This window comes from Rhinolophus ferrumequinum, chromosome 24 (genome assembly GCF_004115265.2).
Source record: "Rhinolophus ferrumequinum isolate MPI-CBG mRhiFer1 chromosome 24, mRhiFer1_v1.p, whole genome shotgun sequence".
In the NCBI taxonomy this organism is placed as follows: Eukaryota; Metazoa; Chordata; class Mammalia; order Chiroptera; family Rhinolophidae; genus Rhinolophus; species Rhinolophus ferrumequinum.
In genome coordinates, this window is record NC_046307.1 from 30128207 (window position 1) to 30200295 (window position 72089).

Here is a 72089-nt window from a genome sequence, read left to right on the forward strand (position 1 = left end):
AAGATGGCTGCAGGATTTGCAGGCCTCACCTCCAGGCCTGAAAACATCCAGGGCAAGAACAGAGATTATCCATTTCTGTGTTTCTTTCCTTGAGATAACAAATTCTTTAGTAGAAGTCCGCAGTAGACTGTCTTCTAGCATTTTGTTAGCCAGATGGGTCACATGCACATTTCCGAGTCAACCGTGAGCATGGAATGTGGAATTACCTGGCCTGGCGGAGACTAACCAACTGGAGTGGAACCAAGATAGCAGAATCATCCATAAATGTCTACAACACTCGAGCTCCAGGGTCAAAGTAAGAGTCCTGGTATGCTGGGGTTCTAAACGTGGACAGAGGCAAGGTAGCAGTTAGTTATATGATGTAAGTGGGACCAAAATAGTCCCTTGACCAAAATAGTTCCCTCCTGGGAACCTTGATCCCAGGAGGTCAAGGTTGGAACTACTGGGATTTAAGGAGCTAGACTGCTCTGTAGTCATTTAAAAGAGTTTCTGTGCTGTAGGCAGAGATATGTATTTTCAGACTATATTTCTTCGGGGGGTAATTTTACTTTCTAAGCCTGGGTTTAGACTTAACTGTGACTAAAATTGGTGGCTTGCTCTAGGGTGATGTGTGCACTTTTATTTCAACAGTGGCCCGCAGAGGTGAGAGGCTGTAACACAAGACTTCAGGGAGGTCGCCTGGGCATAGTGGCCATCACAGGCAAAGGCAGTTCAGCCGGCAAACCAAGGTCCCATTGGTACAAAATATACCACAGAACCGAACCACGCTCATGATTTCCACTCCTACCAATTTAATCAAATCCCCCTTCATCTCCTGCCTGGACCACCGCGTGACCTGCCTGGAACACTCCTACCTGGTGTCCTGGCCTTCTCTCTTGCCTCCCATCAGTTGGTTTTCCACAGAGCAGCCAAACGAGCGTTTGAAAACAAAATCAGTTGTCATCCGCTGGCTCTAATCCTCATATAGCTTTTCATCTCGCAGAGAATAAAATGCCCTCTCCTTACCCTATGCCCTAGACCTTTCCAAATGAGGGATACACCATCACTTTTTTCCTCATTTGCTACACTTCAATGCCATGGGACACTGCTATTTCCCCTTGAACATACCAAGGTCTGTGCACTGGGTTTCCAGTTTGTCACCATTGCCACTTTCAGATTATTCGGGTCTCACCTCTAACCTCTCACCTTACACAGGCCATTCCCTGAACACTGTAACTTCACCCCAAGTCCTAGTAACCATCCATCTCATGTTTCATTTTAATTTATTCAGAGCTTTATCACTACATAATACCTTACATATTTATTTGCTTACTAATTAATTTTCAGTCTTTCCCAACCGGAAGCTATTCTCCTGGAGGGTAGGGTATTGTTTGGCACTTTATTCCCAGCACTTAGAACAATGATTAGTTTAATAAATATTTGAGTGTTTAATTAATAGTTCTTAACAACAACTATTAATCCCTTCTATTAACCCTTCTACGTAGTAGTTTCACATCATACGCCACATATGAAGACCCAGAGAAGAAATGACTTCACAGCAGGAACGGTTGGTTTGGAGAACAGAAAAGAGGGTGGGTACAGGTTTAAGAACCTTTTGTCAAATATTTAAGGCACTGTCTTGTGGAAGAGTGGCTTTGAGGTCAAGTCACTCTGACAGGACGAGTAGGTAAGAATAAGGAGACAATGATAGTATCACAAAACTCACAGGATAGAATCCCCCAATTGCCAGATCAACCTCTCCCTCTTGTAAGAGGAATTATTCTTTCTTGCTGAGAGAGATGCTAAGTCAACCTATATAATGAAGTGTTGGTAGAGAGAGAGAACAATGAGAGGGAGAAGGGAAAGAAAGCTGCCTGAGTGGGAGAAGAAGGGAAAATTTTAGGGCTGCACACCAGGAGAAAAGGATGGAAGAGGAGAGAGGATTTTACTACATGTTGCTGTGGCCCCTCTACTTGGGTCCCTTTTAGTGCTACTGAGTGGAGAATGGAATTCCTTTCTCATTATTTTTAGATATTGACTATACTTTTTAAATATAAAGTCCCTCTGAGACCAAACCACCTGGGTCCCTGGATTATAACAGCTACATTAAAAACAAAAACCAAAAGCCAAAAAACAAAACAACAAAAACTTTAAAACAATTGACTTACAATGGGAAAAACTGCTTGATAAACAAGTTACAGCTTAGCATTTGAAATGTAAGCAGAACCTCAAAGACATTTTGCTGGAGACTAAAGTATATTTTCTGAAGTCTGCCCCAACTCTCAGCAGAGTACAGCTCTAGTCTACTGTTAGGTAGAGAGAGCGAGCGTCTGGGGCTAGAACAGAGAGACCTTTACATTGTATGGCCTCTTGGATGAAAGTTGGCCAGTTTGGGCTTGGAAGTAGATACAGTAATGGAACAATGATTGTTTATGTTTTCCCATCTGGAATTTCCTGCCAAAATCACTTGCAGGATGAAGAAGGTAGAGGTGTGTGGGGACTGTGGCGAGATGAGGAGCACGACAGCAGTTCTGGCCAGGGCTGGGTGCCTGACCTCGCTTGCGTTAGCAGCTAACTGCTGTGTGTGCTCCTTCCTGCCACCCACATGCAGGGCAATGGTACTCTCTGTGTTTGGAGAAAGCTTGGGAGCTGCTCTGACCTCAGCAAACACTAGGCCTCTGGAATGAGCTGAGCAGGCAAATGAGTGATGCACCAGTCACGGTGACTGGTGAGAAGGACAACTTGTGACAGTCCCTTCCCTCTCTGGGTCTCGTTCTTTACTAGTGACCAAAGGGAACCAGATAAGGTAGGCTGAAATCTCTTCTCACCCTGATATTCTATTTAGCAGGTCAGTATGTTTTTGCTGTTGCATGATCCTCAGAAAGTTAAGGTTTAGAGTAACATCGGGATATAAAAATAGAGAATGGCATCAAGAAAGAAATAAAAAGAATTTGGCAAGAAAGGCAGCAATTAGAGTGTGGAAAATCATAACTTTGGTTAAGCAAAGGAACTGTACAAGTAGCCAGGCCAAGAAAAATATTGTTAGAAGTTCTCAGCAGACTCTCTTCTGCTGCAGGTTTTTCTGAGATGTGAAGAACTACAGATGAGAAATCTCTTTTTTCCTTCTTCCCTACTCTTCATTGCTGATCTGGAAATTTAATCTTCTTTCACGACACACAAGGCTCTCCTTGATCTTCCTCATCTGTCCTTTTCTACATTATCTCTCTATAATCCCTCCTGATCTTTTATTATGGTGGCCACTTTAGACTCCCCCTCTCTAAGATTGTACTTTACTCTCTGTATTAAGTCAGCTCTGGCTGCCAAAACAAAATACCACAGACCAGGTGGCTGAAACAACAGACATTTTTTCCCCCTCACAGTTTTGGAGGCTGGAAGTCCAAGATGAAGGTGATGGCAGGTTGGGTTTCTACTGAGGTGTCTCTCTCTCTGGCTTGCAGATGGCTGGCTTCTTACTGTGCCCTCACGTGGCCTTTTCTCTGTGCACAGGCATCCCGGGTGTCTCTCTCTCTCCTTACAAGGACATAACTCATATCAGACGAGAGCCCCACCTCACTGGCCTCATTTTCACTCAATCACCTCATTAAAGGCCCTGTCTCCAAATATAGTCACATTCTGAGGTGCTGTGGGTTAGGGTTTCCACACATGAATTTGGGGGGACACAAGTCATCCCATAACATCATCTCACAGACTTTCCTCAAATCCTACACTGTCTTCTCCTATTTTCTGTCTTTCAAAATCCTATGCATCCTTTAATTCCATTTCAAAAGCCCCTCTCACCTTCCCTTTTTTATTCATGTGTCCCTCCCTCCCTTGGTAGCTGGCTTTTCTTTGAATTGAAGAAGTGACCCTTGTACATAGTATAATAATAAAAGTACAACAATGCTACTATGTAAATGACAGTAGTCTTTTACACCTCAGACTCCCCATCCAGAGGGCCCTTCTGCCAGCAAATGGTTAATACTAGATTTTGGAGTTTCTTGTCTGACCTACATCATCCACAGCTGGGCCATTGGCCACACTGCCTAGTGGGAAGGGGTAATGCTAACTGAGGGACAGACAGAGAGGTCACAGTCTGTTGTATAGACGCAGCTCGAGTCCTGATGCCTAAGCGTGCTCCCACCCTAGGCACTGGGGCAGAGAACAGCCTCGGGTACTGGGACGCACACAGACTTGGATTTGCATCAAGCGGTAGCACTTACAGGTCGTGTACTTTAGAAGAACTGTCTCATCACTTTGGGCCTCTGTTTACTTCTCTATAAAACAGGAACAGTAACGATAGTTTCTCCAGAAAGCCGTGGGACAAAATGAGAGGCTACTGGTGAAATGCCGTGTGAACAGCACACAGTACTGCTGAATTCTCCTCCCTTTTTGTCCCTTTCTTCTGGGCTTCCCCAGGACCTTACAGCTACTGCGTCACCCATGAGGGCTACTTCACACTCAGCCTGTCCTGTGGCTCCTCTGAGGGCAGGGCCCACATATCTAATTCAGGGCTTCGTTAGGCAATTAATAAACATGAAATGAAACTTAAAACGGGATCTATCTGGCACACAGAAGGCAAAGTGTTACGTTCTGTGGTGGGAGACAGGAGGTGAGTAAGCCAGTCCTGTCACCTAATTGAGGTGTGGGCTCAGGCAAGGCCTTTACACCTCTCACACCCTCAGGTTTCTCAGCTCTGGAATGAGGGTGACCATCTGTACCTCACAGGGCTGTTGGGACAAAACTCAGAGATGTGCCTGAGCTGCTGCAGCACACAGAGTTACGCAGAATTATGATGATGTTTGCAACCAGTTTTTGTTTTCCCATGGAATTCTCCCTCTGGGTACGCAGTGTCCCTGTTCTTCTTATTTGTATTCCCCTCTTCAGATTGTGAGCTCACAGCAATCAGGGCTGGAGGAAAGATAAGAAAGGAAGGTCTGTGCAAGCGTCCTAAGATTCAGTCCTCATTTCTTTCCTAAATTCTGACAGTTTGAAACCGCATTGCTGCAACTTTCCGTTCCACTGTCAAATTGACTCGAGTGAGTCATCTCTAGGGCAAGCAATCGTTAGAGAGGCCCTCACGTGATTGTTCATTTCGCGATGGAGTCCACACTGTTCTGCATATGGCTGCCGTCCTAAAATACTGTCAGCAACCGAACAGCAGGACATCCGTCGCTTTGTGATACATTTGAAGATGTCACTCAGCATCTTCTGTGCAAGTTCTAACTGGTACCTTATTTGATATTCTAGAACCTACCCACTGACTGTCTCTGTGGGAAAAGTACACTGTGTATTCTCTGACCTCATCCTATGTCCTCATCTCCAAGATCATACCCTGCGTAGCTGTTAATATTAAAAACAGAGCGAGCAGCCTAGAAGAGGACGCCAGAGAAGGCCACCGCACAGGCTTCCTGGTAGGAGTGGGGATGGGCGGAGATTTAGAAGGAGGAGACCAAGTTTGTCTAGGTCAGTGGTTCTCAAACGTGTTAGTCTCTGGACTCCTTTGTACTTGTAAAAATTACTGAGGACTATAGCTATCGATAGTCATCCCATTAGAAATTAGAAGAAATTAAGTTTTTGTAAATTTATTTCACAATAGCAATAATAAGCTAGTAACATCAGAGCAATAACATCAATTCATGTCCTGTAACTTCTGGAAAACCCCATTTTACACTCAAGAAAGAATGAAAGTGAAAAAGGCCATTAATGGCTTAGTATGTTATTATAAAAATAATGTTGATCTTGTGGACCTCCAAAAATGGCCTTGAGGACCTTTGAGAACTACTGGTCCAGGCAAGGATCCTGGAGATTAGAAGCTGGATGTGCATGTGTTTGTGTAAACACAAGTCTCTCTCTCAGTTTTAATGACAGGACATTAAGTGTTTATTGAGAATTAGACGCTATACTAGTTCACAGTTATTATTTCATTTAATCCCCATATTAGCTCATGAGAGGAGATACTATTTTATTCCCATTTTACAGATTAAGAAATGAGGCACAGAGAGGTGACAACTCAAAGTAAGGCCCGATTTCTATGACAGATATCAGAAAAGGATAAACTAGGTTTCTGACGCAAGCTGTTATGAGGGGTATTCTAAAGCATGTAGACAGAAAAACAAAAAGACTTAAGGAACACTTTTCTCAAACAAACTCCGGGTCAAGGGTTGGTTAGCCTTGAGGATGACAAGGCCAGCTTCCTACTTAGGCGGGCAGGCTGCTGTGGATGCTATCGTGTGCTGTCCACACTCGTGGGCTGACTGCTGACTGCTGTCAGTGAGTTCCCGGCTGGGAATTACTCTCAAAGAGACCTGCTAATCCCAGGTCACACTCTTCCTCCTAGGGCAGCCCAGAACCAGGACTGGTTAGCAGGGACATAAAAGCCCTTGCTCCAAGGCAGGACCACTGTGAAAGGTCACCCCATTCCAGACCTTCCAGGAGATCTGAGGAGGCCTCCTTGCTTATTACCCCTCAGTACCTCCCTCTGACCAGTCCTGCTTCCTTCACTCCCCCACAGGTGTTGACCCCAAGGGCACTTCTCAATCAATATCCTGCAAACCAACCTCCCTCTCAGAGTGACAACTGAGAGAAACATCTCAGGGGAGACAACTAAAGACCAAGACACATCCTAAATCATCCACCATTCAGCACAGTTCGCTCCAATTCCTTTTAAATAGTAGCTCTCCATACGGTTAGTATTAAGCCTCTTGAAGCTCAACAACCAGCGCAATAGTCCTGACTTAAGCTTATCCAGCCTTCTAGGGACAGTCTTTGAATTCGACGTTGGACACTTCCGATTTTGAGAGTTCTGCCTCCTGCTGAGTGGCAACTATCCTACCTGATATCCATGCAGGGCTCTTAGTTCTCGGAAGAAGCGTCCTAGATTAACTCACTCATTCTCCCACGATGGCCGTCCACGTTACTGTCTGGTGGAGTCTTTAAACTGGATCCTGAGGACCTCACCACAGTCAGAGAGCTGGACCAGACAACATTTCAGGTGCTTCCTAGTCTGGCGTGTTTCCAGGAAGTTTTTCTGGTAGACTGTTCATGGTAAAGGGTTCCCTTTTTCCAACCTCTACCTTCCATGCAGACTTGAATGCGCCAAAACCTGGAAAGACGGTAGCACAACAAACGCCCTTCTAATTCTGCTTCTCTTTCTCATTACAGTAAAATGGGGGTAATGACCTAAGGCCCCTCAGCTCCATGGCTTTCGATTTGACCCGATGCACCTTATTTCTTGTAAACTGACTTATTTTTGTGCCGTTTCATGTTCCCTGCTGTGCTCTGGAAGTAGGACAATTTTCAGTGTTATTTTTACTTATGTAACACTTGGGGAGATAATGATATTGATTAAAATGTGAGCCTAAGAAAAGTATTCTCTTGGAGAGGACGAGGAGGAAGTGTGTTGTGCTTCCAAATCTCCACTAGGTGGCATTTTATTAAAGGAGTATTGCTATTGTGCTCAAGAGAGGTCATGGCTCACGCTATTATTCTTAAAGGGATAGGAGTAAGCTTTTTGGAAATGTAGATGTTCATATTCCCATGAATGATTATAGTGAGGATTCTATAACAAAACCTTGTCTTATTGTTTAAGATAAAATATCCAGATCGATGCCTGTCAAAGCTAGCTTAAGAGAACAGAAAGTTGAGACAAGATTTCTAACCTGGGCTCTGACATTAATTTATTATGTGACCTTGTACAAGTCACTTCCCCTGTCTAGGCTGATTTATTTTTTGAAATGAGAAGGGAGAGCAAACGAGACAGTTTTGTAAGGTCTTTTTACTTCTAATACTTATAATTCTACTTCATTCATTAATTTGTTTCGGTGACAAACTTTCTAATATCCACATCACCAACTTTGCAATAAAGCAGAAAATTAGTTAACAAAATTTGATTTGCTGATGAAACACTTTCTGTGAAACATTATCGTAGACGATTCTAATTTGTATTACGGAGGAGGACCCGTTAGAGGCATGCCTGCTCATACAGAGTCTCAGAATGTTTCATTTCAAGCCAAACAACTTGAGTGGCCGACAACCTCTTTGTACCCTTTCAAGCTGTGTGGAATGAGTTTCTTGGAAACCTAGAGAAACTCATCTGAGAGAGCAAGAGAGGTCTTCGCAGATAATTATCAGCATGAGACAGTTGAGGAACGCTCAACACTCTTGTCCAGTTCGGCAAACGAAACCTCTTTAAACTTTCCAGTTTCCAGATTGCTTTTACCTGAACTATGAAACATCCGCATAGCCTCTGAAGCCACTGAACAGCGGCTTGTAATACTTTACAATGTCACAGAATTTTTCCCCATCTTTCTATCTTGAAGGCTTAATAAAATGGGAGGGACAGTGCCTTCAGAGCTCCTGTTCCCCTGGGCCCGTGAATTCGGGCTCAGGGGAGGGCAGTTTGAACTCTCTGAGAGCATCGCTGCTCTACTGCAGACACTGCATGAGGCTCCTCTGGGGCTGTGGTTTGAAATCCGCTCTCCCTCGCCTCCACTGCTCTCCTCACCCCAAATTCGCAGAACCTATCCTATGGCTGTTGAAGCCAGAAAAGATTTGCTGGTTGCCTGGCTCCATGTTTTTTCAAAGGGTGTTCCATGAAATAAGAGCTACTGAGGGGAAAAAAGAAATGGCTCTTTTGTCAAAGGCATTTTAGAAAGGCTGCAAAGAAAACTCTCTTCAAATAGTCACAATGTACATTAGCATGTTAACTTTCCAGCAACTCCCACAGTAAGGAAACCTGTCTGTGTAACCCATTGTTTTGCAAACTCACAGAATGCTTTGGGGGACATAGCTCTAATTTAACCATTTTATTTTACAGAACATGAAGAAACAGAGTTTAGTCAAGAATAAAGTCAAGAATTTGGTCACACAAATGTAGGGACAGAGCTAGACTCAGAATCCCGTATCTACTGGCTTTGAGGTCTCCTCCTATTTCCTGTAAATCCTAATTGCCGATCCAATTCTATCAAGTGTTCAAAATGTAATATAAATCATACACATTTTAAAACAAAGATGTTAATTTACGAATGAGAAAAGTAAAACTCAGAGAGGTTAAGTCACCTTCTCAAAGTCATACAACTAAGTTCGAGCAGAACTAAAGAGGTGAATTTCCTTAACATCTTCCCACAATCCTGTCATCTGTCCACTTGAACCCATACCTTTGAATTAAGAATGAAGAAGAATTACATATAAGTCATTCTATACGTACATCATTATTAGCTGTAAACAAAATCTTTGAATAGGATCATTCCTTTTGACTTAGCAGAGGAATGTGATTGTAGGCCAGGTTCTGATGACATTCCTTTCAACAAGGAAGAGCCAATGAAAATAAGAATCAGAATGAAGAATGTCAAATATATAACTTTGAACATAAATTCGCCTCCTTTAAAGTTTGGCTTAGACTAGTTCAGTGAGAAATTAACTTATTAATATTAATCGATTTTTTTTCCATCTAATTCCAGCTCTGGGTAGCAGTGACAGAGTCCAATTACTAAAGATAATAATAGTCACAGAAATAAAGATCGATGACATTTACTACGTGTTCGTGCAGTGTCCAGCACTGTGCTAAGACCTCACATACATTTAACCTTCACAATAACTGTATGAGGTTGGTCTGCCCATTTTATGAATGATCAAGTTGAAGCTCAGAGACGGCAAAAAAAAATCACACAATAGCAAGTGGCCGAATAAGGGTTTGAACGCATGAAGTTAGTTTCCAGAGCCACTGTCCTTAAACATTTTACAACATTAAGAAAATGCCACATTAAAAATCAAACCTGAAAATACGCATTGTCAGGGTTGACTTGCCCAGGGTGAAACAGGAAGTCACCATTCTTCTACCCATGTCCCTCCGTGACATCACTGCTCCCCACTCCCTAGATAAGGCTATGCTGCCTTATATCCTGAGGGCTCTGAAAGGAAGAACACAAACACTTCCAATTTCATGTATAATGGAATTACCTGATTTGGAGAGGGAACTGGGCTGAAGGCTTCCGTGCCCTGGGAAGAAAGAGTCTGCCAAAGAAAATAATAATGTGCAGATGATGACCTTAAGTGTAGTCTGCATAAGAAAACTGGTCTGAAGTAAGTTTACAGCTTTCCAAAATGTGCTCAGGACATACATCACCATCCCCTGCCCCCCAAAAATAGTTTTGAGGAACACCAGCGTGCACACATTATGGCAAGTTCTACAGTTTAGCTCTATGCTGGAGGCCACCACAAAGAGAGAGAAAAAGTAGGCAAAGGAAACAAAGACAAAGAGACAAAATCACCATCATCATTGGCCTTCCAAGAGCTAAGAAGCATGTCCATCTAAACGTCCTTTGTAATGACCTCTATTTGCTTTTCCCTATAACCAAGGTGAGTGTAGCAACCTCCTTGATTTTTGGAGAACAAAGTTTCATTTGAATGGTTGGTGCCATGGTTTTGGGAAGGCTGAAGCATCACGAAGATTTCTAGGAGTTCCCAGGGGCTTGCTTCCTCCTGATGATGTCTGTCTATAGCTCCTGCAGCCATTGTGGTGTTGGCCCATTTTCTTGTTTCTAAGAAAATAAAGCTACTCTCGTTTTATGAGTTAGATCACCTTACTGAAAATCTGAAAGGTCGATGGGAGAGCTAACACAGTGTCCTGCAAAGTTTTCTGCCACCTTGCCTCCCCTATCCTGCCATTTCCTCTCCTTCCCTCCCTTCTCTCTTCTTTCTTTCCCTCTTAGGAACAAATTCTCCTTCCAGCTATTAGCAGGTGTTTCTGCCCTTTTCTGAAAGCTCCATGTAAGCGGACATGCTTTTCCCACAGCCACTCAAAGACCACAAGAGAACCCCTCATGACACCCTTCCAAGAAATGGGGTTTGCTCCTCAAGAGACATTCTGTAGCATACCACCGAGAATACAATTTTCTCTACTTGTGATAACCATATGTGCTTGAAAATAGCAAAATTGTGTGTCCTCCTTCAAATTCTATCCTTCCGACTTGTCGCCAATGCAGTCAACCTGTCTTCCTGGTTAGTTAATGTTGGTACTTTACAACGTTGGGCTATCCTTTTAAAATACTCTGCCTCTCATTCATCTATTATCTCATGTCTCTTCATCTCTCTTGTGTAAGGAGACTCGGGAGGAGGCTACTTAATTTTCTTTACAGATGAACAAAATTGAGGCTCGCGAAGGTGAAATGATCAGTCAGAACTCAACCTGCCATATATCCGGCACCAACACCCATGTTCTTTCTTGATATACTCCATTTTCTCAGATAACCATCCCCCCAAGAAAAACTCCCCACAGTTTTGAGGATCACCAGTTTCACCAGCATGCACTCATTATGGCAAGTTCTACAGTTTAGCTCTGTATTGGAGGCCACCACAAACAGAGAGAAAAAGTAGACAAAGGAAACGAAGACACAGAGACAAAATTGCCACCATCATTGGCCTTCCAAAAGCTTTGGTCAAGTCATCTGGGAGCAGCTTTTTTTTTTTTTTTTTTTCTCCCTTTCCCTGCAGAAGGGATGTTCTTTTAAATTTAACTGGATCATTATTAAAGTTTAAAAAGCTTCGTTTTGCTCTTGGGTCAAAATCCAAATGCCTGACTATGTTCCTTTGTGATGTGCCCCTACCTCTTTTTTATCTTGACCTGAGTTATTTGTTCCCTGCCTCTATGTGCTCTAGTCACCTGGCCTCTTTGTAGTTCTTCAAATGAGCCACGTTACCTTCTATCCCAGACTCTTTCCATGAGCTCTTCTCCCTGCCTAAAATCATCACCTTCCTCCACCCCACCTGCTACGGTTCTACCTGGTCAACTTTTTCTGTTTCTATGATTTCCACTTATTTGTGTCTTCTTTTGAAAACTTCCCCCATTACCCTCTGTTGACGAGCCTGTCCTCCATTTTGTCCTATGTATTGACATTATTCTTTATGGTCTCTAGCTCGTACTAGAACTTATTAAGCTCTGAGGGCAGTGTTTAGTGTAGTTTCTCGTACAAAATAGGCTTGTAATAAGTAACATTGGATGAATACTTGAAAAAATGAATGAATGAATGAATGAATGAATGAGCAAGGCAGCCTGGAAAAGTGTTCCCTTCTGCCTGTGTTCAGCTCACTTATGTGCGCATTCTACAAATGCCTATTAAACCTCACCCTCTTGTTTGTGTATTAAGGGGACGCAGGGTTTGATCTGTCATCAGCCTTGCAGTCCGACACTTACAACTGAGTAACAAGCTGTGCGGGAGGCAGTTTCGAAGCACGATAACTGAGCACAGACTTTGTCTTTGCCAAATCTTCTTATCTATAACCTTCTAGAATCTCCTTAAGGCTGCCCAACACGTTCCTCACCCAGTGCATCGTGATGACTCTTTAAGCTGCCAGGTCAGCTGGATTAAAATAAGCACAGCCCCTGGTCCTGCTGCAGTCCCAGGGATTTCTAGGCTCTGATTTTGCAATTTCTCAAAGAACTGCAAGGACTCTTGGGATTAGTAGCTGAATTTAATCTGTTTGTTTATCACGAATTGAGAAGGCCAGTCTGGCTATTTCCTTCTAAAAGGGACGCATTTTAAAATTACACATTAGAGTGTTTATCTCAATTCTCCCCAACCTTCAGAGGCCACACAAGCCTATCTCCTCTCGGAAAACTTCCTGCACTAACCTGGCCTATTGCCAACGCTCTGCATACATTCTCTTTACCTCTCATTTTGTCTCATAATCACGTAAAATGGCACATTACCACGTAAATAATGCTGCGCTATTATTTAGCTATTTTCGGGGTGTGTGTGTGTTGTCTGCCTATGAAATTCCTTGAGGACAAGGATATGTGTCCCTCCTTTGTAAGCCCCCAGTGTTTAGCATGGGCCTAGGTATTCCTTAAGAGATCAAGGATGTGGGCACATAAAAATATGTCATGTGTTGGGTTCTCCAGAAGCAGACAGTGAGACGAAGTTTGGCTTGCAAGATATTTGTTAGGGAACAATCCATGTGGAAGGAAGGTGGGGGAAGAAGGACTTGGCAGACAGAGCTCTTCAACTGAGATATAGACCCAACGAAGCCTCAGCCAGCCCCACAGAGCTGTTCCACGAAGCACCAAATGGCAGGGCCTTCATATGTCCAGCCCCTACCTTGATCAGTCCTCGTATGTGAGTCTCCCCCAGCAGGATGAGCCCTTGGGTGGCTTTCTGCCACCGAAGCAAGGCCTGGATAAGCTGTCAGCTAGGCCGACTGCTGAGAACTAGGGCAACAAGACCTTCCATGAAAGAGAATCTGGGCGGCACATCTCCTTGTCCACCAGAAAGCTGGTGACACCACTCAATAAAAGCCGTATGAGATTAGTCTCATAATACCTGTGCAACTAAACCCCATTGGCCAGACCTCTGGTTAAGCTGAAAGACCACCCTATGAAACCAGACTCTACCTAATAAGGAAATAATAGTGATGATGCCTCGGTCTGGGGATGACATGGTGCAGATAGTAAATCCTCCCCCAAATTTAAAACATTGCTAAACACATAGAAAAGCTTACATTTCCAAAATTCATCTATTCCTTTCACAGGCAGCTCCAATCTGATGAGTACAGAAATTCTCCCCATCCGACTATGTATTCAATTCAAAATATTGTCCCCATAGTGACTAAAATCTCTACTATTTTACTGTACGTGACAACATGACATCATTTGATTCATATAAAAGCCTGCAAAATGGCAACAACTATTCCTTATTGAAAGCCTTTTAGGTACTAGGCATTTTATATAAATATTTCTTAATGCCTGTGGGGTTATACGCTTGGTCCTACGCTAAGCACTTTTTTTGGGATCATCTCATTTAATCATAACGTTATAATGTAAATTCTCTTATTCCTATTTACAGATAGGGAAATTGAAGTTTAACAAGGGAAAATACTTTGCCCAATGTCACAAGCTAATGAAAAGCAGAGCCAGAATTTAATCCAAGCAGTCTGATCCTACGGAGATTTTTAAGTTTTCTTTACAATAAGGACACTACTTTCTCATTAAAGACACTTGCCTATTTTTTGAAATTTGCTTTCGTAAGTCCCTTAGGGTTTCAGAGCCTCAGGAGCTCCTGCTCCAAGGCTTTACAGGGTAGAAAAGTATTCTGCATAATAACCGTAAGGTAAGGAATTCAAATTCCCCAGGAAGAGAATGAGAGCGGCCAGGCAGACTAGTCCCCTGTGGAGGGAGAGTCAGAAAGCACCCACTGCAGCTCAGCTGAAGGTCTTTAGAAAAAGAAATGAGTAAGAAGTTTTTAAAAAGTCATGTATGTAACACAAACTTCCTCTTCAATCTTATAAAAGCTTTAGCAAAATCCCCATTGCTCATGAAGATACTTGTGTCAGTGGGTTCTTTAGAGGAAATTGAGGAAGTGCTGAGATCTGAGTGGGTGTTGGGTGGCCTTGGAGACAACCCTTTGAGACAAAGGATCCCCAGGAGAAGAGGACAACTGATAACTGGGTTCCCCTTTCATTTAAAACAACCCATCAGGTGAGTTGATATTTCCATCTTATGGCTGAAGAAACAGTGCCTACGAGACATTAACTTGCCAAATGTCATACAGAGAATAATGACAAACCAGGGTGTAGTGACAAATCAGGGTGTCATGACAAACCAGGTTCCACAACCTAAACTTTTTTCTATGACCTTAAACTGACATCTGAAGAGGTCAGAGGAAATATTAAAACAAACAAACAAACAAAAAGTTGTTAATATTTTGATTCCTCTCTTAAGTCTTTAATTTCAATCTTTTTGACTGGAGCAGAAGAAGCCAAGTGAAAAGTGAAAGCCACAAATAAACATCCTCCTGAGTGACCATGTGTAGTGAGAGGGAGCTCTGATCCCCCATGCTTCCCAGTGAGGGACAGTCATCACTGCATAATGAGGCTACAGCTCTAGGAGAGGAAAGGAGCCAGGGGACTTTCAGCCTCAGAGAGCTGGAGAAGCGACAATCATAACCCCTCAAAACTGGGGCTCCTGTTCCTATTCGTGACATATATACAATGCAGTCAGGAAATCTAAATCCAGAGAGATTCACGTGTTGCTGCAGGATGCAAGCACCTAGCCCTCCAGGAAGCAGCAATGTTTATACAGAAAGGAAACTGAAACACGAAAGCTTGCTGCCAGAGTCACATCAAAACCCAGCCAGAACACGCTCCTCTGGTTGTTTCCCTTTCATTGAAACAGGCATGCTTCCCAGTTAGGATTGCAGACCCAGATGTTCTCATTTGACCCACAGATGGGAGGGCAGAAAGAAGAAGGCCAACTCAGACAAAGGTTCTGAGCTCTGAACGTTTACTACCAGTCTTGGTTCCCTCTACTCTTGGTGCAGGAGACACAGTGGAGAATGACAGAGATGAGATCCTTGCCATCATGGAGCTCAGAGTCTAAGGGGCAAAATGGATGGGAAGATCTGGAACACAAGACAGAGGGGTAAGGAAAGTTCTTAAATTCAGGAGACGAGCCTCTCAGTTACTTAACCTCAGCAGCAAGGGAGTTCTGGGGATAAGAAATAAGCAAAAACTTAGATATTAGAATCATTTTTGTGTAGGCCCACGATTCAGTAGGTAGGCAGGGTGAGTGTTGGGGGTAAAGCCGGGGTGAGCTACACTGCCCCTGCCTGTCTGCTCATCTCAGCAGGAAGACCAGCAGCAGTGTAGCTGCAGGTTCCTGGGACTTCTTTTACCATCTTATTCGTGGAGACTTCCCACAAAACTTCTGCCCCTTTCTATGGTGCCTCCCACCTCTTTGAAAACATCTTCATCAGCAGTCATCACCCTAAACCATTCAATGCCTTTGCACATGGATGAACATGAGAAACATTTGGTACCTCTGCCCACGCTGATTTCAGTGGGTGGAGCAGGGGTCCAAGAGGAGCCCCAGAAACACTGTACCTTCTGGGAAACATGCAGGACCTTCCTGAAGTGCATGAGATGAGAGTGTCCCTGAAGGAAAACTGTCATGGCTCCACCAAGCTCATGAAGATAAGAAGGCAGGAGTCCTGGTTCCATTCCTTCCGGCTGGTTGATCTTTTCCTTCTTCATTCCATCTCCTCACTTCCCACTCACTGTACCCACATTCTGAATACTGTCTCATTTTACTTTGTCTCATTTTTACCCTGAATGCTGAATACTCCCACCCACCATTTCTGGTGGGGTGATTCCTGTGCCTGCAAAAAAGACATTCAACCAGGCACAGGGCAGGGAGTCCATGGGGAGGGTCTTCCTTTCTAGGAAAAGCCCACCAAGTGGGGGGACATTGTTGTCAAGTTCGAAGTTTCTTTCTAGACAGATTGGCACTCCAGATATTGAGACCCTTAAGCAACTACTCTGACCCTCAGCTTTATCCCAGTCGTCCCAGGCTCCATTACACCAACCCCCCTAAAACATAAACCCCCATGCACAAAGCCCACACAGTGCTATTTCTGTGCATTTCCAAAATGCACATGCCAGTACTTTCAGGAAAATGCTCCTTTCCCCGAACCACTGAACAGCTAGACTGTCTTGTCATGTAGAGAAAGGGGAGACCTGACCCAAACCTGGAATCAAGTTTTATGTTCCTACTTTTGAATCCAGTTCCCGTTCCATGTATGGAGAGGGAACTGAGAAGTCCTCGAGGATGTAAAGAGATGTCTTGTCCAAGCCTGTGAATAACATGTCCTGATGCTTCTTCCAATTTTGCTGGGAACATCCCTCTGGACCCTTCCCCTCCTGCACTCTGGTATTCTCCCATTTGAGGGGAAAAAACAACAGAGAAAGGAGACAGTTTTATGCACCTCTCCCACCTGCATCCCCCAGGTCACTGTGTCTAGCAGTCAGCCAGGGTTGCCACACATGACCACAGTCATGTTCTACCCACAGAGCTGCGTGTACCCTGTCTGACCTTGAGAAAGAAGGGAGGTTACATAAGTGATGAACATTTTCATTGGTGGCAGAAAGGGGAACACATTGCACAGTAGCCTCTCCCACAGCTCCTCACCTGTGTGTGCATACACACACACACACCTCTGAAAGCTCTGGGCAAGGGAGAAGGGGAAGCAGTGAACAGCTCTCCATTTCATTATAGCTAAGCCAAGAGACGGCGGCAGGCCCATCTCCCAGTCTTCATTAGGGAGAGAAGAGGTCTTGGGGGAAGGTGTCAGCTCTTCCCACCAAGAGGCTGAAAGACATAGATTTCTTTTCCATCCTTCTGAACTCAGGGCCCAGCCTTCCCAGACTTCCAGTTCTCAACTTAGTGATGTGTGAGGCTACTCGTCCTTTGCCCTTCACAGGGAATTTCTGGCCCTCTCTGGCCTGTGCGGCCCCATGTGCCCCACAGCTGGGTAGAGTTCAGGAGACTGAGGGACAAGGCCTCCTGGGGCCAGGACCTGGCCGTGAGATGATAATGAATTTTCTCACCTCCATAGGTCCCTAGAGATTTTTATAGTAAGTTTTGGGGTAATTTGTGGGGGTGACAAAATCAAGAAAAGAATGTGTTTAAAGACGGACTATCTGAGTAGATGAAAATGAAGAAACGTGAGAGGATAGTGGATATGCAATGCCAATATCAGCTTCCCTCCATGAACAGGGTCTTCTGTTACAAGGGGGCATTTCCTGGGAGCCGGTGCCAACCCCCTTTATCTAAGCCTGAGTTGCTGCGATATCCTAAACCTCAACCCTAAATGCAGCAGATGGCGGACACCACTCTCTTACTTAACAAACATATTTCTAAAGAGCGTGGGGTGAGGGGTGGGGTGGGGGAAGGAAAACCAGATTATCCTCTTCAGAGGAGGTTCTACATGGATGGAGGGAGACTTTAGGGCTCAGTGGGGTAGCATACCCCACAATACAGAGCAGATGGCAGTGGTAATGGCAGCCTATGGGATCTGACACCCTTGGCTCCCGCTGGTGGGTCTTTTTGGAAGACAAAGGCTTGCAGGGAAAGGTGGAAAGGACACTTCAGACACAGTTGCCGGGAGGCTGACACTGAAAAGTTGCTCACTTTTCCCTTTCACCTTGGACAAATTCACCTTAATAAATAGCTCATCCTGTTTTGATGCTCGCTTTTGGAGGTGCCTGTCTCTTCTCCAGTGTCAGGGTCTGTACTGATCCCTTGTCTCAGGCAGGGTGGCCTGTTATCTCCGTTGAAGGTGGTCCCTCTGCTTGCTTACCATGTTCCCTAAAAGAAAATGTCTATCTTTCCTGAGAAGGCATAAACACTTTATAATTTTTTCAAAAAATGCAAATGTCATAAAAGTAAAAGATAGGCTGGGGAACTTTTACAAATTAAAGAATACTCCAGATATGATAGCTAAATATCATATGTGATCCTAGACAGGATCTTGAACCAGAGAAAAAACAATGCAATGAGAGACATTATTGGGTAAACTGACAAGAAACGGGACCAGCAGATTAGATAAAATTCTATATTAATGTTCAACTCACTGAAGCTGAGAACTGTATTGTGGTGTAGAATAGACTATCCTCCATCTGAGAAAATATGCACTGAAGAATTTAGCGATAAAGGGCAACCATGTTTGCAATTGACTTTCCACCATTTAAAGAAAAACAATAGCCATGTGTATGTACAGAGAGAAGGCAAATGGAACAAAATGTTAGAGCACAGTGAATATAAGTAAATAGTGTGCTCTTTGCTATCCATGCAATGTCTCTGTAAGTTCAAAATTATTTGCAAATGAGAAGTTTTATAAAATGGCCCATGACCATGTCCTCTAAGATTTACCCCCACATTGAGATTCTCTAACTTTTGCTTTCTACACCTGCCACCATTACACAAGGCCTCCAGAGATATGAATCCTACTGTAAGTCCTTTGTATCCGGTGCTGTGTCAGGCAAATGCCCTGGGGTACACTGATCACATCTAAGGTTTGAACATTTCAAAAAGTGTTCTTGGTTTTTGTTGCAAAATACTTGAAAAAGGTCAAAACCAAGTGGAATAAAAAAATCTACACACATACAAAAATACAAAAATATAAAAATACAGAGTGGAGGCTGAAATACCCGAGGTCTGATCCTTGCTCTGGCACACACCTGGGGCAGGCATCTCTTTGCTCTTCAGTTTTCTAATCTGGAATGTGTGAAAATAAATACATTCACTTAAGTAGTAAAAAACAGAGGAAACATATGAAAAAGATTTATGAATAGAAGTGTATAAAAGGGACAACTAAGCCTATCAGGAAAACATAATCTGAAAAAATGGTACCAATCCAGGGCTGGACAGAAAAACAAAGAATCTGAACACAGTCTAAAAATCAATTTCAAATCCCAAAGAAATTTTCTGTTTGAAACAGGAGGCATTTCAAATTTTTGGAAAAGAGTTACAGTCAATATATTTTCTCAAGAAAAATGAGGAGCTGAGGAGAAATGAATTTGCAGAATGTTCAGCCCTTCTAATGTATTTTAGAATCTCAGTTATTGTATGTTTAACTCAGAATTCCAATTTTATTCTTTTTATATTTTCTATCTTTTTTCTGATATTTTCTATTTGGTGATTCATTGCTGTCATGTTTTCCTTTAATTCATTAAACATGGTTTCCTTTAGTCCTTCAAATATATTATTACAATGGATGCTTTGAAGTCTTTGATAATGTAAACATCTGGATCCCTTCAAAGATAATTTCTATTGATGCTTTCTTTCCTGTGTATTGGCCAAACTTTACTGTTATGTTGCATTTTTCATGTTTTGTGTTGAAAACTTGGCATTTTAGATAATATGTTGTAGCACCCTGGATGCTGACTTCCCCTCTCCCAAGGGATGCTGTAGTTTTAGTTGTTGTTTGTGTAGTGACTTGGACTACTTCTGTTGAATCTGTGCATCCTGTATTGTGTGACCACTGATGTCTTCACAGAGGCTATTTTTAAAAATTCATTTTTTAGCTTTGAAGTCTGGATTTAAGTTTATCACTGTTCAATGTAGCTTAGTGGTCAGCTAAAGACTGGTCAGAAGGTGTTCCTATACACTTTTTGCTGATAGCTCTGTGTGTAGATTGCAGAATGGCTTCAAAGCTCAGGCAGTTAACAAATATGGACTGAATCTTACTTCCTGTTTGTGCAAGGCCTTATATTCAGCAGGGATAAGAAGATAGCTAGTCTTTTACTGTCTTTCCTGAGCAGGCACACAGCCTTCCACACCACCAGAAACATCTAGGTTATTATTGAAACACTTCATGCCTGCCTTGTTCCTTGTATGTCTTGACTGCATTTCTGGCTAATCTGTTGTTTGGCCTGGTCAGTAACACAGCCTCAGGTAGATGGGATGTTTGCCTTTCTAGATTGGCACTGAGATCGCTAGTATTTTTGACAAAGCCCTTGGGCATATGGCATTTCCCTACCCTGCTCCAAATCGAGCCACCCCTCTATGGTGGCATATTTGTGCCCCCCAGCCATAGTACAGCTATGGTGCCATAGAGCTGGACGGGGCGATGGAAATAGCTTAAAATGTCACTGGTTCTCACTGACTTATAGATGTCTAGTAATTTTTTCCTCAGTAAACACTTCTCAATTTATTGTGTGCCTTTCATTGATTTACAAAACCCTACAATGATTGCTTTTTAACAATTCTGCCCAGTTTTACCATTGTTTTTTGGAGTAAGGATGTGCCAAACTTCTTCTCTGACATTTTGTAGTTTGTTGTCTAAGCATATACATTTTATAAAGCAAATTGTCTTACACAGTTAAGCACTATTTATAAATGTAATCAAGCTCCAAAGCTGAACCCCAAAGCATCATTGAAGTCCTGTCTGGCATCCCACAGCAAACCATAACCAAATTTTAGTCTTTTTTTCTTACTCTTTCTGAAATGTCATGAAAAATATATAATTGTAACAATATCAAGATGAAAATACATAGAGCATTTCTTTCTTTGGTCATTGGGAAAAAGAGAGGAGGGAGCAGTTGGGAAGTCATTCTATTTTCCATGTAGCATCACTGCTAATATGAGGAATTGAGAACCTAGAAGGAAGACGAGGTAGAATTGCCAAAAATCTAAGTGTTTACTCATCCCACTTATTTTACAGATAAGCAAACCGAATCTCAGGGAGATTAACTGTGGGAGAAAATTTTGGATTGCTACTTCTTAGAGACTCAGTTATGTGAATGTAGCTATTATTTTTCAGCAGTGGCAGATAGAGTTGGAAGAGTTGAAAAGCTGTGTGGAAGACTGATGTTGGCTGTTTGGCAGGATAAAAGTACTTTTAGTAATTTCTTTTACTTTCTTTCGAAGGAAAAGAATATGCTTTGTTGTGACAGCAAAGGATTCCTTTTACAGAAAAAGAAAAATCAATTTCTACAGATGCCAGCTCCACATTCTCTAGCTATGTGGTTAGAAATATGAAACTGAAATATAATGGTCAGGGATTTATATTAGGACTCACTTGGGGATGTGTGCCGGGGGAGAAGACATGATGAACTCACACGGCATTGCTTCTACATTCACAATTTAGAAATCAGACATCTGTTTGGGTTACTATTGTTGTTCAGAGCACCACCATGCTCTAGCATCTATCATACAATTCTGGGCTGAAATAAGACAACTGTTTTCAGAAATGGGCTAGACATGAACAAACAGACCTGTTTAAAAGAGGTGGAATTTCCTGTGGTTTGTCTAAAATCTTTATCTTCCCCCATCTCTAATAGCAGTGATTTATACTTAATAGGCATTAATTTAGGCCCCATTGAATTAGAGTCTCTGTTTGGATTTTGCTACCTCTGCGTCTTGCTTTGCACCTTCTGTACCAAATACCTCACATTGGTGTGCATATACACAACCTCTGTGATCACAGCGGTGGCTTGTGTATCAGACACTAAAAAAGGAAATTTTTAGCCCAAAATAACAAGATGCTTTTAAAGAGAGGATTAGGGGAGCAATATTTTGAGGTTCTCAGATGTCAAGATTTGAAATCATCTTATGCAGTTGAGTAGCATAGGTCTCTTGGTCTGAACTATATTCATGCCGGAATACATCTTGCTCCTTGACTTAACACCGACTACAAGCCATGGAGTCAGAAAGGACTGAAGGTGTGAGGAGGATGGAGCAAGGCAGAGAGGATAGAAAAAAAGAGGGGGTAAAAGGAAGAAAAATAAGGGAACTAACTCTAAGGAAGAGGTAGCAGAAAGGGAAAGAGAGAGAAAGAAGGGAAGGGAAAGAAAAATGGAGGAAGAGTAAGAAGAAAACCAGAAAAGATGACAACAAAAGCTCTATCGTACATCGTAAGACCAGGGCACTAGTCTCCTACTTAAGAGGGATCTGTTAACCTCTCTGGGTTTGTGTTTTCCCACCTGTTTAATGAATGGACTGGACTAGGTGCTTGTTTAGGTCCTTGGTGGCTTACCATTCTGTAAGAATAATGCTATCCCATTATAAACTACTTTTCACCATGCTTCCATCTGTGTGATCCTCTTTGCATCTACCACTGTCCTCACTCACTCACTCAGCTCCAGTCACGCAGGCTTCCTGCCATTCCTTCAACATGAGTCTACTCCTCGTCCTCTGACACCCACCTAGGCCTTTTTCATTGCCATTCCCTTTTCCTGAAGCATTCTCCCACAGCCCTTCACGTCATATGCTCTTTCACAGCACTTTGATTTGTGCTTAAATGTTACCTCTTTGGAGAGTCTTCCACAGACCTTTCTATATAACACGAGACTTCACTTGTACCCTTCCCCCCATCTCATTATTCAGTTCTACTTACTGGCTGTGTAGTGTAACATAACTGTATGTATTTACAAGGTTTTCTCTCTCTGAGGCAAGGATTTAGTCTTCTTCTCTGATGTATCCTCAGCACCACGGACAGTACCTGCTTCACGTTGGGTACTCAATAAATATGTATAGAATAAACCTCAGACCTGACTGTGGTGGTAGAACAACCAGGTTTTAACCCTTTTTTATATATCAGGGCACCATAGTATAATACAGGGAATCAGCTTAAAACATCCTGTGATTTCGTGGTTATTTTTGCCTATTCCCTTGTCACTCAGTGCACTTTCCTTGCATTTATACTAGACTGTAGCACTGCATTTTCCCCCCACCCGCCAAACTCTATAACATCCTGCTCTGATTAATAAATTGCAATCAATTGCAATGCCTAATTATCTCCTTAGGAGGTCTGAAAAGAATGTAATAAATGGAACATACTTACCTCTCAGCATGGGAGGAGAGCTATGGCTGGGTAAACCAGAAAAAAAAAAAAAAAAAAAAAAAGCTTCCAGGAGAAAAAAAGTAATAAGAGTGCAAATACAAAGTTGTTCCAGGTAGAAATAACAAAAATGTGTTTGCTACTTCCAAATGTTTGCTACTTTCAAATATCAAGTTTAATAAAAGCTGTTTGGTTTGCTATCTGGAGTGCTTAAAGCAGTGTTTCTCTAAGTGTGGTCAGCATAGCACTCGATTCAGGGATATCCAAGGTGTTTGATAAAAATGCAAATGTCCAGGAAAACTCCAGAGTGATGGAGTTTGTGTGTTTTCAGAGGTCTGAAGGTGTCGTCTAGAAATCTACGTCTTCACTAAGTTCCCCATGATGTTTTCTGCTGCACACTAGAGTTTGGAATGAAATTGGCTGAAAGATTATTTGGTCTTATTTTTCTTGTAAAAGAGTAATATGCTTTGAAATAGGCATTCTGTCCTTTATTTATCAACACACACTGACTGAGTGCCTACTAAGTGAGAGACACGGTGCTGGGTGCTGGGATACAGAGATGAATAAGATGTGAGCTTTGTGGTAAAGGACCTCTGTCTTAACATCACTGAAGGTCAGAGAGAGAAGACAGGGCAGTTCAATAGAGGGATCCTATCCTGTGGTCTGGGCTCTGTGTGGGAAATCTGCTGTTGGGATTGTTGAAGGTTGTCATGGGAAGAGGCAGAAGCCCTGTTCTATGTGATCCAGAGGACAGAAATAAGGGCAATGGGTGACTGTTTCAGGAAGCTTAATTTGGGCTCTATAAGGAGAAGAATTTTCCTTCAATAAGAGTTGCCCAGTTGGGCAGCAAGTGGTCATTAGCCATCCAAGTGGGTACTGGAAGACCATCTGTTAGGGATTCGGAAACGGGGATTCCCACACTTAGGGACAGGTGAGGCTCCACTGCTTCTCATTCTGAGATGCACTGATTTACCAAAAATACTGTGGTAATTAATATTCCACAACAACTTATGGACCCAAATTCTTTTATATCTACACTCTGTGGAGGGTATAAATAAGCAAAACAAGTTCACCATTTCTAGAGAACAAGAAAAACAAAATAAAACAAAACAGATACTAAGATAGCTAGCATTACTTGCATGCTTACTCTCTGCTAGACCTTATGTTAAGTACCTTTCATGTATTACTTTTCTTTTGTCCTTAGAACAACCCTATGATGTGGGAACCATTATTATCTCCATTTAACACACAGAGCCAATGATATTTTAATCCAGAGATTCTTCCAGGAAGAGGAGCACCATTTTGGAATGATGCAGTTTTGAAGATTTTGAAATGTTAAGACAAAGTTCTCATTGATGCTTTGACTCTTTCCCTGCTAATGTGTACTCAGCTCTCAGGTCTTGCCTTCAACGTCACTTCCTTGGGACAACTTTCTCAAATCCCCAGATTAAACCAGATATCCTGATGACCTGTACCCATAGTACCCTGTAACTCTTGTTCTTCGCTATTTCCCTAGCTGCAGTGAACAATTGAAAGGGGGAGGAAATAGCTTGAAATCCATTTAACAGAGATTCAATTTATTCAGTTGAAATTATACCTGATCTTAGTCTATCATGGCATTATGGTCCTGGGGAGTTGCAAAGCCTGGAAGAGAAATACAGGATTTCATTTTTAATCTAGCCTGTTATCTGTCACATACAATTCTCAAAGGTTTCTGGGCACAGTCAGTGGCTTTAGATTTGCATATGAAGCCCTCCTAAGGGGGTCCCTGACAACCTCTCTATGCTGACCTTTCCTCTTCTAAATCCTCCCCCCCCCCCGCCCCAATAAATGGCAGCTGTGCTGATCTACTGACAGTTCCCTCGCGAACCTTGCTGTTTCTTATCACCATTATTTTGCTCGCACTGTTACCTCTCCCTGCACTCCAGGATTGTGCCTCTCTGCTGGGATACTTTCCAAGTTATCATCTTCATTTGAGCCCACAATATATGCTCCACACAGAATTCTACAACAGCACCTGCAACACTTGATTTCACTTAAGCCTCTTTCTACGAGATCAGGGGAGAGCAAACTTTTCCTGTAAGGACTCAGAGAGGAAATATTTTTAGCGTGTGGGCCCCACATTTCTATAAAAGATTATTCGACTAGCACAAAAGCAGCCAGACATGATAAGTAAACGAACGGGCATGGGTGTATTTCAATAAAACTTGATTTGGCCCATAGTCCGGAGTCTGTCGTTCTCTGCTCTAGATGCCAGAGTTTTCAGGACACCAACCATGATTTTTTAAAATCTATTTCTAGGTTCTAGCCTGATACTTACCACATGGTAGGTGTTCATAAAACGTTTGTTGGCTGAATACATCATTCCAGTCCTGATATAAACTATGTCGCGAGCTGACAATTTCTCTTACCACCAGTATTTTCAAATTCGAAGTCTTTCCCTTCTGAGCTTCAATCTTATCATCTGACCAATGGGGGAAACACCAGTTACCTTGCATCACTCACGGGTTTTGAAGAGTATCAAGGTGACACTGCACTTGGATGTGGACTTCTAGAAAGCACAACGCTCATGTAAGGGATGCTACTTTTCTACCATGTTCCACTGGACTGACAGCCACGAGGTTTTCACAAAAATTTAGTAAACAAGGATCCATGCAAATGTGAGGTCTGATCTGGCAACTGAAACTGAAGAGAACATCCCTTGTAATGGAGAGGGAACGATCTAAGGAGCCGTTGGACACATGGAGGAGGCAGGAGAAGCGTGTGCCTCCTGCAGCCACACTTCCATGCCCTGACTCAGCCTCTGCTGGGGCCGGAGTCGTCCTGCTGCCTCGTTACCATGGTATCCGTCTGTCAGGCCAGAGGTGACAAACTGGTTTGTCCCTGGCAAGTGCCAGTGCTGGTTGCTTCTCAGGGCCTGCCCTAAGCTAGGGAGGATGCTGAGCCTGTGTCCAGCCTCAGGGAGGAGTTTCACTTGACCGCAGGGTTGCTCAGGCAGCCATGTCGCTTAGGCACAGACCTGTCACAGATCACGCTGCTCTAGGGACCTGAGAGTGTGTCCACTGCAGCGGGGAGCTCTGGGAAACCTGCAGATCTTAGTTAGGCACCTGTGAAATGATAGATAAGGCAATTCAGAAAGTAAGGGGAGAGGATGGCCAAATCTAACCTGGACCACTTCAAAATTTGAGAACCAGACCAGGAAAAGATGGCAGAATCTGTCATCAGTTCTTTCTCCCTCTTACTCGGAAGAGCTGGAATGCAATCTAGGCTTACTGGTGCTTTAGGTTCCTCATTATGTGGGTCAGTTATGTCCCAGTGGGTTATTTTGGAAAATTTTCTCCACGAAGATCATTGCCTTGATCAGTAAGTTCATTCCAAGATTCTTCCAATGGATTTATAACTCTTAGTCCAGTTTGCCCTATTTAGCTTCTGTCTGATTGGTTTTTTTGTTTTGTTTTCTTGCTCTTTGTGAACAGTCTGAATCCAGTTGACCCACTTGCCTCTGACTTTGGCCTTGCTCTAAAGAATCATGTGGAAATCTTTTCAGATGGTTTGGTGCCTGGGACTCTATTAGCAGAGGTTCTGATTTAATTAGTGTGGGCAGGCAGGACCTGGGCATTTATATTTTTTTCATATAGATTTTTATATAGTTCCCACAGAGGGAACTGCAATTCTTTGCTGAGGTTGAACACAGCGGTTAGCGTTCAGGTTCCTGGGACAGATAAGGATAGTTTTGTGTCCTCATTTCCTCACTTAATCAGTGTGACCATGGGAAAGTGGCATAACTTCTGTTCCTTGGTTATCCCACCTTGTTTAATGGGGCCAATGACAGCACGTTCTTCACAGGGTTATTATTATGAAGAACAGAGAACCTATAAAAAGCACTTAGAACAGAATCTGGCACATGGTAGGTAAGTAACAAATATCGACTATTACGGCCATTGCGGTTTGTGTTCTTTTTATTGTGGTGGTTGTTACAATTATGATGTTGATTACCAGTGTGATATACACACTTTATTTGCTTATTCCTGGACACTTATGGTCACTCCCAGGCATAACAACAAGCTGATTGTCAGTTTTTGCTTTTGCATCCTATATCAGGCCATAAACACCTCTAGAACAGGGGTCTGGAGTTAGAGTCAGGGGACCTAGGTTCTAGAACCCAGTTCTGCCATATACTAGCTATGTGACCTTGGGTACCCATGTAGTTTTCTCTGTTGCAAACAGGGCATACTAATAAATATGCATGAAAGAACTCTCCCGTTCCCTGAGAGGGAAAACATGTCTATTTCTCTTCATGCGTGCTGTCCCACTATGCTGGAAGTCTTTCCTCTTAATTTCTTGTTTTAGTGTCATCCTTTTGATGCGTTAAGAACCAGCCAAAACTCTGCCTGCTTGCTTAACAACATATGGATGGCATCACCTTTACTTCTATGTTTCCACAGCATATCACTGGTACTGCTTTTCACCATGTGTTTTCTTTTGTCTTGAGTTATAACGAGTTGTTTGTTTCCCTGGGGCTTACTATGAGATCACTGAAGGTGGAGGATACTATTTTTTTCTCATTTGTAGCTTGAATGTTTTCTGAAATAGAACCTTGCATGTTACATTTTATGTTATATAATAACTATATGTTCTATAATAACTATAGCTGCATATACACAACCGTGAAAGCTCAGAGGCATACACAATAAGCATGGCCGTCTTGATTATGCTTTGCTGGTCAGCTGGGGGAGGCCTGCTTCAGGCTGCAGGTCAGTGGGTTGGCTGCAGGTCTGCTGCACGTGTATCTCATCCCCCTTCCAGGACCAGTGGGTTAGCTGGAGCATGTTCTTCTCATAAGCACTGCAGAAGTGCAGGAGGACAAGCTCAACTATGCAAGCCATTTTAAGCCATTGCTCACATTGTATCCGTTATATACCAGTAGGCAAAGCAAACCACATGGGTAAGACCTAAGTCATCTTTTATGAGAACTGAAAAGTCGCGTGGCAAAGGTTATGCATGTAGGAGTGATGAAGAGCTGGAACCCATAACTCATTCTAGCACATGTGCAATAGGGTTGAGAGAAGGCAACCGGAAGGCAATAAGCATTGCCGTCTAATAAAACACATCCTGGTGCTCGGAAAACATTTCCTAACATATTTATCATGGATACTAATTCCAGGAGACATGACGAGGTGTTTCATGCTGAAGGAGGGGTGAGGTGGGATTCTACAGTAGACTAAGGAGCGTGAGTACAGAATTACATTTAAATGGCTTTGGTTTTGTTAACTGAGGCATGTTCAGAGCTTTGGACAAGAGAGTAGGTATAAGTAGTAAAACTTACAGGAGCATGAAACTTTCCTCTTAGGAGCCTCTTGTTGAACTCGTGTTGCATGGGGCTCACTTTGGGACATATTGTGTGGAATGATGGGAACATAGTTTTCTTGAGCTTTTGCTTAAAAGGGTTGCTTGACGGAGTTCAAGAAGAATTAACGCAGTAAGGGCAGAAGAGTGACCCATTAGAAAGTTAAATGAAGAGGCCAGTCCATGATAGAAAGTGCATATCGTGAGGCAACTAGTTAAAAAACCACGCCCTTGAAAAACCCAAATAATAAATAAATTTAGAACTTGACAATTCTATGAGTACCTTCAATGCTGCGAGTCACTATAATGTCCAAGCAGAGCCTCGGTGGATGAATCAGAGAGTTATGACTTTGAATTAAAATTGCATTTAATTAAATGTGATGAGATTGGCCTGGCTGGTGACTCTTCATCCTCTGAGGTACCGTGCTTCAGACTGCAAGGCTGGAGTTCATTTTCAGGGTGAGGGGACAAGCCCTCAGAGGGGGTGGATTATCAGCCCAGACCGTCCTCTTCTCTTTTACGATCAGTGCCCATCTTCCCTCAGTCTTTTGTCCTCTGCTTTTCAAACCCTTTACTGAACTCTATTCTTGAGGACACGGAGTCCAAAGTCTCTGGGCTCTGTTGACAAATAGCTGATGCATTGATTAGATGGACGAAACTGATAGAAGCCAAACTACTGTTGGGAGTGGAATGAGGAATGAAGATAAGTGCAGAGAGGGAGGGAACCAGGAAAAGAGACACAAAGCCAATCTTGCAGAGGACGAGAGCTCTTCTGTACCCACAGGGGTCAGGCTGCAGAGAAATTTATTTAGATGAGTTTGTGAATCAGGACTGAATAATGAATCTCAGGTGAGTAGCACAAAATTTGAAGAGGCACAAAGAGTATTAAATAGATATATTAAATATATAAACAGTTTATATATATATATATATATATATATATATATATATATATTTAGCTTCTTTGATCTCTTCATGATTATTACAAGTTTTTTAGAGCAAAATGTTAATTCTCCCTGTCAAGAAATAAAATTATAAAGACATCTCTTGTAGCAGAGGTGCTAGATTCAAATGCCTAGAGAGTCTGGGCAGATGTTAATGGGTGAAGCTGGACAGGAATAAACCAGGGACAGAGGGGATGGTGGTGAGTGAACCTGATGGCACATGTCCCATCTGAAGTATTGACAGCTGGGAGGACTCCTCAGGCAATTGCTGGAGTAAGGATCCAGAGTTGCCAGATGTTCTGATTTATAAAGAAAGGCTATAAATGCACATTCTGCGTTATTTAATACCCTTTGGGGCATGCTGCGTGGGTATAAATTAACCCAGCATTCAGGAGGCTATGAAGTCTGCCTTATAGGACTGCAGTGAGGTGAGACTGGGAATGCCAGCCTTCGAATCTGGGTCCTGGTGACTTGGAGGTTACTCAGGAAATGACATAAAATTGCCTTATCAGTAAGATGGGGGTGATAATATCTACATCACAGATTTAAGTAGCTTAACAGTCAAAGTCACCGTAGCAGAGACAACTGTCCACCAGTGTTTTGCTGTCCTTTGGGATAGAGTCATTTCTGGGTAGTGGCTTCTCAGCAGAGACACTTCCCAGCTCCCGCTTACAGCCAGTTGTGGCTTGGTGAGAGGTTCTCAATAATAGACTGAGAATGAATGGTGATATCCATCACTCCTGGACCAAGGGTTTCAGGAAGCAGGAATGCCTTCTTCCTCTAGTCTCTGTCAGACGTGACGAGGCGGGTGCATGAGCACAAGAAGAAAGAAGACTGGGTCTCAACATCGCCATGTGGAGGAAAGCCAGCCGCCAACCAGGAACATCCACTTGTACCGTTAGATGAGTGATCAAAGAACTTCTGGATTGCTTGGGCCCTTGTACACTTTGAGATCACATGGCAGGTGCGATGTGAATGTGAGTACATTTCCCTGGAATTGTGCTCATCATTCTGCTCAGTTACCCTCTGATTTATACCAATTACACGTGCAGCACTCTCCTAGGCTCTTTGCCGGCACAGTATCACCCCTCACTATAGTTCTGCAGGGTAGATATTACCACTTACGTTTCAGAGATGCAGAATCAGCAAGTCTGAGAGGTGAAATTGTGCATTCAGGGTGACTCAGCTAACAAGTGGTAGAGTTATGATGTGAACTACGTCTGTGTAATTCCATACCCGGGCTCTTTTCTGTAAACCGCACTGTCTTCCTGTCCTGGCCCTGGATGTTAGTGGAAGAAGATTCCATGTGGCCCTGGATGCGAGGAGCTTTAGTCCCTTTCCTTTCTTTATCAATAAATAAAGCATAGACAGCTCTAGGAAACATTTCAATTATTTAGAAAAGTTTGTGTGACTCCCTGCTGGAAGCTAAAAAACAGTTTTGCTTATCCAAATGGATAAAGGATGCGATTTTCCAAAGAAACTTCACACTGATTTATTCTCTGATAAAAGTATCAGACTGGACTTGCCCAGCTGCATTTAAGATAAGTGAAGGGAAAAAGACTTTTCAATGTACAAGAGACAGTATGTTCTAATTTCACATTTATCTTTGTATCCCTAGAGCCTATATAGTCTCTAGCACACAATAGGCTTCTAACTGTTTTGGAAAGAAGGAAGGAGGGAGAAAGGGAGGGAGCGAAGGAAGGAAAGTGGGAAGAAGGGAAGGAGGGGTAAGTGACAAGAAGAAGTGAGTGTTTAGAAGGAGAGAAGGATCAGAAAGAGACTAGGAAAGGGAGAGAAGGGAAGAGAAGGAGGGAGAAGGAGAGAGGTGTTACATTGTAGTCCTGTGTTCTAGTTTTGGTTGAAGCCCCAGTGCTTGCAGTAACCAGCTATATGAACTCCTAACATAAATTTAGAATTGAAAGTCACCTTGGATATCTTGCCTGAGCCTTCTCTTTGAAGATGAAGAAGGTGAGATTTAGAGGTCAGACAAACTGTACAAGGCTTCTCAGCTAGTTAACTATAAAATCAGCATTAAAACCTAGGTCTCTTGACTCCCAATTACACCACTTTTTAAAAATTTTCACCATACAATTACTGGAATGATAAATGCAGTTGAGAAGGAAGCACAGATTCTCTTCGGCAGAGAGATCAGCAAAAATAAGTATGTATGTGTATATATGTAGCTTCATTATTCAGAGCCAGTGACTTATGCCAACCAAACTGGCTAAATTCCACAGATAAGTGTGGTGAAGTCCCAATATACATTATGTTGGCAAATTTAACTCCAGGGGCTCAGCAAAGATAGGGAGAGAAGCAAAGTGGAAGGGAAGCGTATAAATAATGCAGGTGACTCACTATTCACTCCACTGAAACATGTGGCCTGGGGCAGCCTGACAAGGCAGCTGCAGGTCTGTTCCTCTTGGGTAGTAAGTTCCCTCGTGCTTCCCATGGAGTGAGCATCTCACTCTGCCTAGTGTTTAGTGCTTAAACATACATATTTTTCATACAACACTGCCCCTGAATGCAAGCCAACTCACTACTTCATCTGGTGCTCAACCGAAGAAAGAGCAATCTGTTCCAAAATTGGAGCAAGTGTAGCCTGTGTGGGATATGCTGAGAGTTTGTATTACGATCTCCAGTAGAGCCTTCTGACTGGTGCCAAGGGGCGATTTTTGACTACGTGTAGTGCTTGCTTTAGGAGCTGACTTGAGATCCCCGTTCTGTTGAGATGTGAGGGACCTGTATTCATTTCTACAATGTATGTTCAGTGTCCTATTTACTTCCTTCTGTGACTTTAACATGGTCGAACATCATGCGCTTTGATTGTGACCTTTTTAACCTCGACTCAAACTGTATTACAGGAAGAATACATGTCTGGATGATGGACAATATTTAATATTCCTATAATAGTGGATATCCATAATACAAAAATGGTTGTTTTTTTTTAATGGCAATATTTAAGTTTCCTCTAATCATGAGAACCAATAACAAATATGCCCCCAAAACAGGAATTGTTAGACTTCAAAGAGGCCCGGATGAGAGGTCAAAGGTCATGAGCTTGACTCTTTGTCTGCCCTTGATAGATGAATGTCACAGGACCTGCCGCTTACAGTATCTGGGGTTTGATTTCTTCACTTAAAACATGTGCAGGTAGTAATAACGATCTCAAAAGCTGCTTCCAGGTGTGATGTTGTTCAGTCTATTAAGTCTATTTCCCTTTCTTGTATGCACAAGGAGAAGAGAAAACAGCTTTCTAGAATCTGTTTGCCCACCTGCCTCTTGGTAGAGCAGAAGACCAGCACCACATTGAGACTATAATGTGGCTCATTTCCAAATTGGAAGTTTGAAGCTGTCTCATTTTCCCCTACAGGATTTTTTTCTTGCTGCTGCAGGTGCAGCTATTTGTTGGATTTAGCTTCATTTTTTATACCCAGCATTCAAAATATAAGAACCGCCCCTCCCCCCCAAGTGTGCATCTCTCTGTCTGCACTGTACCTTCATCCCCGTAAAACTGCGAATTCCTCAGGGAGCGCTCCTGGACCCTGGCTTTCTGGCTACTGATGTCTTATTTCAGTGCCACCGAGGGCTTGTTACCTGAGAGATCCTGCTCACTTCTATCAGGTTCTCCTAAGAATCTGTGATCAAGAATTGCTATCTATTAAAAATCAGAGGAAAAAACGACCTGTGATTTGAGCTTGGCTTTTCTTCCCACCAACCACAAGTAGTAATAAAAACTTCTGTCCCAGCCAAAGCTCAGTCTAGCTCCATACCTTTTCACCTTTTGAGTTCAGCAACAAAAGCATCAGCAAGGAAGTCAATAGGATGAGAAGAGCCGACCACTAACGAGTTGGGAGCAGAAATCAAAGATATCAACAATTGGAAGTTTTTAAAAGGAGGACAGAGCTTCAGGCAAATGAAATGGCCTCCCTTTTGGGCGTAGTCCTTCACAGAGATAAGTGATCACCAACTGTTGATGAAGGGAAGAAAACTGCAGATATAGTTGATTCTAATGAGAAGATACATGCACAGATCTCTGGATCTCCCCTCAGGGCCAGGAAAGGATGTGTCTTCTCATGCCACAGGGAAGCGTGCTCATGGTCTGCCTGTCTTCCTCACCTAATTGTGACGACTCCAGGGCTCAGATCACGTACTTAGCACACATTTTCCTTTAATACACATTCTTTTAGAACATTTCTGCTTTCACTGCTCTCATTTTGAAAAAGTCCCCTAGTTTTTCTTTTGCAGGCACAGAAAGAGGCTGGAAGAGAAGGTGGTGTTTAAGGTCCTCTATTAGGAGTATATTTATATAGGAGTAATTTGTAAGTGGAAAATCCAATATAGACAAGGGTGATGATCACAGGGGTGGCTGAGCAAACTAACCAGAACGATACAAAGTTAAAATAGAAGCAAGATCTAAGCAATTCCATAGTTAGACCAGGAGTATAATAAGAATTCTGAGAAGGGGATGATGACCGTGGGACAGAACTTCATGTGGCAATCAGCTGCCAGAGTCAAGTTTAGAAGAGAACATCCTACATAACAGTAGCTGAATTTGTAGTGTGGGAAGCTAGGGGAGCTCTTATATTTGCATCGTTCCTTTCCTTTCATCTGAGAGCCAAACGAGGGCCCAAATTTCCTTCATCCAGCAGGGGGAGCCATGTTGCCTGAACAGCCCACCTCTGCTCTTTGGCCACTGGATGATGAAGTGGGAAATACCGCGTCTTAGACAACAGTGTACTCACCTGCCCTATTTAAAAGCCTTGATGCTCCATAACCCCTAATTTATGAGAAAGCACCTACACTATTTGTGTTGCAACAATCAAGTGCAAGTGATATCTAGGGAGGAAGGAGAGGTATGGGGATAAAAGAACAATAGTGGGTAATGCGGAAATATTTACTTACTTAAAAAGAGACTCAAAAATGTTTTTGAAAGACTGAGCAGATTCAGATGGTGTGTATGCTTTCAGCTGGTCTGAACTGAGCCTTTGATGAAAAGGCAATGGAGAATTTTGCTGCAGTTTACTTTGGGCCACTTTGCGAAGTACTTTTTATGGCTTGTGTCACTCACCCCTCAAAACAACATTATATATTATGGACTATCATTGGACTCCTTTTTTAAGATACAGAAGTAATACACAACGAAGTTACATAAAACTGCCAGTAAGTGCTGGAGCCAACACAACACCCCAGACAGCCTGAGTTCAGGGTCCAGATTTTCGGAGACTGTGTGTGGTGAGAAGTGTCTCGTATTATGCCAGGTATTATGTTGGATGCTTTAAAAAGATCTTATTTAAACAGCTCCCTCCTGCCCCCAAATACTAAAACTGAGGGAAATTAAGTGACTTGCCACATAACTAGTAAGACGTTGAGACAAGCTACACTTTTGACCTGGGAACAGGGGGGATATAAACAAAGAATAGATATTGTCTCCTCCCTTCTAGAGCCCTCCAGTCTTATTAAAGATACACAAAAACAATGGAAAGAAAACAGCAAAACTTGGATTAACATTCTGGTTCAAGGCGTGAGGTTTAGCAGTCGACTGCTGTGGACCAGGCGGAATGGGGGCAACAGTAGGGTGGTAGTGGCCGGAAAGCTCTGAGAGCAGTGGGGTTGGTTCTGGTGTTTGCAGAAAGATTTGTCAGTCTCTCATTTCAATCATCTCCCCATCTATCTGTTTCTTCTCTATGGATCTGGAAATAAACCTCTTGTCTATTTTCAGCTGAATGATGCCATGGAGACAGGCCTGGTGCCCAGGAAGTAGAGATCTAAGCGATCTGTCCCGGAGTGCCTCCTGATTCCCGACCCAGGGCCAGGGGCAGCGCTGCCTCTGCTGCAGGGACTCAGTCTGTGCGTGGCAGGAGGTGGCTGTGCTAATGTGTGGGCTGCAGAGGAAGGTCTCAGGCAGGGGTGTCAGAAATTGGAAATAAAGGCTGCCAATGACTACCTTTTCACCCGAGGAGGCTTCTGCAACACATATTGGCAGAGGAACATATTCAGTGCAGTTGTGTGTGGAAAGATGAGCCAAGGAGATGACCAAGGATAGAAGGAAAAGGCATGTCTATTACATATATTCATACATTTTTGAGTTTCATAGAGAAAACACTAACAGCTACCTTGTGCTGAGTATGTACTATGTGCCAGGTACTCTGCATACTTGATCTCTCTATAGGGATTCCTATTTGACAGGGCGTTAGAAATGGATCATCTAAAGAGGTTAAAGTAAAACCACCCACCTTTCAGAATAAATGGGCCTGAATCTGAAGCCCATGCTTTTTTTTTATTATTATTAGAACAGGTTTTCAAAGCAGTTTTTTTTTTTTTTAATTTATTGGGGTGACAATTGTTAGTAAAATTACATATATTTCAGGTGTGCAATTCTATATCACATCATCTATATATCACATTGTGTGTTCACCACCCAGAGTCAGTTCTCCTTCCATCACCATATATTTGATCCCCCTTACCCTCATCTCTCACCCCCCAACCCCCTTACCCTCTCGTAACCACTAAATTACGTTCCCCAGATTAATTTTCAAACCCCGTGGCCATCTTGTGGTTACTGATTGTTTTCTAATCCCTTCACCTTCCCCTTACCCCCACCCCACCCCCCGCCCATCTAGCAACCCTCAGTTTTTCCTCTTTGTCTCCAAAACTGTTTCTGATTAGTTCATTCACTTATTCTTTTCTTTAGATTCCGCATATAAGTGAGATCATATGGTACTTATCTTTCTCTGTCTGACTTATTTCACTTAACATAATGTTCTCTAGGTCCATCCATGTTGTTGCAAATGGTAAGATTTCTTTCTTCTTTATTGAAGCCCATGCTTTTTAACCTAACACTCAACTATCCTACAGGTGCTCAGAGAATCCATGCCACAGATAAAGCACAACTGTGGACCGTCTCCTCCTACTCAGGAGGTCTATGTTGTGGTTTCTACATCTGTATGGGGGAAATGCACAATAAGAGGTGGTAGCTATACACACTGAGATTGGATCTTCTTGCAAACACAGTGGTGAAGGCTCTTGTTGGCCACCTGGGGTGAAGCTGCTACTCTCGATCGCCATGGTCTTTGGTCCAAGCTGTGGGTGACATCTGCAATAGAGCTTCTGCAGCATAGCCATGGGATGACTCGACATTTCTCCTAACTGCACTTGGTTCTGCTTAACAGACATTATGTAAGCTTGTAATAAATCACTTTCTGCTTGAACTACGCAGAGTGGATTATGTGGTCTGTAAAAGTCCCTACTACTTCTATTTCTCCATTTGACAAACGGGAAAACTGAGGCTCAGATGATGTGATTTAAGCATTCCTTCCTTCTACCATATTCTTTTTGCACAGGTAAACACATTTTCTCATAAAAGTCCTCTATGGATGAGGTTTATCTGTAAGAAGCAGAAGCTCAGCCTGCTTACGTGGCTCTTACCCTCAGGGAATGTTATCATGTGGCATTATTTCAGGTAACATACGGAATTCTCTTTTTGACCTAACTTTAAAGGACTAAGAATCATGAAAAACACCATACACAGGAGGCAACATATGGAGCACTGAAACGAAGGCTGTATGGATGTGTGATGTCTTCACTAATTCAGCAGACTTCTCCCTTTCTGGTAAGAGCCTCGTGCTTTTCCTGTAGAGACTGTTATTCTTCCCTCTGAGTGATTCTGCTGGGACTGAATCCAAAAGGCTGGCATGTGACTCAGATTAGCCAGAGTACCAGTGGGGTCTACGTGAGGACGCATGACCCAAGCGAGGTCAACCAGAGTCAGTTTTAGAGGTTTTTTCTGACTTCTGAGAGAGAGAGACAGAGAGAGAGAGAAAGAGAGAGAGAGAGAGAGAGAGAGAGGAGAGAGAGAGAGAGAGAGAGAGAGAGAGAGAGACAGAGAGAGAGAGAGACAGAGAGAGAGAGAAAGAGAGAGAGAGAGAGAGAGAGAGAGAGAGAGAGAGAGAGAGAGAGAGAGAGACATTGCATTCCATTCCATGTTTCCATAAGCATGGAAGCTTAAAACTTCAAGGGTCTACCTTCCCAACATATAGAACAAGCCTGTCTAAAATTGATTTTCAAAAAGAAGAAAACAGCTGATAACAGAGAGGGGAGCCACATGGGGAGAAACATCTGGAGAAACAGAGATAGACAGATGGGCAGAGAAAGACTGATAGAAAAAGGCAGAATGAGACAAAAGGAAGATGGAGACAAAACCAAAGAAAGGGGAGTTACCTTAGGCACATACACAAACTGATCACACAGATACAGACACACAGGCACACAGTCAGGGAGCAAAACACACACACACACACAGATATACAGAGAGAGAGAGTCAGAGGGACTCAATGACACTAACACTGGATGGTATCATTAAATTGCTGTAGCCATCTGCACCTAAGGCAATCTGTTTACTGGACTTTCTGGCTCTAAGAGCCAACCTTGCTTGGCGTTGGAGTCCTGAAGAATCCAGACTAAGAACCTGGTGTTTCTGGCTCCGTGTTGGTCACTCAACCAGCTCTGTGACTCTCTCAGTTTTCTCATCTTTAAAAAGGCAGCAAAGCCACCTGCTTTATCTACCTCCAGTGTTGTCAAAGCTGGTATAATAAGCTATAAAAAGGATTTCAAAGTAAAAAAAAAAATGCTATATAGACATAGGGACATCATCATGGAACATCTATCCTGAAAAAATTGTCATGGTAGGAGTTTGGTTGTTCATTTTAATGCTTCAGTTTGCACAGAGGACAGGGCTGGAGAAAAAGCTAGTCCACACAGGGAATACTTTCTGAGGTAACAAAGCAGCTATGAAAAGGTGTCAAACATTTAGGGAGCTGATATAGCTAATGGGAGGGAGTTGCTTTGAACAAAGATGATTGCTGCTTTTAAGGACACCATGAGGAAATGACCCAGAAAATTAGCACGGTCACCTGTGACGGAGTGGTTCTTGCATCTTTATTGGCTTTCAGATGAAAACAAAATGGGGGAAGAACACATAATCCTGATCTCTCAAATCCGTACCTTACTGATTTTGCAGAGTTCAATCTTTGGTTAAAAAGAAGAAAACCATTTCTCTGACTTTATCCTCATGCCTCTTGTGTGGGAAATGTTTTGTGATTTCTTGGTTTCCTTTAGCAGCAAAACTCCTGTAGCTGTCTTGTGTGGTAAAGAAATAATAAATGCATGGTAATTACGATAAATAGCTTGCTTCCTGAAAGCAAGCTAAAAGCTTCTGAATGAAATCATCTCAAAAATATTAGATCGAAGGGAAAATCTAGTATGTATTGAGGTGCAGGACAATGACACAGACGTTTCCTGTCCTTCACCTGCTTTAGTACTCACTTGTGGGGCAGGCATTGAACCATGTCTTGCAGATGAGGGAACTGGGGTGTAGAGAATCTAGGTGAGAGGCTCCCAAACCTGGCTGTGCATTAGCATCAGGTAAAGTGCTTCTGCAAAACACAGATGCTTTGGCCAAAGCCGAGGCGATTCTGATGTGTGAGATCAAGTTTGGGAAACACTGTCTTCACTAACTTGGTTAAGGTCCCGCTGTTGATTGATGGCACCAGCACTGAACCTAGGTCTGTCCGAATCCATATTCCACATTCTTTTGGTTTCATGATCTTGTTGATGATACTTCAAGGTAACTTATACAAACAACCAAACAAAACCCTAAGTACAGATATGCTTTGTATTGCTCCCTAGACTGAAAACACTCCACCAGGAGATAGGAAACCACAAATCCTATTGAATGCACACTTCTGGAAAAATGGATTTCCCTCTAGTGATGGTTTTGTCTACTTTAGGCCTAACACGGGGCTAATTAAATGCTCACTGTCCTATGCCAGGTTTGGTGACTGACGTGGGACTGGTTATCTGCTTGCTGGTGAAATTAAGAGGACAAAACACATTCGCTAGAGTGTGGAAGGTCAGTTCACCTTAATAAAGGGTTTGCGGCAATGTGAAATTGGAAAAGAAATGATGTATTCTGAAGTGATTTTCATCCCATTAACTTAAGTCAAGAAGAATAAAGGCAAATGGAGTTTCGAAGATTAGCCTCCAAATCTGATGTGCATTGAATGGACATAAACGACTTTTTTCTACCACCTCTTCTGTCCTTTTTCTCCTCAGCGTGGAAACGTAGAATGGGAATATTCACAAATACTGAGAGTATACATGTACTTTCTGTGTTTTTCTACAACAGGATGTATGTTTTCTAAGCTCAGCGTCTGCAACTCTACTGATCCTTAAGGAAGGAAATTATTCGGGCAGTTCCTCCACCATCTGTCTCCTTTAGGACAGAAACCAAACAAATATGGAACCCTGATGCTTCCTAACACCTAATTCTGAGCTGGTGGCAAACTTACTTTAATTCAATGGAATCAGGTTTCTCCAATTGGCCCATGTTATGAGTTGGGACATTCTCTCCCAGCAGTTTTGGCTTTTTGAGAGTACCAAGATTATGAAGAAAATAAAAGGAAGTGGAACTCAAGAAAACATGGTGATAGCTTAAGCCCTTCTCAAAAGAGTAGAGACTATTTTTGGTTTACATAAACCACAGAAATTCTTTCTTCCCAAGGCACAGTGGGAGAAGAGGCATTTCCAGAGTGTTTATCTTTCCCAAAGTGACATGTACATACTTACTATATATATACTCTTTTTAGTATTCACAGCAAACAGCAATTCAGGATTTTCCCAACTATCTCAGATATTCTGAAACAAAGACTGGCAGTTCATGTTTAAAGATCCCACGTTGTCTAGTTTTTTAAGAGAAAAACTAAATCTGGGTGCTCATCAGGGTCATAAGAAGTTTGAGGTAAAAGGGTGGGAGAGATGATTTTGAACCATTTGCCTTTAACAATGAAACTCCTAGTGGTAAATGGGACCAGGGTGGGTGAAGAGAGCATGATGTCATATGGCAGGCTGTTTTTCTGAATAAACGGTCCCACCTGATTTTAGTAGTATGCCTCGTTATTTTCAGATGCATTAGTCCTCTTGTGCTGAGAAATCCAGCTATGTCAGCTGCAAAGTGGTACTTTAAAACCAACCCAGGGAACCCACTTTCTAGGTAGTCCACACTCCTTAAAAATGGGCACACCTAATGGTTATTGTCATGGATATTTTCTCGTCATGCCCATGCATTCCCCTGGCTTCTCACTTTGTCCCAGCCCTCGTGGGAATTTTCTTCCATTTCCAACCACCTAAGTTATTAGGTAGATTTGATTTTCCCAGGTTGCTCCTTTCCCCCAAACAACCTACACTTCTGACTTTTCCCACACAAAGCCATTCTGGGAAACCACGTGGTTCCCACCAGGCCCAGCCTCTGGGGTGCTTCCATCTGAATCAGCAGATTTAGTTGCCTTTCTTTTGTTCTTGCTGAGGTCTCTTTGAGGCCTCATCTCACCACTCCTTTTTCTGTGAGTTAACCAGATAACCAGATCTCAAACTCCATCTGACTAATTTGTGTGTGGCAAACACTCATTAGAAATGAACATGAAATCAGTTAACGGTGTTAGGTCTCTGATGGTGAGATCACAAATTACCAAATACATGACCACCTGTTAAGCATAGCCCCTACTTACCCTGTCACCCCGTCTCCCTCATCCAGAGGGAGATATTCAGAAGGTAATTCAGGCAAATACTCACTCTTTATTAATATTTTTCAGGCCCTGGTTCTCATTCCTCTGTATTTTACATATCTGCCGAAATGGCCTGAAACGAATGTGACCCACTAAAGTATCTTTTACCTGGGTTAGTCGCTGGCCTAAGTGTTCTCTTCAATATCACTGTGCTTCCTGTTAGCTTTTCAAGGTGAGGGAAAGAAGTCCCTTAGATTTATAGAATGAGGATCTGGGTCTCTAACTTCAAAGGTCCAAAAGAATTAAATAATACCAAAAAGGAAAAAGACCAAGGGAGAATCCCAAACCCCCTTTAGTTCAATTCACAATCTCTCCGTCTCCTCTATTTTCTCCATTTTTTTCCCTTAAATCCTTTCAGGGCATCTCCTTCTCCTTGATGGTGAAGTGAGGTGTGGTGGGGAGTGTGTGTGTGTATGTGTGTGTGTGTGTGTTTGTGTGTGTGTGTGTGTAGGGGACCCTCCCTTGAAGGTAGAATGTGCAACCAATGATAGGTCTGAGGGCATTTGGTGAAAAAGAGAGCAGGAGAGTGCAGCTGTGAGGAAACGAGGCATTCTCTAACTCCGCAGGCGGGAAGGCGAACTAGCAAAACCTTGCTTGAGGATAATCTGTTAATATTTATCAACCATCTTTAAAATGTACATACCTTCCTTTAGAAATGTATTTTTTTAACAAAATAATAAGAAATATAGAAAAACGATTTGTACCCAAAGATCTGAATCTCAGCATCATTTGCACCTAAAAAACCCCCCCAAACAACAAAAAACTCAGGGATTTGTTAGATAAGTTATGAAATAGCCACACAATGGGATTCTATCATTAAAAATACTGTTCCTGAAGAATTTCTAATGATAGAGAAATGATTATGTTAAGTGAAAAGAACAGATATAAAACCATGTGCTTCTAATAGCATTTCTGCCAAAAATGAAATACTGGAAACAAACAAACAAACAAACAAACAAAACTCTGTACAAAAATGTTAATGGAATGTTGGGTGATTTTTGTTCTTTCTTTTTATATTTTCTGTATTTAAACACACACACACACACACACACACACACACACCCTCCAAAACAATAACCACTAGGGAACAAAAGAAGGAGAAATAAGGCTTAGGCGTTTGTTAGACCAAACGAAGGCAAACCATCTGGGAGGGTCCCAGTTGCAAACACAGAAGTGGACCCTGATGCAATAAGCAAAAAGGGATTGTTGGAAAGATATCAGGTTTATAGTAGGGGAAAGCAGCCTGAAGATAAAGCTAGAAAAGGGCAGGTAGGCCACCTGGAAGGTTCTGTGGAGCCTGAACAAGAGTTCACACAGAGGCCCATATATCTATGAGTTATATATCAAAGTAACAAATTATTACATGAAATATGGACTACTTCATGCCCTTGACAAATACACCTTCAGAACAAGAACCCAAAAGAAGTGCAGAGCCACAGTTACTGCCACTTAACTGGGGATAGGTTGCATATTTACCCAGGGGACACGCAGACACAGCAGAAGAGGACAGAGAATTTCTCCCTGACTGCTGGTCCCCTCCCTCCGTCTTCTCTTCTGATAACTCAGGAAATCCATAAGATAAGCTCCTACGTTGTAATCCTCTTTGAAGTGCCCTGGGGGGCTCTTTATTCTCATGTTCAGCTGCTTGTCCACTGAAAACCCCTTTCTCTCCATTCTAGTCACTTCCTGAAACACATGGTTTCTCTTCACCCTACGCAATTCAAGCATGGCAACCTCTGCCTACAGCGTTCCCCCAGCCATCCTCCCACCCTACCCAGTCCCTGCTTGGAGTCCTCTTCCAGGTGTTTCAAAAGAACCTTTCATTCCTCTCTTATCACCCACTCATGGGCCCTAGGAAGAGCCTTGCCAGTGCACATACGGATACCCCAAAACAAAGTCTCTTCACACCAGGCAGGAAAAAATATCGTGCTCCTGTAGTCGGAGGGCGTGGGGTACTAGACAATCTCCTCTGCCAGAACAATACACAATGGAAAAGGAATCCTCCAAGCAGAGACAAGATGGTCATTAGGAAAGTGAATAGATGCTGGGGAATCACCAAGAAGGAGCAAAATCATTTATCTAGAAAACAACCTACTTGTACAAGAGAAAGGCATGGCTGCAGCTATTCTCTGAGAAGTTTAATTTCGTATCAGTGCAACTGAAATGGTCCCAGTCTGCATCCAGGGCTATGATCTGAATGTTGGAGTCCTTCCAAAATACATATATGGAAATCCTAACCCCCTAAGGTGGTAGTATTAGGAGGTGGGGCCTTCGGGAGTTTCTTAGGTCACGAGGGCATGAATCAGATTAGTGTCTTATCAAAGAGACCCAGACAGATCTCTTGCCTCTTTCCCCATGTGAGGATACAGTGGAGAGAAGGAGCTAAGAACCAGGAAAAAGGCCCTTAACACAAGGCACTATGCTGGTGTCTAGATGTAGGGGTCCCAGCCTCCCGAACTGTGAGCGGTATATTTCTGTCATTTACAAGCTACACCATCTGTGGTAATTTGTTATGGCAGCTCGAACAGACTCAGACAGTGCATAAGATAAATTGGAGACGGGACCGCATGCCAGGTACCCTCTTTACCTTGGAGTCAATACTAGCGGCCACCTCTGAGATCAGTAGTTATCGAAAACAATGACCCTTAGGTTGCATCTGTGGGCTTGGACTCTAAGTAATTCCTTTCAAGTCTCTGTGGGGTATGGAGAGACTGTCCTGCCCACCTTGTTGGACTGCATAGGATGCTGGGTGACACAGTAGCTCTCTTCTTGCCTACAGCCAAGAAACACATTTGGAGGCACGGAGGCAGACGGGCAGTTTGTGTCTGGAAGTGCTATCCCAGGATTGAGGTAACAACACTGGGTCCCACTGCGTCTTGTAGTACTTGCCTATGAAGAATTAAATGGGTCCCTCTGGGGAATATTTATGTCATACACACACAAAATGCTCAGAGGACTTAGTAACACAGAACTTATGCGTCAGAGTCCTTTCATATCAACTGATCTCAACACTTGTATGTGAATAAAAGGGGGAGAGGGTTGGGGAAAGGACCCCTAATTTCATACCTTAACTTGTGAGTTTAATGCCTAGCTTTTGGTTAAGTGCTTCTGAAAAATCACCACTGACGGTCCCTGGGATTAGGGATTATAAATTGTCTCCCACATGAGCCATTATTTCAAAAGCTCTAACTCAACAGTGTAAATGCCTGTACTTCTAGGCTGAATGATTCATGACCTGTAGTATTTATTTTATCCTTTGAAAATTGAAGCACTGATGAAGTCTTCTACCTTATTAATTTCTTCTGTCTGCTCATTCTTTCTTTGTCCTTCTATCCAAGGCTTTTCTTTCTTTCCCCTGTAGCTTCCCTCTTCTCAGACTTTGCCATTTCTGTCAATGGTAGCAATTATTATTTGTCTTCTTCAGAATTGATACCTAGGCGACATTATCAACTCCTCCATTTTCTTCACATCCAGTTAGTGAAAACTTGTCAGCCCTGTCAATGTTGTCTGCATGACATCTCCTACATTCATTTCTTATATCACCATCTGGACTCCATTATTACTCCTTATTATCTATGTTATATCCAGAGGTTAAGAGTCTCCCTCTGAAAATGTTTTCTCTCTTTACTCGAGTCTACATTCTATTAGAAAATTAATATACTGTTATTAAACGTGATTTTAAAACTTTCCAAGGAATTTCCCAGTCTTAAGTATAAATTTCAAATTCCTGAATTTGGTATTCAGAGCTCTCACCCATCAGGTACCTACCTTCTTTCCACCTGACCTCCTACAGTACTGTAGCTACACTGGTCCACAAAGCATTCCTGAAAACCTTCGGCACATTTGTTAACCTGGCTATCTTGGCTTCTGCTATTCGACACACCTGGAATGCTCTCCCTTTTCCACCACTCTTGCCTAACCCTAGTGCATTCTTTACAGTCTGCCTCAAATCTGACCTCTGCTTTGGAAACTTTGCTGATTGACCAATTTATAATATTTTCTTCTCCTCTAATAACCTATAGGAACTTTCTCTCTCTACCATTCTCTTATTTTAATTTAAGGCTAGCTAGCTGTAATGTTATTTCCCTTTTAATAGAAATATCTTGTCTCCCAGCTAGATTAAATATCCCTTGAGTATATAAACATTCGCTTATATTTCTTTGATTTGAAACTCTAACTACCACAATTAATGAAAAGAATAACAGCAACATTCAATCGGGGGCTTACAATGTGCCGGGAACTATACTAAGAGTTTTATGTTCATGATCTCACTTGACTTTTTCCCATCACTGAATGAGGTAAACACTGTTAATCTTTTCCCTTTGCACATAAGGGAGCTGAAGGTTAGAGAAGGAAAGTAACTTGCACGAGGTCACAAAACTAGGAAGTTGTAAAGTCAACATTTGAGCTTTGGTCTTTCTTGCAGCAGAACCTAAACTTCTAAACCTGTTTTCTAATGAATACCCAGTTTTTCACTCAGTGGGCTACATCAGAATTTTTGAGGGCCAATCAAATACAAAGCATTGTCCTTGTAACTTACTGAGATAATAAGTACAAAGTGGCCCAAACCAGCCTACCCAAAAAGGGCTACTTCCTAGGCGGGCACACAACATTCTCAGGAAATCCAAGTGAAGCCAGCCAGCATGCAGGATTAACAATGGCTGCAAAGTCCTTGCTACTCTTTTCATGAAAAGTCAAGTCTAATTCTCCTACCCTTGACTCTAAACTGGACTTAGTGAATTTCTTGGCTAAGAGAAAGGGGGCAGAAGAGAACACAGTCCCAATTTTCGGCCCAGGACCTTATGAAATTGACAGCTTCCATCTCCTGTCTCTCAGAACAATCTTGGGGGACTCCTGAGCCCCTCAAGTCCAACTAGTCTGACACCGCCATGCTGCAGAGCTCCCAGGTAGATGGCCAAGGAGACAGTTCCAGCTGAGCCCAGCCTTCCGGTCAACCTTGCCAAAGGCACCAGACATCTGAGTAGAGCCGTCAGGGGCCCTCTAGCACTGTCTGCCGGCCAGCTGAATACCACTGAGTAACTTTAGTCAATGGCCTAAGAAGCAGGAGACCTACCCATTCAAGCTCTGCCTTAATTCCTAACCCACAAAATCACAAGACATAATAAAATAGTTATTGTTTAAGGTACCAAATTTTGAAGTAAGCTGTATAGCAATTGGTAACTGGAAGTAACCAGAACCAGGGGCTATTAACCAAAAACCGCTCTATGAGCCTACAGGGCCTTCCCTCCCCTTTCCTTAGTAAGTGCCTGTGTCATTCTTGTCCCTGTCTGTGGACTGCCCTCCTCTTTTTCTGTGCATATGGCAGAAATCGGTCATAGCAAGCTCCCTAGTTTATACATCCTGCTAGTTCAAGAGATGATGGAAACTAAACAGCACCTTTTGTTTTAATTCTAAATTTTCACGGGAGAGATTTTTAAATCGGGCTCAGCTTGAATTGGTTTTGAACCCCTGCGACAATAAACTGCAGCTAACGAGAAGGGGTCAGACAATACAATCCGTGATGCCAGCATCCATACAGTGTATGTGTGACAGGGGAAAAAAGTGGTTCTTAGGGAAATACTCACTTATGCTTCCTTTAAAAGCCTGCCTTCCTTATTGCTGGATCCTCCAACGACTCTGTTCTCTTCTTCCAGCCTGTAAAGTGTATCAGCTTCCTAAAGCGTTTCACGTGCTCATTAGCACCGTATTGATGTCTTGAGCAACTTCCATTACTCAGTGTCCTCCAGCAGTTCTTTGCAAAGTACAGAAAATTGTCACCCCAGGCATCATCAGCCTCTTCCCTCTCCTTTCCTCAAAACATGCTCCCCGGGAGCAGGGATTGGAGTGCTGGTCCAGAGGCAGAGTAACCAAGTGGTTAGGAAAGAGTCTAATATATACACATACACATATCGCACAACGCACCATTTTCCAGACATTACTCATTCATCACCACATTTTGGATTTGAGCCCGTTTCCATCTACTACCGGTACAAATACTTACTTTATTTTTCTTTAAATAAATTCCTCTCCTTAAAATATATATGAATTTATTTATAAAGTAAATATCAGGACTTCTGGGTTCTGGGTCAGCTTATAAGGAGCTTGGAAGTCACCACTTCATCCTAACAACTAAAAAGCTGAACAGATTGAAAAGTTATCAGCTCTTCTTAGATGCATCAGAGAGGTGAGCGCACAGGGTAAACTACTGCCCCAAGATTGGAGAGAGAGACAGGTGAACACAGGGAGTCATAGCTTCCCAGAACACACAGTCATGAGCAGAAACCGCCTGGGGAACCAGTGCCAGGGTAGAAAAAACAAAACTGCAATTGACAAATTCCTGTAGGCTCGCTGTAGATAACTCTGAGATTTAAAAACACCAGGGGGACAAAGTCACAGGAGGGAACCACTCTTTTGTGGGTTTTACCTCCTAGAGCTGCACCAGAATCTCACCATCAGTATCAGAGAAAAATCCCCTCCTGATTCCAGTAGGGGGAGGAGAAAAAAACGAATTATTTAAAAATATACCAGAGTACTCTATTCTTCTCAACAAGGCCTACCCTCAGGATAACTAGTCAACCAGAGCCTTACTTGCTCAAGTATTACCAGAGTCCACCTGACTAAGGGAAAGGGAAATACCCGACCCCAGTCAGTTCTAGCCTTCCATGTGAGAGAAGGGAAATACTCAACTTTGGTCCACTCTAGCACTCCTGTCCCACCTGAGAGGGGAGACAAACTGAGAAATACATACTCGTATGAAGTTCACAGTCCAGAAGCATATGCTAACTAAAAGACTGAGACTAATTCATAGGACTGTAAAATACTTCAATTTGCCTTAGACTTTGCCACCACATCACTGAAGGCCTCTTTACAGCAGTTCCTTTTACCTATCACGTCATATACAACCATCAAGAATATCACGAGGCATACTAAAAGGCATAAAACACAATTTGAAAAGACAGAGCAAGTGTCAGAACCAGATACGTCAGGGATTTTGGAATGATCAGACTAGGAATTTAAACAACTGTGATTATGATAAGGGCTTTAAGAGATAAAATAGAAAGCGTGCAAAAACAGATGGGCAATGTAAGTAGAGAAATGGAAATCTTAAGAAAGAAACAAAAAAAATGCTAGAAAACAAAAACATTGTAACACAAATGCAACAACAAATGGAAAACGAATGCAAATATAGTAGATATTAATCCAGCTATATCAATAATCAATTTGAATGCCAGTAGTTTAAATGCATCAATTAAAAAATAGAGATAGTCAGAGTGGATCAAAAAATAAAACACAATCATATGTTGTCTGTAGGAAACCTACTTTAAATATAAAGATGCCAAGAGACTAAAAGTAAGTGGATGGAGAAAAATATACCATGCTAACGCTAATCAAAAGAACATAGAAATAGCTCTAATGTCTTCAAACAAAGCAGACTTCAAAGCAAGAAAAGTTATCAGCGATAAAGAAGGGCATTACATACTAATGAGATTACCTCTCCAAAAAGACGTAGTTCTTAATGTGCGTGCATCTAACAACAGATTGTCAAACTACATGAGGCAAAAACTGATGGAAACAGGCATAATAGGGAAATACTAACCAAAAGCTGAATTATAAGACAAATACTACTTTAACGTAGATAAAGAGTATGATTAGTGATAAAGTAAATTACTATTCAATGCTATGATGATCAAACTGTAATTAAAAACAAAGAGGCTAGCTATCTAAAAATAAACGAATGAATGAATGAATAAATACATAAATGCTATGATGATAGGTTTAACTGACCAGGAAGACATAAGAATTATAAAATTATATGTATCCAATAAAATATTATACATGCATATAATATGATGGGACTGCATAGGCACATTGGTAGATCCATCATTATGGTAGAAAATTTCAATATACCTTCTTAATTTTAAGACAAGCACTTTGAAGTTTGAATCGTACTTAACAATCTTGATATGATACATTGCAGAGAACTCTGCCTCTAACAACGACAAAATAATCATTTCTGCCCAGCACATATGAAACATCTATAAAACCAGCCTACCACTAGGTCATAAAGAAAATATCAATAAATTTCAGAACACATGTATTATTTGGACATGTCATATAATCACAGTGCATTTAGAAATGTTTTTTTAAAAAGATAAATTTAAAGAAATGACTAACACTAAAGGAAACTTAAAAAAAACCAAAACACCTCCATTGTCGGTGTTGAGATAAAAAATCATGATGAAAATAAAGAAATACAACTAAATGATAATTAAAATAGTGGGTACATTGTGGTATATTCATACAAGGATGGGACGCTACAGTGTAGTGAATATTGACAAATTACCCGCTACCTGCCATCACATGGATGAATCTCACCAACATAACATTGAGCAAAGAAGCCAAATAAGAAAGTTTACGCAATCAATGATTTCATCTTTACATGGATAAAAAAGAGGCAAAAGAAATGGGTGGAAATACATGACTTACTTCCCGGAAGGCATACTGGTGGGGGACGTGCATGAGGGTGTGCCCCGAGAGCCTGATCCTGTTCTCTCCAGTGGTCTGGATAATGGTTCCCTGGGGACAACACATCTGCTACTACCACAGCTCCTACTTTTATTTTGTAAATGTTCGACATGCTGCAAATTTATGGTTTGTGCATTTCTCCACGTGTGTATTTCAATAAAAAGTTTCCTTTAGAAACGCAAACAAAACTATATAAAATATTGCAGATGAATACATATGTGTTGTAACTTGTTTTTTTAAATAAGCAAGATAATGGTATACCCAGAATTTAGAACAGCAGTTACCTCTGAGGAGCAGGAGGAGGCTGGCGTGGGACCGGGAAGGAATGTAGGACCTCGTTAGAGCTGGTGATACTTTGGGCCAGGGGTTGGTGAACTTCTGTCAGGAGGCAAATAGTAAAGAATTTTGCTTTTGCAGGCCATAAAGTCATTGCTGCAACTATTTATCTGTGCCATTGTCGCACGAAAGCAGCCACCGACAATATATAAATAAACGGGTCTGACTGTATCTCCATAAAACAAGTGGTGGACTGGATTTGGCCCACAGGCTATGGGTGGCTGATCGCCGTTTTAAGTCTTCACAGAAGATCAAATGGCCTCATTCAGGGTTGTTCACAGTTGTTCTTTTATGCTTTATATGTCTGCCTTACTTGTATGGTTTTGCGCATTTCAGAAAATGTTACCCACCAAACTCATGTGGGGTAGTAGTATGCAGGGATCCAATGGGACAATGCTTTTCAGATGGAGTTGATATTTTATTGTTCAATTGAATACACTGTGCAAATACGTTAGTGTCATTATTTCTGGGCTAATTGACCTTGAACAAATTATCTAACCTCTCTGTCACCTCACTTATTAAGATGAAGATAAAACGTACGTCTGTTTTTCATTGCTGTTTGTGTAGACTAAAAGTAATAGTGCAAAGGACATCATAACACTAATTCACAGTGAGCACTCGCTGCTGCGACAATGGCTATGACTGGTGCCACTGCTACGGTGATGTTCTTACTATTAACATCCAGGGTCCTCTTTGGGGGGAAATGAAGCAGACAGACAAGGTAAACGCTAAAGCTACTTCTAGCTCAGTGTCATAGACACGTAAGAGCTGAGTTACGATTGACCCTTGTTTGCCCAGTTGAGGTGATTTCACTTAATGGGTAAATAGGAACAGTGATATTCCACTTATATATGGGACGAAATAAGTATTTCTAATTCTCTTGACGACAGTTTGCTTCCTTCGGTAATTCAAACACACCCATAGCACCATTCGTTTACACTGGATATGAAGACAGTGTTTGCTGAATAACGTGCAGTAGTAGCCTCAACGTCAGAAGTTTACAAACCCCAAATGTGTTAAGGGTTTACTGTTGAGCAAACACTGAAAAGAGGTCAGGAAGAGAAAAATAAAGTGTAGAGATAAAGAGACCACGCAGCCAAGATTTTAGTATAGCTGGAAAGTGCAGTCCCTGAGTGGATTTACTTCCTGGCAGACCTGGATTCTGCTACTTCCTGACTAGGTCACTGATGGAGTTGCTTAAAACTAGAGCCTCAGTTTCTTAATCTGTAAAGAGGAGGTGATAATGTACCTCTTAATGTTGACCACATATCAATGACTTGGCTTCGAGCCTGTGTGCAGGAAATGTTCGACAAAGGGCTTTAGGATCACTTACTCTTCTAGTCTGAGTGTTCCTTTCAACTACGCAGGACAAAGGACACCCTTTAAAATCTGCAACTCTTTGAAAGAATCTCCCTTTCCCCCCAAGGAATCAAAAGTGAAAGAAGCTTGATTTGTCCGTGCTCTGTGCCTGATCAGTCTAAGGACTTTGTATGTATTACCTCACTTAATCCTCCCAAAACCCCCCTGAGGTGGACATTAGCATCCCCTCTTACAGAGAGATGAGCTCATGTGGAGAGAGGATGGATAACTTATTCCAGGTCACACAGCTGAAGCTTAATCAAGGTCTCCTGACTTCTAAACCAGTGCTTTTTTTCCCAGCTATCACATTGTCTCTTTTTCACCAGATCCTTATTATAGGTACATTATTGTGCCTGTAATTTGGATACTGGCCTCTGACCTACTAGGCTTTCTCTTGCCAGGGGTCTGAGGTCACCACATTCCTCTCCTGGCCTAGAAGTTAACTTTTGAGAATAGGAAGTCTGCCTATATCCAGTTCCCTGATATGTGCAGACGTCCCCTGCAGGAAACGGTCGTCCATATGTCTATTCAGGATAGATTTCTTAAAGAGTGCTACAGGAAGACTCTGTACATGTGCTCTGCAAAGTCAAGTCCCCTTCTTCCCAGGGTCACTACAACTACATTTTTATAGAAACCCAGCATGGAAACATTTTGTGATACTTCCCAAGAGCTGCAATTTCCTATTCCCACAATCGAAAAATTAAGTCCAACAACTTTACCCTAAAGGGGAATAAAAGAACTGAGAAACGGGGAAAGTATCTGTCAGTTGCAGGACCTTGAAGTCCTGGTGAGAACCCTGATTTGGGGAGAGGGTCACAGTGGGGCACTAATTGCCCCAGTGAATGGACCGTCTCCCAAGGACAACCTTGACCGTAGCATGTCCCGTACTCCAGTTTACCGAATTTGAGAGAGAACCTCTCTGCTGTGCACACCCAGAATTCATAGCCTGTGATGGCATCTGCTCACCAGCATTCCCGAGCTGATTTTGTCACTGTGACTACAGGTTGACACCTGTCAACTACACCACTTGCTCAGTCCCACTTCTGACCCATATGCTTTTGTGTCGTTGCAGTCCATAGCTCCTAAATGTTGGTAGAAATGAATTGGTCTACAAAGATATCAAACCCAGTGAATTCCTGAGTGATGTTTATGTTCATCAACCCAGTTAACTAATAGTCCCTTCTCTGCTGACTTGGTAAAGTCATCTAGTTTATCTGTGAGTGAAAAAAAAAAATTAAGAAATTCAAACATGTATGTGTGAAAACAGAGGGAACTCTCCTAACTGAGCAAGTACTCCATGCCAAGGGCTGCTCTAGGCATTTTATACACATTATCTTATTTAGTTGTTAACATAACCCTTAAAGCAGTGCTATCACCCCATTTGGAGGCAAAGAACATCGACTCCCAGACGCTGGGTGACTTATTGAATGTATTCAAGTCTCAGCGACCAGGTTCAAATGCACATGCTTTTTCACAGTTCCATGCTTCCTCTCCCATAAAGTCTACATGTTAACCCTCATACACACCCTCATACACATTTTACAGATGAGAACATTGAGGTTGAGGAGAGTTAAGTAATTACCCAAGACAACAGAATCTGTAGATGCAAAAATTAAGTCTCATTCAGGCATGTCTGCCTCCAACAAATCAGAAGCATGAGCAGTGGTACCTGGTTTTTGGTGTTTCAGTTTTTTAAGTAAAATACTGTGTCCAACAGAGCCGACTGACCACTGACTGGCAACTTCCAAATTGAAAAATTGGGACTGAATCAAGTCAGTCATCCTCACACATGGATAGAGGAGACAGTGGTCTCAAAAGTGTGCTCTGATTAGCCATTCATCAAACCTGTCTCCCACCGTCTAATCAAGGGACTAGGAAATCACTGACTTACCACTGTGTCTTCACAGCTTGGCTAAGAACTACTGAGCAGTGGAATTCTATAACTGAGAAGAAAAACCACAGCAGAACGTATTTTGCTGGCTAACTCATCACTACCTTTCAGAAGGCAGTGATGCCTGGGTGTGGAGAACAGGGCCCTGGGGAGGGACTGGGAGATCTGATGGGAAGTTCTCAGCCGGAGCCTTGTGATGCAGGCAAATCCATTCTGCTGCACTACCCATCCACCTGGGCCAAGCTACTTAAACTCCTGGGGTGTTGTTAAGGTTCAGTAAGTTTGTGCAGGTGATGTGTTTGGCACAGATCCTGGTACAGAGTCATAAGCACACCATAAATGTTCATTAGTTTATTGTCATAGCATTGGGCAGAGCAGAGGGATGGTGGGTGCCTACTTCCATTAACCATTTCAGTGCAGACTAATGTCAGTCTTGGTTCATTCGTGCTGCTGTGCCTTTCTCTTCTTTTTGGAAAGCAGAGGGGGATGGAGAGAGGGGTGTGAAGAGGCCACCCAAGCTCCTGTCGAGATGCTGCCTGGAGCTTTGCAGTGCAGCCCATTCTGCAGACCAGGTGTTCCGGTCACCAAATCTTTTGCAGGTATTTAGCAAATCAAAGGCGACAGCGGGAGGCTTGTCAGCCCGACATATGATAAACACCTTCTGCAATTTAGCGCTTTGCACAGGGAGGTGCTAGCGGGATGAGTTAATTGCCACGGTATCAACGGAGCTGATGCTTCTAGCACACCCTGAAAGCCTGCTGAGAACTGTCTAAGAAACTGGGGGCACTGAGGTAGTGAGAGGTTTCCAAGCCTGAAGAGAAAATTGGGTGGTGATAGTCAAAGAGGGGATTCGCTGACACTAATACAAACTACATTAACCAACTCTTGAAAATATGATTCCCTACAAGGGGACAGGAAAAATCAAAAAGAAGAGGAATGAGAAAAAGCCCTAGAAATGACATAATGAAAGTGAGACAGGCTTGAGGGGTGAGGTATGGACTGAGAGCTGGAGTCGGTGACAAAGCCAGCACTGAAATGGTGATCCTTTGAGTCTGAATTCAGTTTTCTGGCCATCACAGGGTCCTGTTATTACAGTTTATTATTACAGTTTTCTTTGGGGGTTCATGATGGGCAGCATAGTGTAGACTCTGGCATATTCTGGTTTTGCCAGTTATGAGTTCTGTCATCTCAGGCAAATGATTGAATCTGTCTGTGCCTCAGTTTCCTGAATTCTAAGATGGAATAATATCAGTATCAATACCAAAGGATCCTTATGACAATTAAATGAGATAATGTGTGTTAAAGACTGTTGAAAGACTGTGAAGGTGGCAGTAAAGTCCATCTCCTATTATTATTATTATTATTATTATTAATATTATTATCTCCAGATTGTTGGCTTTGAATCTCTTGGTGATGGGCTTGGCTGGGACTTTCATAGTGACTGAGGACATGGAAGAAACGTCAACTCTGGTAACGGTCCAAGGAGTCCTCTTGTAGTTCTCAAACACATCCTGAGGGAATAAAGCTACAGACAGAAAAAGAGCCTTGGACGAGTACGATAGAATTTGGTTCTGGATTTAGCTATGGATTAACTAACAGACAATCCTTTTGACTCCATCGAGCCTTCTTTTCTTATCTGTAAAGCAGACAATAAAGCTGATCCTGGGGTGTTACTGTGTGGATCAAATCAGATAACGCATTCGAAGCATTTTGTATAACCCGTGTAAATATAAGCTTCTATAGTTTTCAGGACCGAGCTTGTGCTATCTCGTCCTCTCATAGCCATTTGTTCCAACACCAAGTCCAATGGATCCCAGCTTTAATAGCTCTCAAACCCAAACAGTTGTCCACCTCCTCAGCCACCATCCTCGTCCACGTCATTGTCATTTTTCACAGGGACACTTTCAACAGCCTCCTAATCCATCTCCTCGCGCCCAGTCTTACTCTTTTCCAACCCATTCTCCATAAAGCAAATCAACACTTCACTGCTTACAACTATTCAGTGTGTTACCCTGAAAACCTTAAAATGACCAGAAGGCTTTATACGACCAGACCTTTGCCTCCCATGAGTCTCGTCTAGTGACATGCTCCTTCTCATTCAAACTCGCATGTTTTCAAATGCTTGATAAAAACCCTCTCCTTCTGTATTGGAAAAACTCAGGCTTCTACCTCCCGTGTCTTTGCTGCTCACACAGATCGCTTCACTTCTGACACTTCTAGTCACCACATGTGTGTTGTGTGTTGGTCTGTTTGTTTTCCCCTATACCAACAATGCTCCACAACACCAGCTGGGTATCCTACAATTTAACTCAAGTTCGACACTATCTATCTGGAGATGCCTTAGGTCCACAGGTTGAGGGCAAAGTCCTACAAGACCCACCCTGCACCCTCATCCCCTTTCAGATGCCAGTTTATCAGCTGTGCTTCTGACTAATCAGCTGTAGATAGGAGGTTTCAACCACCCCTGCCTGGGTTTGACTAATTTGCTAGAGCAGGTCCCAGAAGTCAGAGAAACATTTTAGTTAGAGATTACTGGTTTTCTTTTGAAAGGATATAATTCACGAACAGCCAGATGGAAGCGAAGCCTAGGGCAAGGCATGTCGGAAGGGGCACTGAGCCTCCATGCCCCCTCCCAGTGTACCATGTGTTCACCAACCTGGAAGCTCTTCCTACTGGTCCTTTTGGGTTGTTATGGAGGCTTCATGACATAGGCATGAACGAATAACTCATTGGTCATTGGTACTATAATTCAGTTGCCAGCTTCTTCCCGCCCTGGAGGTTGGGGGATGTGGAGAAGGGCAGACTGAAAGTTCTAACTTCTTCATCACATGGTTGGTTCTCTTGGCACCCAGCCCCCAACCTTAGGGAGGGTCTGAAAACTACCTCACTAACACAGGACACCTTGATCACTCTCCTTGCTTAGGAAATGCCAAGGGTTTTAGGAGCTCTGTGTGACACAGGGAGGAAGACCAAATATATGTGTATTTATTATTACAAATCACAATTATCACACTTTCCCACTTCAGTATATCGCAAATAATGTTTCTTCCCCTGGAAACAATCTTGTTTCCACTCTTTTCTGCCATCATGACTTATTTTTCAGGCCTCAATTTAATTGTCACCTCAGAGAGGATTTACCTGACCCTGCGATCTAAAATAAAGATAATTTCAGTTGTGATAAGGATCACAAATTGTTGAATACGATAGGATGTTTGAAACATAGGCTTACAACCAGTGAAATTATGCAAGACAATGAGGGAAATTCCCAATAATCTTGAGTCACTAATGCTTTTGATGAAAACAATATTGATATTGAAAACACCACAATGAACGTAACATTGAAAAAGATGACAGTGGTCCCAGCCCCAGTTAGAACTCTATGTACTCCACTCTTAGTAACTGATAGACGGAGCAGATTGAAGGTTTAAGAGCAAAAATACTAAGTTTGCATAATGAATTGACTGCATCATTGTATCACAAATTTGAGAATATGTATTCTTTTCAAGACACACGTTGAACATTTAAAATGAGAAGAAATAAAATGGATCACAATACAGACAGAAAGAACTAAACTGGGTAAAATATTTGTTCAGTTTAACAATCAAGACAGCTTTACAGAATTGATTCATGCAGCAGATAGTTTCTGAAGGCTGCATGCTTTTAATCAACACTTGTAAGGCAAAAATTGTAAATGTTTTCTTACTAAGCAAGAGAAGACTGTTGCAATGCAAAAGAACTCTGAGCAGTGGCAGAAGTGAACTGGCCGTGGGGGCTGTGAGTAATTTGAGACTCTGGATTCATTAAGATGTGATGAAAATAAGTTAGTAAAAAATTACAACATCAGTAACTTTAATCCTTCTGTCTCCCCCACCCCCGCCAACACACACACACACACACACACACACACACACACACACACACACATCCTTTGGTGGCTGTGCTGCTGAAAAAGTAAAATACATCAACGACTTCAGCCTAAGATATGGCATCATGTTTGGCCTATGACAAAAGAAGGTGCTTGTGGAAACTTTCATTGACCTTACTGACGCTTCAGTGATATTCTGGTCACACTGACAGAGTTCATGAAAAGAGCCAAAGGACTGTTTGGATTTATGTTTCACAGGCCTATTTTTGTATCTGCTAAAATGTTTTGTATCTGCTAAATGTCCAGCTATGGCACCACCTTGTCTCAAACATTTCAGAGAGGAGAGTGTTAAATGTCGAACTAACTTTAACAATTTTCGGTAGCGAATGTTAGAAAATTTAGGAACTAGTCCAACAGTTCCTTTCCTCTCCCATTTTCATACATATGGCGGGTCCAGAGAAGCGAAGAGATGAGTTCAGGGCAATTCATTCTTATAGCTGGTTCAATCCCTGGTTTATCAACTACCTTTCCTCAGGTGGGGGGAGGGGGAGAGAGGGGAATGGGCGGGGAGAGAGACAGAGAGAGAGAGAAAGGTTTTATACAGCAGAAATAGGATATCAAAACCTCAGCATTTTCTGAGAGCTGAGTATCTGAACAACGATGAGGGAAAGTAAGCAGAAAGAACCAGAAGGACACCACCCTGCGTCCTTACCTCCTCCACCTATATTCACAGCCCTGGTGTCAACACAAGGGAAATTTATTTAAGCTCTGGTGTGGCTCTCTCTAATGTCTGAATCCACCAAATCACTACCTACCACTACGTATACCTGTGGTTGCTATCCCTTTAGGGAGTATAGATAACATCTTTGATTTTATATATATACATATATATATATATATATACACACATATATATATACTTATATATATATGTGTACACACACACACACACACACATATATATATAATATATAACATAATATATATGTGTGTGTGTATGTGTATATATATATATATATCCCTTTGAAGGGCATTCGGAAATTCACTGTGCATACATAGTTCCTGGAAAAATTCCAGTAACTAGGGTGCAAATCACTTAACTTAGTTAAATTTCAAGAAACATATAGCCACAACTGTACGCTCCCTGGAGCTGCTGGAAATGACTCCCTCATTCACAACACACCGGGCTCACCTCCAAGTACTTGCCACCTTACTCACTGGGCAGGGATGATGGCACCTAACTTGAGAATGAAAATGATAATAAGGCCCTTTTCCGAGCATGGCAGCTTCTCAGTTGTTGGGAATTCCCTCACATGGAAACCACTGCAGCTGTTAGGGATATTTTGACAACAGATTGAATGTGCTAAAATAAATAGAATCAAATCACAAAGAAATCTGACATAGATACTCATGAACTATTTTGCTCAGTTGAATGAATGAGTTTCTTTTAAAAAGAATGAATATTTTGAATTTTAAATAAAATAACTCAGATTTTTAAAACAGCTAACAAATGAGAGATCTCACATTCTCACATTCTTCTATAGCTACACTTTAATTTTTTTTATTAGTTTCAGGTGTACAAAACAATGTACTAGTTAGACATTTACACCCCTCCCCCTGACCACTACACTTTTAATTTTAATAGCATTTTATACATGGTTGGAGAGTCCTTAATTGCAGTAATTGGTTTCAAAAAATGGGATTTTTTTTTTTTAACAAGTGACAATAGCAGTGAACACCCTTATGAAGATAGTTTGTTCTACCTTATGTGAGGATTGTAATAGATTATCCGATAATCTATTATCTGGGCACTGAAGAGGAGACATTGTGCTATCTCCATGGTACATGCATTAAAATCCCATTTCGAAGGTTCGTTTTTGATGGTGGGCTGTCAGGGTGATGAATGCGGGTGCCTGATGTTGTTTTCCAAGTTTGTGATTTGTGACATGAGGTTATGTGAAGATCTTCCTGCACATCGTGGACCAGCGTCTGCATCATAAAACTCCTCAGGACACACAGAGCACGTCTCCAAATGGTGATTGCAACTGGAAGTGAAACCGATCGGATGTGGCATTGAGAGCCTTTCAAGACTGACCAAAGGTCACCAAGCTGTGCCTGAAGTTTAAAACCACATTTCTCTTCTCTTGGAGCTTACAGGTGGAGGTTTTGATTAGTAGTTACCACAATATTGGTTTCTTATATTTTATGGCACTTTATGTAATCCTTACACTGCACAGTAAGTTATAGTAATTTATCTGACTTACCTAAACAAAAGCAAAACAAAAACTGTAGTTCATTCTTCCCTTCCATTCATTAAACAGATGCCCTAACGAGAGCAGGAAATAAGAGACGTAAGGCTGTTGGGCTTTCCTTCACGTTCTGTATCCCTCTCTGTGTATAAACCCCCACCTCAGTGAGTATGAATCCGCTACTCAAAGGCGCAATTTTTTTTTTATACAATCTCGCTCTTAAACCAACTTTCTCTACCCAGTTCTCAAGTGAAGAAACAGAGAGCTGCTCTAAGACTGGAGGAAAGCCTGCTGTATTGGACTAACCAAGAGATGATTGCATTAGGTCTCTTATGATATGTGAGGCTGGCCATGAACTAGAGATAAAATACCAGACACCCAATTCAATTTGAAGTGTTGACTAACAAAGAAAACTTTTTTTTTTTAAGAATAAGTATTTTTTTCTAAGTGTGGCAACCCTACCATAAACCCTATGCTTTAAATAATATTTTAGGATTTTATTCACAGGTAATTTTGACTTCAATTTTTATTTCATGTTGTAAGTTTAGAACCTAACCCCTCATGTAAGATGAGACTGTGCTGCACTTTTATGAGTTTCTTACATAGCTACTGTCTCATTGTGAGCTCCATGAATACCTACATGGGGACTCAAAGTCTGTCTTAGGCATTCCCATTTTCCAGATGGGAATGTTGATATGCAGAATAATTATGTTACTCAAGGCCATTGAAGAGTTAAGAGGCAGAGTTTGAATTTATATCTGAGTTGTTTATCTTCTAGCCCAAACTCACTCCTACATGCAGGTAGATAATAATTGGTTAGTCTTACGAATATACACTAGCTAGTTTATAAATAATACTATATATAATACATAAATGTACTATAGTATACATACAACATAATGCCATATAAGAAATTTATATAATAATACTCCCTCTTTGATAAATTATGTCTTAACCTAATAAAAATGTCTCGTTTCCTTCAAGATCCTAAATATAAGTGATTTGGGGCAAGATAGCCTTCTGTGGAGAGATTCAACAGGACTATCTGAACACCTTAACATTTCACCACACAGGTTACCATCTACTGAAACTGTTCAGTGGCATAAAAATATTGGTGCATGAATTATGGAAAATAAGATTTTTTTAAAAAGCAGAGTCTTTTAAATGATTAAAGTCTCTTGAGGCACCCCTACCCCTATGTCAACACATATACAAACTTTCACCACTCATGCCTTTCATTGAAATATATATATACATATGTATATATATATGTATAAAGTTTCTTTCTTAAATCCTTTCTGATGGTTTATCCTATTGAGTTTTATGGTTTTGATGGTGGCAGCCTGCTTCCTTTTCCTGGTTTGTTTCAATTTCAGGGACTACAAAATTACACAGTGCCAAGACGATACAATTGTTATGTTACTTATTCACTAAACGTTGGACATGGTTAGTAACACATTCCAAGGGCGTGTGGTCATGACTGGAGCAGTTTTTAACTTTGCCACTTCTCATGTAATTTCCTCCCTCAATCACTTTGGGTCTTCTTGGTAGAAAGGTGAGGTTAATAGTAGTATCGGCAGGAATAAATTCTGAATGAACAGTTTTCTTCAATGGTGAAAATGCTCTGAATATAATCTTCACAGAATTGTCAATTACTGGCTTCTCAAAATGCCCCATTTTCAAAGAATGGAACAAACCTGCACCAACCTAAATGGGGCTCATCACAGAACACTGGAATCGGAAGGTCAGTGAGAGGTTAATATATATGAGAAAGTGTGGCTGAAATATCCCTATCTCCATGCATTCGTTAGTGGGTGAGCTCATTCTCTGTATTTATTATCTCTCTCAAGGTCAGCTCATCAGATCTATTTTCAACTAAATCCTCAGTGTTTTATCCAATAGATAAGTTTCTCTTCTTCATTGGGGATAGGTATATAGTGACATGCAGATACAGAGTGGCTTTAATGAAGAAATCCAAGGAATCTGGGAATAGAAAAACCACTAAGAAATAGAGGAGGAGAAGCTAGGAGGGGAAACAGTCTAAGTGGAAGAGAGTGATTGTGAGGCAAATATAGACATTGGGTCTTTTCCTTTGATCATTTTTGATAGTACAAAATTATACCCTTCTTTACTCAACAGAAACTGAAGGCTTTACAAGTTCCTTGGACATCAAATAGCATTTTGATACTTGATACTTCAGTGAAGGAGAAATGAGCTGCTTCAAGTTCCTCTGAAATCCACATTTGACACAAAACTCAAGTCTAAAAATGTTCTCAGCATAAATAAACTTATTGGCGTCCAGCTCTGGAAGAACCTACAAATAGATCAAAGCAGAAGCCTATGGCATGCCAGTTTTCTCTCTCTCTGCTACTGGCATACAGAAGATATTTTGATTGTTTATTTAAATTAAAGAGCAGTGGCTAAAAAAAGGAATTCAGCACAGGTTTAAATGAACAGAACTGATGAAAAAATGACTATGTTTGAATTAATCATAATGCTTTAATCAGGGTTTTCTAATGCTAGTTAATTGCATCCGCAAAATACAGCACCAAATGGGTTTGGTGAGTTGTAAAAGGGAGACTAAGAAACCCTGAACAGGATCCTGTTTTGAGCAAGGGTGATGTGGAAAAATTGACCTATTGCCCCTGAAGCTGTTGTGTGTCCAAGTGGCTGAATGAGCTTGGCTATCAGGCAACACAATTAAATTACAGCCATAAATTAAACTTATAAAGCTACCATACTTAATTTCATTTGTTTTCCTAAGTTATTCCATTCCCAGGAGACACTAGACATTTCCCATGACTGAAAATAAATTATCTTTCTTTTCCAACATGCTGGCCATTAATTTAATGCCACTGAATACTAATGTGGACAGTTCAACCCCTGTGGCATTGGGGTATCTATGTGTTCAAGGGGATGGTGGTCCCCAACATCAGAGTAGGGGACTCAGTGAGCTTCTGCTTTCAGAAATATCACTCTGGTCTCTCTGACAGGACTAAACACTTCCATCGCTAATTCTCTTAGGCTTAGCACATGAATGATTTTAATTTTACCCTGCCTGCGTGACACAGAGGGCTATATCTTAACCCCTGTATTTGTTATTGCCAACGCACCATTTCAATAATTGAAACTAATTTTTTTTGTTTCTCAGCAGCATATTTATTCAACTCCACAGAAGAGAACCTCTGGGGTAAACATATGTCATTAGCATTTTTCAGCTGCTAAGGTCTCTGACGCCCCTGTTCTCACGCTGACATATCTCAGTGTCTGAGTGTGTGAGAGCCAGCTTATTTTGAGAAAAGTCAATTCTTATTTAGGACATGAAGTTTTTATCAACAAACATCTAATCTTTTTGAATCCCATACAAGCCTTAAGCCTTCAGATCTGTGAGGCCGATACTACTGGTTTTATAACCCAAATTTCTAATACATTGCTTTGTCTTTTTTTTTTTTTTTTGTCTCCAAGGAGAGACCCTTTGCTTAAACACTTCTCTGGTTTGGTAAGTTGGATGATGTCAGACCCTGAGGGTGATTCGATGAATAGACAGGTAAGAAAGTTCATTTATTGTGGAGGTGGGGTAGGGCAGTAATCTGAATGCTTCCCACTGAGGAGATTGGTTAAATAAACCATAGATACTACGCAGCTATTAAAATAGAACAGTAACACTACATATGCACAGAGAGAATATTATACACAGTGTTCTTAGGTGTATTTTTATACTAGCAATGAATTCATCAAAATTCAATATGTACGATATGAACAATATGTACAATATGGCCCCGTTTATGTAAAGAAAAATATTTGCATAGATGTAAGCTTATATATGAAACTTTGCCAATTTGTTATTTTTTGCATGGAAGAAGAATGAGATTTTCAGTGTCCTTTCCAATTCTCATTACTGTTTGAATCTTGGTCAATGAGCATATAATCACATATTAACATGCTAATAAATTTATTCATGTCAAAATGTAAACATTTGAAAACTGCTTAAATGTTTACCTTTTTCATGAGCATTTGAATTTCAAACAGTAATTAAAGGAATTAACTGAAATTCTAAGGGAGAAATATGATACATGCAACCTCTTTGGCCTCTAAAATCATACAGAATAGATGTCCACTTTTTAGCTACATATAAAACTAGTCTTTCCCCGATGCATAGTTGAGTATTAAATGGGTGAAAGTTAGATCTTCAGAAAAAAATGAAGTATTTATGAATATAATAAAATGTTTTGAATGAATCCATGAAGATAATTTAGAAATCCACAAATGAAGGGTTATTTTGAATTGCTCTCTTATTCTGGTGCTTCTAGACTGTTCAGCTTTTGAGTTAGAATAAAATCATTTCCACTAAGAACATTTTAAGAATCACAAACATTATTTAGGGACAGGTAATTTTATTTTTGCTTTTCTAATGATTGCTAGTGTCTAACTGATTAGCTGTCATGTACTCTGATTTGTTTTTTAACGTTACCCAACCCCAAATCAAATTTGGAAAACTCTTAAAGTGGTCAATCATTTTAATAATTAGTTCACACTTCGATAGCTGTTTGACAATATTCATGAACTCAAGTTTATGGCCCGGATGTACTGCTTTTCCGCCTATTCCAAAAGATGGGTGTTCTTTCTATTATTATGTTTTGTTCATGGCCTGGTAAGTTTAAAAGATGTACCGACAGTTGTGTAGGAACAGGAAAGTGGGAACAAGGATGGAATCTGTCATTAGAATGAGGTGTTACTGATAAACTGAGCATGAGCGAGGAGTGTATCTTTATGATAGGTATCATCTCTGCCCTAATTGTAATATCTAATATTTATTGAGCACTTACTATGTCGCTGGTATGATGGGAGTCTCTTTACATGCATTAACTCATTTAATCTTTAGAATACGATAGGAGATAGATTCTATTACTTTCTCCATTTTGCTGATAAAGTATCTGCCACTTAGAGAAATTGAGTAATGTTCCCAAGACCATACAACTAGTAGAGAATTCTATCCCGGGTTTGTGTGACTCCACAATTCAAACCATTAATGATTATTCTATACAGACTCCAAAGGCATTATAAAGGCAGGGGTTTGTGTATAACACACGGGTGGGTCTATATATGTGTCTCACGTTGACAGGTACATGGTTTGTGATGTTCAACACTATCTAGCTTTGAACCAGGAATAAAGTAGATACTCGATATATATTTGTTGAATGGGTGAATAAATATGCACATGAATGAAAGGCAAATAATCTAAATGTAAAATAGAATTAACTCCCCTTCCTTCAAAAAACCAGACCCTCTCTCAGATCCAATTGAGTGGTTTTCTTCTTTGGGTATTTGGCTAGACAGAATTCTAAGATGCCACCTGTTTAATAATTTTGACATTCTAGGAAATAACTGTTTATTAGTTCTAGAGAAATAGCCCCAAGCTGGAGACTAACTGGATATTCCACGCACGGATGGAGCGAGTCCAAACCCTAAAACAGTATGCCCTTCTTTGCTTCCTCCTCTGATGGGGTCATAAAGAATAATGCCGAGAGGGTGACTGGGAAGAGCTCCCAAGAGAGCTTTCCAGATGACCTCTAGGTCACAAGGGCCATTTATTTCGAAAGGCTTGAGTACTGCAGAGAGCAATGGTAGTGGGTGACATTTCCTTCCTCGTCTGGTGCATTTTTCTGAGAAGTGCTCATGCAGGCCATTTTGTCTCAGAGGGAGGGAGCCCGAGCTCCTGGCTTGCCTCATTTTCAAATCCAGGAAGTAATTCATCTTTTAGAACTCTATCAAATGTCCCAAACTGAAGGAAATAAGAATAATTTCTACATATGTGACAAGAAAACGAGCAAAAGAAAACCTGGAATCTATATTTGTCAGGACATACAGAGACCATGGGCAGTAACTACCTTTAATCCAGCCCGTTCCCTGCTACCAACAGATTCATTTTTCTAATGTCTGGTTGGGGGAGCATTAAGCCATTTCCCTGTTTAAGCACACAGCATCATTCCCACTGCTCAGACGCCTTAGAATTGAATTCTGGGCCCTCTATTTAGCGCTAGCATTATCTCCCACCATTGTCCTCCATGAACTATCTGATCCAGACAAAATGACTTATTAGTTTCTAGTCTAAAAGGAACTCCAAGGTACAAAATTAGCATCTAGCATTTACCAAGCACATGCCATATGCTAAATATTCTGCTAAATGTTTCACATAGATTATTTTGTTCTACTTCATGACTCTGTGAGGTAAACACCATTTTATAGATAGAAATATTGAGATAGGTATAGAGAAGGTAAGGAACCTGTCCAAGGTCACAAAGCAGTTAGTGGCGAACCGGAATTTGAACGTAAGCAGTTTAACTCCCCATTGCTTTGACCGCTAACTCTTACAGAAATAAAATGGTCGAGACCTTTAGTTTTATCCTTTGGCCAACATATATGATCACAGTCACAAAATAAACAGAACATCTCTCTTCTCTCTCACAGGCTGGAAGTCCTGTGGATAGCATATGAATTTGGTTCCCATAGTTAGTTATTCAACAGTGTTTACTGAGTCCTACCTATGTGTGGGTATGACGGATACAGTCATAAAGAAAACAAACAAAAATCTTTGCCCTCATGGAACTTATATTCTAGTGCATTCCAGTTTCTAATATATTATCACAAGGGACCTAAGTCACCCTGCATGATGTAAAAAAGCTTTTGTCACTGGCAAGGGACAGGTAGGCATGTAACTAACTTTGCTTTTTCTTGGGGGCTGATCACTCAGACAAAGGGACATACAGTTTCTGGAAGTGAAAATGAGGTTTATTAACCAAGAGGTATCAAACTTTCATAATTCAGGGGCCATCCAAAAATGTCACATTGAGGGGCCAGGAGGGGACTTTGGTGCACGAAAGGACACTTATCCAATCTATACAGGCAGGCCCTTCTCAGCTGTCATGGGCTGTAACCATACTGGAATGTGGCCCAGGGTTATATAGCTACCAATATTTCAAGAAAAGTCAGAGATTGCTTTTTTGTGTGTGAAATACTCAATTTGTAAATCTTGGACGATTAATTCAAAGTAAAACAAAATGGAAAACCAAAACTGTGTCAATTAAAAAAAAATCTATCTTAAGGCTGAATAATATCCCATTTTGTGTGTGTGTGTGTGTGTGTGTGTGTGTGTGTGTGTGTGTATGCATATATATATGCTGAAGTGAGACTGCTGATCATATCAGTTCTGAAAGGAACTTCAATCGCAGTTGCAATATGCAACATGGATGAACCTGGAGGACATTATGCTAAGTGAAATAAGCTAGTCCCCAAAGGACAAACTACATGATTCCACTAACATGACATATCTAAAATATTCAAGCTTATAGAATCAGAGAGTAGAATTGTGGTTGCTAGGGGTTAGGGGGAAGGGGAAATGGGGAGTTAGCAGTCAACATGCATAAAGTCTCAGTTTCACAAGAATACTAGGTTCTAGAATTCTGCTGTATACCGTAGTGCCTAGTTAGCAATACTGTAGTATGTACTTAAAATTTTATTAAGAGGGTAGATCTCATGTTAAGTATTCTTACAATAACAACAACAGTAAAAAGCTATAGGTGAGAGTCTATCCACATGCTGCCAGTTATAGCTTCCCATGTGTATGTGTGTGTGTGCGCACGCACGTGTGTTTGCGTGTGTGTACATGTGCACTAAGGTGGGGCAATTAGAAACATTCCAGCAGTTAGCACTGTGATTGCACTTGGAGCAACATGTCACTAGAGGCCTCTACTGCAAATCTAGTAGAATGCAAAATAAAGGAGGCCAGGGACCTTGCAAAAGATCCTATAAGGCAAAGGAGGAATTAAATCACTAACTGAGGGAGATACAGGAGAGTTTGACAAAAGAATTAGGAGCAATGTGAGAGTCAGCATGTACGTTCCTGCAAGAACATCACATAAAGTTTATTTCAACCAATGCCACTTCTCTTCAGGCTCTTTGCAGCTTGCTGACTTGCTCAGAGATGGAGAAAGCGCAGGTCATCTCTTTTTTGTCCTGAAGCTTTGTCAGGGAGAAACTTTCCCTTTGAAGCTTCGAGGCAGGGATAAAGAAAGCCTAAGCCTCCCAGAGGAGGTTCTTTCAAAGAAGAATTCTATCCTACCTGTCAGCTGGTCGTCTTGCAGGACTTGTGCTTTGCTGTCCTTGTCTAGGCAAGTTTTTTTTTTTTTCTTCCCCCTCCCTGTGGCAAGAACGCTTAACATGAGATGTACCATATTAACACAACTTTTAAAGTGCGTGCGTAATTCATTATTGTTGACTATAGCATTATAGTGTATGGCAGATCTCTAGAACAGATTCACCTTGCATAACAGACTTCAGACCAATTGAACAACTTTCCATTTCCTCCTTCCCCTAATCCCTGGGAATCTCCCATCTACTGGTTCTATAAGTTTGACTATTTTAGGTGCCTCATATAAGTGGAATCACACTGTATTTGTCCTTCTGTGACTGATTTATTTCACTTCCCATAGTGTCCTCCAGGTTCAGCCATGTTGTTGCAAATCTCCAGGCATGTTTCAACTCACTGTCTCCCTTACACAAGCCATGGATAAATCTGAATCCAAACACAGAAGATCACATGTTCTACAGTCATTTAGCAGAACATTTTACCCAGAAATAGGAGGAAAAAAATGTTACCCACATGACTTCGCATAATGTTGTGAGTACAGAGAAAAAGAGAAAGTCAGTTCTTCTGGGGCATTATTTGAGCTTTTGGTAGAAGGTAGATTTCCTAATATGGGAAAGGACAGAATGAATTTAGCTCAATGTCTGATACATAGTTAATACCCCATAAAGGTCAGCACTTTTTATCATTGTTACTCAGTTCATGTGGTGTCCTCTATGGTAATTGTAGTTACCATACATTTGGTTCGTTAATTTAACGGAAACATTTATTTTTATGAAAACTTCAAAAACTGTCCCAAAGCTATGTGCATATTTGACTGAAAAGAAAAAAGGTCTTGTTCAAAACACAATGTTAGTTATTTCCACAGCCAAAAATGCTAATCTTGTTCTCAAGCAACAAGATCGTTAACCAATGTCCTTCTGACATGTAAGCAGTAGTCGTGGGCATCCAGATTGTAAGAGATTCCCTGGTAATTTGTAAAGTTCAATGTTTCCGGGTTTGTGAGTTTATTACTGTAGGTGCCTGATTTTTGATAGACAACAAGTCGGTTGGTTGTATTCAAAGAGACCAACAGGCACATTTGGTATCAGCTCAGCGGCGCCTCCAAACCCAAGCTGAAACAGACCCGCATCCTGCTAGCTATCCCTCACATTCCGGTCCTAATCAAGGTTTACTGAGTGTTCTCAAGGACGTGATCTCATCCGAATCTTAGAGCCGTCTGGCAGGCATATCGTACCTCATTGTGAAAATCGAGGCACTGACTCTGAGGGGCGAAAGGGCTTACCTTCGGCCACATGTGTGGCAGAGCTAGACCTTGAACTCCTGACATCTGACTCTAGATTCGGACTATTCTCATTGCCCCAGGCTCTTATGAGACCTAATTTATCTTTTCATCCTGGGACCCTGCCGTTTGCTTATGATCCTAGGTAAAGCCATAATACACTGAGCAATGAAAATCAGTTTACTATGTACGAACATGTTTGTTAGATCCTATTTACAAGGTCATTTTTCTACTGCCTAGAAGCTAAATAATGAAAACCTACAAGGAACTGGTGAAGACTCCAGCATATTTATTGATTATAATTTAGTTTGGATGTATACTATTCTCTTGTCATGTAATCAATAACAAGTGATTAAAATAACTGATTAAATGATAAACATGTTGGAGTTTGCAACCTTTTTATTGACTGGTTTAGATGGAGCATTTGGCCTAGTCGTAGTGTAGGAATCATTACAATGTTCACGAAAATTCTATCAGAAAATGTATGCAGTGATCGATTTGTATTTGGCCAAGAAGAAATTATAAAAATTTTGGGAAGCAGTTTCAGGAAATGTTTAAGAGCATGACCTCTGAGAGTCAGGGAGACCAGGGTTTGAGTCCCAACGAAGCCTTGCCATTTACTAGTTGTATGTCTTTAGGCAGATTGCTTAACCTCTCTAAACCTCAGTGTCCGCATTCTTAATATACAGATAACATCCCCTCCCTTCCGTGTTTACTGTGGGGATTAAATGAGTCAGTTCAAGTAAAGCATTGGCTGGCATATAAAAAAATTCAGGAAATAACTATTAACTCCTATGTTGATTATTGGTATTGATTTAGTGTCTCTTAAGTTCCTTCATTAATTTCTTTAACCATAAGGAGTGGTGAAAGAACCTATTCCGTTCGTTGTGTTGGTGTCCAAGTTAGTGTGAAAAAGCAGAGAAAGCATTTCTCACTCAGTGGTTTGCACAGCCTGAGCACTCAGTACATATTAGGCACAGTACCGGACACGTCCTGCGCCCTGTCTCATAGCCTCTGGGCCTGCCTTCTGCTCCAGCCACTTCTAGGCAACTCCGTGCTGAAGCAGCCGGATACTACCTCACCCATCTCACCACAGCTGCACCCAACACTTCTCACTTTCGGAGCCTGGATCTTCTTTGTGGATGAGGAAATCCTATGTATATGGAAATTCTTTAGTAATGGTGTTTGGACAAATCTGGAAATGTGAGGGAATTTACACCTCAAGGGGGGCTTGTCCAACAAATGATTGACGCTGGTGGGCAGTTGCCCTCTTCGTGCATCCCTCAGCTGGACATTGCCGTCGCATTTTCCACAGTTCTTCAGGTCTTTTCAGGGGTCTTGCAAGATTGACCCTCATTTCCCATAGCAGTGATCAGTTTGTTGACCCATCCTTTCCCTCATGTCCTATTTCAATCCTTCCAAGCCCTCACTACTGTTTCCTGGGATCACTTCCCAAATAAACGACCTGCACACAAGTGCTTGTTTCCAGTCTGCTTTCAGGGGGACTGAAAATGCTATGATACTCTTAGATGGCTGTGAGCCCAAGCGAAGTAAATATGTTTTGTCTTTTAGGTTCTATCTTCTAAGAATCATATTTTGATTGTATCTGAAGAAGACTGTTAAAATGGATCTTGAAGGTAATTTACACCAATCCATTGAATGCTTCTAGACCCCTTTTCATGATCTTAAGTGATGTTCTAGCCCAGAGCTTGGCAAACATTTTCTATAAAGAGACAGATACTAAATACGAAGGCAGGACAGACAATTAAGTTCGCGAACTTTCCACCCTGCACTTACATGGTGGAAAGTTCACGAACTTAACTGTCCGATCTCTGTATTCTAGGATTCTCGGGTCAGGCAGCCTCTGTTGCAACTATTCGACTCTATCACTATAGCATGAAAGCAGTTAAAGATAATAAGGTAAAAGAATGGGTTGTGACTGTGTTTCAAAAAGTCGTTATTTACACGTGGCAGGTCTAGGCTTGCAGTATAGATGTGATACATCACCTCAGACATTTTTAGGCAGATATATCAGAAAGCTATTCATTCTAATTTTCTACCATAAAGATGCTTTTCTCCAAACATTTATTTTGCAATAACCAAGTATGTCCTTTCCCCCCACCTTGCCCCCCTATGCAGATGAACTACACCGACTCCAGGAAGGACTGGAGATGAAGATCTGAGGTTAATGGTCCTTAGCACTCCCTGAATGCCTACCATGCCGCAGGCTTGTGCCAACGGCTCTTCTGCATTAGCTCTGAGGTCAGGAAGGCTAGGCATCTTGCCTACATCCTCAGAGCAAGTAAGTCAGTCACAAGAGTGAGCTCTTCCTCCAAATCCATCTTCAAAATGTGCCCTGTTACAGGATGGTATGCAATGTATTTGTAATGCAATGTATTTGTAAAGCTAATAATTTTTTTCTATGGCACAGCATATTTCTATATATGACGTCTAAATCAGGAGTGGAGGAAAAAAACTGAGGTGGCCGTCTAAGGAGACTGTGTCTACCATGCTCTGTCAAAATAGTTAACATGTTTTTAGAGTAAATGACCAATTCCATAACTTTAAAAATTTCTAAAACATGTCAGTGCTGTCATATGCAACACAGTCTTAGTTATCTATAGTGATTTTTAAAATTCAGTTTTCATAGTTTGTTCATTGGGATTAGTCAAAGAGTGAAGCAAAGCATGAAACTTCATATGCGGACATTTAAATCATGCATATCCATACTAAGGATATATTTCTAATGGTTGACAACTGTCGTTGAAACAGCAGCCAATTAGAAAGGGAAACAAATAAAAAAAAAATAAGAAAAAGCCAGAGTTCTGCTCAGCTTCATAGACAAGTTGTGATATACAAATTCTTTAGAATGGTATAAAATACATATTTCTAGCTAAACAATAAGAAGCTATTTTTGAACACTGTAAATGAGAACAGGTTTTAAGCACTATCTGACTAAAAGAAAGCAGTAAAGAGCAAGGGCCACAAATCTAAGCTGAGAAGCCATTGCCATTGGATTTCTAGTAGATGTTGCTTTCAGTTCCTGTTGAACTGGTATACTGCCAGAACAAAGAGACACACCAGCGGAGTAGGAATCCATATTTAATTCTAGATGAACTTTGAGTTTCATCATGGGACAGAGAGTCTGACGGCAAATGAAGAACCAAGCAGAGTGCTCCTTTGACATTTAACCTTTGCTCTTTGAAGAGGAAAAAAGATAAGGTAATAGTTAAATGACATTTGAGGGTAGACTTGAACTGAGTGTTTTAACAAACTGCAAATCTCAGAAAAACAGCAAAATTAATGGTTGGTAAGATTCAGTTACAGTGTGACCACAACAGATAAAAAAGATTAAATATGTTCCTGAAAAAGAAGGTCTGCATGTAGAGGGTGATAGAGATCAGGACAGGATAAATTAGTTTACAGATGTATAGAAATAT